This window comes from Triticum urartu, chromosome 7 (genome assembly GCF_003073215.2).
Source record: "Triticum urartu cultivar G1812 chromosome 7, Tu2.1, whole genome shotgun sequence".
Lineage (NCBI taxonomy): Eukaryota > Viridiplantae > Streptophyta > Magnoliopsida > Poales > Poaceae > Triticum > Triticum urartu.
The window spans coordinates 395,117,835-395,189,923 of record NC_053028.1 but is presented as its reverse complement, the minus strand read 5'-3'; positions in this window follow the sequence as shown (position 1 = coordinate 395,189,923).

The window sequence follows — 72,089 nt, the reverse complement described above, 5'->3', positions numbered from 1 at the left end:
GATTGAAGCCAAGCATATCAAGAAGTTAGATTCAAAGACAGCCATCAAGTTCCTAAAAGAGTTGGTATTCAGATACGGCGTTCCACAATGTATTATCATAGATAATGGCTCAAACTTTGATTCAGAAGAGTTCAGAAACTTATGCGCCACCTAAGGCACTCAGGTAGATTACGCACCCGTTGCGCTCCCGCAGTCGAATGGTCAAGCTGAGAGGGCAAACGGCCTTATCCTTCAAGGATTGAAACCTTGACTCTTGTGCGACCTTGAACATGTAGTTGGAGCATGGGTGACTGAACTGCCATCTGTCCTATGGGGTTTAAGGATGACTCCAAATCTGTCCACTAACCGCACTCCTTTCTTCATGGTGTATGGAGCTGAAGCCGTGCTGCCTAGTGATCTCTTCCACAACGCACATCGAGTGGAACTCTACTCGGAAGCTGAGGCATAGCAAGCATGGAAGGACACCGTTGATCTTTTGGAAGAGGAGGTGAGATGGCCCTGATTGGTCGACTGTTTATCAGCAAGATCTTCGTCGATTCCACGCCAGGAATGTCAGAAGTCGAGCATTCCAAGAAGGAGACCTCATGCTCCGAGTGGACCAGCAGCGGCCACACAAACTTTCCCCTGCATGGGAAGGCCCCTTCATCGTCACCAAGGTGTTACACAATGGGGCCTGCCACCTCTACAACCTCGCGAAGAAGGTCGACAAGCCACACGCCTGGAATGCAGATCTTCTTCGCCGATTTTAAACCTAACACTCAGATTGTCGAGATGTAATAAGAGTACTTTTAGATTGTTTATCAAGACATGACTCCCGTAGTCCCATGATGATTTCTCTCGCATAAGCGTGTGTTCAAAACCCCCAGTGGGTGACTCAGCTGTGAAACATGTTTTCACTGCTTGAGTTAAAATACTACTCCGAGTGGGAGCATCCCTCCCACTCGGGGGCTTAGCCGCGAGCCCGTCCTCACCTAAGTTAAAAAAACTACTCTGAGTGAGAGCATCCCTCCCACTCGGGGGCTTAGTCGCGAGCCCGTCCTCACCTAAGTTAAAAAAACTTCTCCAAGTGAGAGCATCCCTCTCACTCGGGGACTTAGCCGCGAGCCTGCCCTCGCCTAAGTTAAAAAAAACTACTCCGAGTGGGAGTATCCCTCCCACTCAAGGGCTTACCAGGACCCTGTCCTCGCCTAAGTTAAAAAAAACTACCCCGAGTGAGAGCATCCCTCCCACTCAGGGGCTTAGCCACAAGCTTGTGCTTGCCTAAGTTAAAAAACTACTTCGAGTGAGAGCATTCCTCCCACTCAGGAGCTTAGTCACGATCCCGTTCTCGTCTAAGTTAAAAAACTTCTCCAAGTGAGAGCATCCCTCCCACTCAGGGACTTAGCCGCGAGACCATCCTTGCCTAAGTTAAAAAACTACTTGGAGTGAGAGCATCCCTCCCACTCGAGGGTTTAGCCGCAAGCCCATCCTCGCCAAAGTTAAAAAACTTCTCCGAGTGAGAGCATCCCTCTCACTCCAGGACTTAGCCGCGAGCCCGTCCTTGCATAAGTTAAAAAACTACTCCGAGTGAGAGCATCACTCCCACTCGGGGGCCTACCCGCAAGGCCGTCCTTGTCTAAGTTAAAAAACTTCTCCGAGTGAGAGCATCCCTATCACTCGGGGACTTAGCCGCGAGCCCGTCCTTGCCTAACTTAGAAAACTTCTTCGAGTGGGAGCATCCCTCTCACTCGGAGACTTTGCCGCGATCCCATCCTCGCCTAAGTTAAAAAACTTCTCCGAGTGAGAGCATCCCTCCCACTCGGTGACTTAGCCGTGAGCCCGTCCTCGCCTAAGTTAAAAACCTACTCTGAGTGAGAGCATCCCTCCCACTCAGGGGCTTAGCCTTGAAGCCCGTTCTCGCCTAAGTTAAAAAAACTTCTCCGAGTGAGAGCATCCCTCCCACTGGTGGGGCTTAGCTGCGGGCCCATTCTCACCTAAGTTAAACCAATCCATTCACTCGAAACATGCAGTAAATTGGAAAGCAATTTTCAGATAAATCCATCAAGTTTAGAAACGCAAGCAAAAGTACTCGGGCAGCGAACCCGAAAGAGTTTGACGCTTACAGGATCACTCGGCATTCCGAGGCAAATAAGTTTGGATCTTAAAGTTTTTTCACTCGGGAGGAGGACTCGCGAGCTCAAAAAAGGTGTCCAGATCAATGCCATCTACGATCCGAGTGGATGCATCAATGAAGGTCTCCATGAAACTTTTAAATTGGAGCTTCTTCGTGTTCGCCACTTGAAGAGCCTTCAGCTTGTCTTCCCTAGCTTCTTTGCAGTGGACACGAACAAGTGACAGCGCCACATCGGTTCCGCAGCGGGCGGCTGATTTCTTCCATGCTTAAACTCGACCAGGGATTTCATTGAGCCGAGTCATCAGTGACTCGAGGTCGTTCTGAAGTGTATCCTCTGGCCACGGCTCCTTGTCTATCCTTGTTAGTGCAACCTTCAGTCGAGCGATGTACCCCAAGACATTGTCGAGACGAGCTTCAAGTCGTAGCACATTCATAGAGGCATCATCTTTGACGAGTGACTTGGTGGGGTCCGGACCTGTTTCAATTCATTATGTTTCTTGCTCGAAGTTCTGGCAGGACTCTGCACAAAGGGGAAAATGAGTCAGAAGCGACATGGTTTCCGAAGCTCTTGAGAATTCACTCGGATGAAAAAGGATACCTTCAAGCATGATGTACATCTTCTTTGCAAGCCCCCCCCCCCCCAACTATTCCTCCAGCTCATCCCTCTTTCAAGGGAGCTAGTCCACCTTTTCGGTCAGGATGACTTTCTCCTCCTTAAGTTGAGTAGCTTCCTTCTTCACCTCCTCAACAACAGTCTTCAGGGTTGCATTCTCCTCTTCGAGCTTGCCGACTGAAGCTAGTTTTTCCTCAGCCACTTCAGTCTTCTCTCGAGCCACCTTCTACGCCCCCACGAGTACATTGTCCTTCCTCTCCAATGCCTGCTTCATGCTGTCTAAAGAAATAACATTCTTCAGTCACTCTTGGAGTTAACATTCTTCTGCTCGAGTGGAGTCACTCAGTTCAAAGGACGAAAAGAAAAAAATCATGAAGCACATAGTCAGCGAAGTGTTACCTCCCATGGTCTTCACCTCCTCCCGAGCCTGCTTCAAGTTCTTCTTGGCAAGTTCTAGGTCCAGTTGGAGTTGGATCTTCTCCTTCTCCAGAGCAACATACTAAGTCCGAAGTTCACAAGATTTCTGAGATCAACAAAAAGACAATTCAGTCGACGAAAAAATATTCTCAAAAGTATACCCTCCACTTTTGAGTGGAGAAGAGAAAATCCAGATTGCTACTACCAAAGGTGATCTAAGACCCGTGCCAAATCAAACATCCAATAGCAGTCTCGGGGACTACACCCAGTGGGCGCACTCAGTGTGCCCCCACTGGATCGATTCCCCACTCGGCACGGCCTGACCATTTCGAGTGGATAGAATACAAAAAAAGAGAAAGCAACTTGTTCTCAGACCCCAGTCGAATCAAACATTCGACGGCGGTCTGGGGGACTATAGCTAGTGGGTGCACTCAGCGTGCTCCCACTGGATCAGTTTCCCACTCGGCATGGCCTGAACGGTTCGAGTGGAAGAAATACAGAATAAAAAGGAAACACCCAGTGGGTGTATAAATTCAAGACAGACAAAATCCAATCGGAAATCAACTTACAATTGTACTTACTAACATTGGCTTGAAGGGCTGAACTGGCGTCATAAGCAGACTTGCTGGCTTCACGCACCTCCTTTAGACGTTGCATCATTAGGCCAGCTTGAATCATAGCCTCCTTGCTGGCTCCAGTCTGGTCCTCTAGGACATGTTGCAGAGTGAACGCACTCGACGCAGGAGTCGGGGGTGTAGCTGGAGGGATCAACACTTGTGGTTGTCTAGTTGGACCCGAGGCAGGAGCAGTCGACACCAGAGGCTGAGCAGCCAACGGAGGGGCGGCAAAAGAAACACCAGCTCGAGACAAACCACCTGGCTCTTGAAGAGCAGTTTCCGGCGGTGTATGAGACATCCGGCCTGAAGTCACTCTCTTGGTGAAGCTTCGTGAGGTGGTAGAAGTCCTGCCTCTTCCTCCTGCACTTCTTGGAGGCTCCTCCTCGTCGTCTGGAAGGTGGATGACGTCTATTGGTGTTGCGGTCACTTGACAGAAAGATTTCAGTTGACCATCAGGACAATTAGGAAGACATAGCAGAATGTGTGTTGACCATACCTGCCCGAGAAGTGGTTGCATCCTCAGTGTCCGCATCAGCGTGCTTGATACGTCTCCAACGTATCTATAATTTTTGATTGCTCCATGCTATATTATCTACTGTTTTGGACATTATTGGGCTTTATTATCCACTTTTTTTGGGACTAACCTATTAACCGGAGGCCTAGCCCAAAATTGTTGTTTTTGCCTGTTTTAGGGTTTCGAAGAAATGGAATATCAAACGGAGTCCAAATGTAATGAAACCTTCGGGAACGTGATTTTTAGGAAGATTATGATCCGGGAGACTTGGACCCTACGTCAAGAAAAGAAACAGGAGGCCACGAGGTAGGGGGGCGTGCCTACCCCCACCCCCAGGCGCGCCCTCCACCCTCATGGGCCCCTTGTTGCTCCACCGGCATACTCCGTCCTCCTAGATATTCTCATAATTATGCTCAATTATGTCAATTGCTCAACAGTAATTTGTTCACCCATCGTAGAATACTTATGCTCTCGAGAGAAGCCACTAGTGAAACCTATGGCCCCCGGGTCTATCTTTATCATATTGATCTCCTACTACTTAGTTATTTCCTTTTCTATTTACTTTGCCTTTATTTTGCTTTGCATCTTTATCATAAAAATACCAAAAATATTATCTTATCATATCTATCAGATCTCGCTCTCGTAATTGGCCCTATAGGGATTGACAACCCCTATTTGCGTTGGTTGCAAGGATTTATTTGTTTTGTGCAGGTACGAGGGACTCGCGCGTAGCCTCCTACTGGATTGATACCTTGGTTCTCAAAAACTGAGGGAAATACTTACGCTACTTTGCTGCATCATCCCTTCCTCTTCGGGGAAAACCAACGCAGTGCTCAAGAGGTAGAAAGAAGGATTTCTGGCGCCGTTGCCTGGGAGGTCTACCCAAAAGTCAACATACCAAGTACCTATCACATACCCTTATCTCCCGCATTACATTATTTGCCATTTGCCTCTCGTTTTCCTCTCCCCCACAACACCCTTGCCGTTTTATTCACCCTCTCTCTCTCTATCCTCCCTCTCTATTTCCCTCTTTTTGCCCGCTTGCTTTTTGTTTGCTTGTGTGTTAGTTTGTTGCTTGTCGTTATGGCTAGTCCCTTATCTTCTCCGTTGTCTCCCGAGAATGAAATTCTAAATTTTAAGCAAAGGGAGGGAGAAAATCTAAAAGATGCTTGGTATAGAATTTGCAATGCTCAAAATAGATCCACTAGGAAGCAATCTACTTCTGTTCTTCTTTGCAATTTTTATGTAGGCATTACTCCTTGGCACCATTATGTTCTTGATACTATTACCGGAGGGAACTTTTTCGGTAGCCATACTTTTGATTCTTATAATGCTATGTTAGATTTATTTGGCTCGCCCCCTCTCTTGGTTAATGGAACTATATTAACTTTGGAGCATGTAATGCATGTTGGATAACGTATTAATTTCAAAATTTTCCTACACACACGCAAGATCATGGTGATGCATAGCAACGAGAGGGGAGAGTGTGATCTACGTACCCTTGTAGACCGACAGCGGAAGCGTTAGCACAACGCGTTTGATGTAGTCGTATGTCTTCACGGCCCGACCGATCAAGCACCGAAACTACGACACCTCCAAGTTTTAGCACACGTTCAGCTCGATGACGATCCCCGGACTTTGATCCAGCAAAGTGTTGGGGTAGAGTTCCGTCAGCACGACGGCGTGGTGACAATCTTGATGTACTACCGTCGCAGGGCTTCGCCTAAGCACCGCTACAATATTATCGAGGATTATGGTGGAAGGGGGCACCGTACACGGCTAAGAATATGATCGCGTGGATCAACTTGTGTGTCTAGGGGTGCCCCGTGCCCCCGTATATAAAGGAGCAAGGGGAGGAGGCCGGCCGGCCCCTATTGGCGCGCCAGGAGGAGTCCTCCTCCTAGTAGGAGTAGGACTCCTACTAGGAGGGGGAAGGAAGTGGGGAGGGAGAAGGAAAGGGGGGCGCCGCCCCCCCCCTCTCCTAGTCCAATTCGGACCAGGGGGGAGGAGGCGTGCGGCCCACCATGGCTGCCCCTCTCTCTCTCTCCACTAAGGCCCATATGGCCCATTACTTCTCCCGGTAGGGTTCCGGTAACCCTCCGGCTCTCCGGTTTTCTTCGAAATCACCCGGAACACTTCTGGTGTCCGAATATAGCCGTCTAATATATCAATCTTTATGTCTCGACCATTTCGAGACTCCTCGTTATGTCCGTGATCACATCCGGGACTCCAAACTAACTTTGGTACATCAAAACTCATAAACTCATAATATAATTGTCATCGGAACCTTAAGCGTGCGGACCCTACGGGTTCGAGAACAATGTAGACATGACCGAGACACGTCTCCGGTCAATAACCAATAGCAGAACCTGGATGCTCATATTGGCTCCTACATATTCTACGAAGATCTTTATCGGTCAGACCGCATAACAACATACGTTGTTCCCTTTGTCATCGGTATTTTTACTTGCCCGAGATTCGATCATCGGTATCTCAATACCTAGTTCAATCTCATTACCGGCAAGTCTCTTTACTCGTTTTGTAATACATCATCTCGCAACTAACTCATTAGTTGAAATGCTTGCAAGGCTTATGTGATGTGCATTACCGAGAGGGCCCAGAGATACCTCTCCGACAATCGGAGTGACAAATCCTAATCTCAAAATACGCCAACCCAACATGTACCTTTGGAGACACCTGTAGAGCTCCTTTATAATCACCCAGTTACATTGTGACGTTTGGTAGCACACAAAGTGTTCCTTCGGCAAACGGGAGTTTCATAATCTCATAGTCATAGGAACATGTATAAGTTATGAAGAAAGCAATAGCAACATACTAAATGATCGGGTGCTAAGCTAATGGAATGGGTCATGTCAATCAGATCATTCAACTAATGATGTGACCTCGCTAATAAAATAACAACTCTTTGTTCATGGTTAGGAAACATAACCATCTTTGATTAACGAGCTAGTCAAGTAGAGGCACACTAGTGACACTAAGTTTGTCTATGTATTCACACATGTATAAGTCATGAAGAAAGCAATAGAAACATGCTAAACGATCGGGTGCTAAGCTAATGGAATGGGTCATGTCAATCACATCATTCTCCTAATAATGTGATCCCGTTAATCAAATGACAACACATGTCTATGGTTAGGAAACATAACCATCTTTGATTAATGAGCTAGTCAAGTAGAGGCATACTAGTGACGTTTGGTTTGTCTATGTATTCACACAAGTATTATGTTTCTGGATAATACAATTCTAGCATGAATAATAAACATTTATCATGATATAAGGAAATAAAATAATAACATTATTATTGCCTCTAGGGCATATTTCCTTCAGTCTCCCACTTGCACTAGAGTCAATAATCTAGATTACACAGTAATGATTCTAACACCCATGGAGCTTTGGTGTTGATCATGTTTTGCTCTTGGAAGAGGCTTAGTCAACGGTTCTGCTACACTCAGATCCGTATATATCTTGCAAATCTCTATGTCTCCCACCTGGACTAGATCCCGGATGGAATTGAAGCGTCTCTTGATGTGCTTGGTTCTCTTGTGAAATCTGGATTCCTTTGCCAAGGCAATTGCACCAGTATTGTCACAAAAGATTTTCATTGGTCCCGATGCACTAGGTATGACTCCTAGATCGGATATGAACTCCTTCATCCAGACTCCTTCGTTTGCTGCTTCCGAAGCAGCTATGTACTCCGCTTCACATGTAGATCCCGCCACAACGCTTTGTTTAGAACTGCACCAACTGACAGCTCCACCATTTAATGGAAACATGTATCTGGTTTGCGATTTAGAATCGTCCGGATCAGTGTCAAAGCTTGCATAAACGTAACCATTTACGATGAGCTCTTTGTCACCTCCATATATGAGAAACATATCCTTAGTACTTTTCAGGTATTTCAGGATGTTCTTGACCGCTGTCCAGTGATCCACTCCTGGATTACTTTGGTACCTGCCTGCTAGACTTACAGCAAGACACACATCAGGTCTGGTACACATCATTGCATACATGATAGAGCCTATGGTTGAAGCATAGGGAACATCTTTCATTTTCTCTCTATCTTCTGCATTGGTCGGGCATTGAGTCTTACTCAATTTCACACCTTGTAACACAGGCAAGAATCCTTTCTTTGCTTGATCCATTTTGAACTTTTTCAAAACTTTGTCAAGGTATGTGCTTTGTGAAAGTCCAATTAAGCGTCTTGATCTGTCTCTATAGATCTTAATGCCCAATATGTAAGTAGCTTCACCGAGGTCTTTCATAGAAAAACTCTTATTCAAGTATCCCTTTATGCTATCTAGAAATTCTATATCATTTCCGATTAGTAATATGTCATCTACATATAATATCAGAAATGCTACAGAGCTCCCACTCACTTTCTTGTAAATACAGGCTTCTCCAAAAGTCTGTACAAAACCAAATGCTTTGATCACACTATCAAAGCGTTTATTCCAACTCTGAGAGGCTTGCACCAGTCCATAAATGGATCGCTGGAGCTTGCATACTTTGTTAGCTCCATTTTGGATCGACAAAACCTTCCGGTTGCATCATATACAACTCTTCTTGCAGAAATCCATTCAGGAATGCATTTTTGACATCCATCTGCCAAATTTCATAATCATAAAATGCGGCAATTGCTAACATGATTCGGACAGACTTAAGCATCGCCACGGGTGAGAAGGTCTCATCATAGTCAATCCCTTGAACTTGTCGAAAACCTTTTGTGACAAGTCAAGCTTTGTAGACAGTAACATTACCGTCAGCGTCAGTCTTCTTCTTAAAGATCCATTTATTCTCAATTGCTTGCCGATCATTGGGCAAGTCAACCAAAGTCCATACTTTGTTCTCATACATGGATCCCATCTCAGATTTCATGGCTTCAAGCCATTTTGCGGAATCTGGGCTCACCATCGCTTCTCCATAGTTCGTAGGTTCATCATGATCTAGTAGCATGACTTCCAGAACAGGATTACCGTACCACTCTGGTGCGGATCTTACTCTGGTTGATCTACGAGGTTCAGTAGTATCTTGTTCTGAAGCTTCATGATCATCGTCATTAGCTTCCTCACTAATTGGTGTAGGTGTCACAGAAACTGGTTTCTGTGATGTACTACTTTCCAATAATGGAGCAGATACAGTTACCTCATCAAGTTCTACTTTCCTCCCACTCACTTCTTTCGAGAGAAACTCCTTCTCTAGAAAGTTTCCGAATTTAGCAACAAAAGTTTTGCCTTCGAATCTGGGATAGAAGGTGTATCCAATAGTTTCCTTTGGATATCCTATGAAGACACATTTCTCCGATTTAGGTTCGAGCTTATCAGGTTGAAGCTTTTTCACATAAGCATCGCAACCCCAAACTTTCAGAAATGACAACTTCGGTTTCTTGCCAAACCATAGTTCATAAAGCGTCGTCTCAACGGATTTTGATGGTGCCCTATTTAACGTGAATGCGGCCGTCTCTAGAGCATAACCCCAAAACGATAGCGGTAAATCAGTAAGAGACATCATAGATCGCACCATATCTAGTAAAGTACGATTACGACGTTCGGACACACCATTACACTGTGGTGTTCCGGGTGGCGTAAGTTGCGAAACTATTCCGCATTGTTTCAAATGTACACCAAACTCGTAACTCAAATATTCTCCTCCACGATCAGATCGCAGGAATTTTATTTTCTTGTTACGATGATTTTCAACTTCACTCTGAAATTCTTTGAACTTTTCAAATGTTTCAGACTTATGTTTCATTAAGTAGATATACCCATATCTGCTTAAGTCATATGTGAAGGTGAGAAAATAACGATATCCGCCACGAGCCTCAACATTCATCGGACCACATATATCTGTATGTATGATTTCCAACAAATCTGTTGCTCTCTCCATAGTACCGGAGAACGGTGTTTTTGTCATCTTACCCATAAGGCACGGTTTGCAAGTACCAAGTGATTCATAATCAAGTGGTTCCAAAAGCCCATCAGTATGGAGTTTCTTCATGCGCTTTACACCGATATGACCCAAACGGCAGTGCCACAAATAAGTTGCACTATCATTATCAACCCTGCATCTTTTGGTTTCAACATTATGAATATGTGTGTCACTACTGTCGAGATTTAATAAGAATAGACCACTCTTTAAGGGTGCATGACCATAAAAGATATTACTCATATAAATAGAACAACCATTATTCTCTGATTTAAATGAATAACCGTCTCGCATCAAACAAGATCCAGATATAATGTTCATGCTTAACGCTGCCACCAAATAACAATTATTTAGGTCTAATACTAATCGCGAAGGTAGATGTAGAGGTAGCGTGCCGACTGCGATCACATCGACTTTGGAACCATTTCCCACGCGCATCGTCACCTCGTCCTTCGCCAATCTTCGCTTAATCTGTAGTCCCTGTTTCGAGTTGAAAATGTTAGCAACAGAACCAGTATCAAATACCCAGGTGCTACTGTGAGCATTAGTAAGGTACACATCAATAACATGTATATCACATATACCTTTGTTCACCTTGCCATCCTTCTTATCCGCCAAATACTTGGGGCAGTTCCGCTTCCAGTGACCAGTATGCTTGCAGTAGAAGCACTCAGTTTCAGGCTTAGGTCCAGGTTTGGGTTTCTTTTCTTGAGTAGCAACTTGCTTGCTGTTCTTTTTGAAGTTCCCCTTCTTCTTCCCTTCGCCCTTTTTCTTGAAACTAGTGGTCTTATTGACCATCAACACTTGATGCTCCTTCTTGATTTCTACCTCCGCAGCTTTCAGCATTGCGAAGAGCTCGGGAATAGTCTTATTCATCCCTTGCATATTATAGTTCATCACGAAGCTCTTGTAGCTTGGTGGCAGTGATTGGAGAATTCTGTCAATGACGCAATCATCTGGAAGATTAACTCCCAATTGAATCAAGTGATTATTATACCCAGACATTTTGAGTATATGCTCACTGACAGAACTGTTCTCCTCCATCTTGCAGCTATAGAACTTATTGGAGACTTCATATCTCTCAATTCGGGCATTTGCTTGAAATATTAACTTCAACTCCTGGAACATCTCATATGCTCCATGACGTTCAAAACATCGTTGAAGTCCTGATTCTAAGCCGTAAAGCATGGCACACTGAACTATCGAGTAGTCATCAGCTTTGCTCTGCCAGATGTTCATAACATCTGGTGTTGCCACAACAGCAGGCCTGGCACCCAACGGTGCTTCCAGGACGTAATTCTTCTGTGCAGCAATGAGGATAATCCTCAAGTTACGAACCCAGTCCGTGTAATTGCTACCATCATCTTTCAACTTTGCTTTCTCAAGGAACGCATTAAAATTCAACGGAACAACAACACGGGCCATCTATCTACAATCAAACATAAACAAGCAAGATACTATCAGGTACTAAGTTCATGATAAATTTAGGTTCTATTAATCATATTACTAAAGAACTCCCACTTAGATAGACATCCCTCTAATCCTCTAAGTGATCATGTGATCCAAATCAACTAAACCATGTCCGATCATCACGTGAGATGGAGTAGTTTCATTGGTGAACATCGCTATGTTGATCATATCTACTATATGCTTCACGCTCGACCTTTCGGTCTCCGTGTTCCGAGGCCATATCTGTATATGCTTGGCTCGTCAAGTATAACCTGAGTATTCTGCGTGTGCAACTGTTTTGCACCCATTGTATTTGAACATAGAGCCTATCACACCCGATCATCACGTGGTGTCTCAGCACGAAGAATTTTCGCAACGGTGCATACTCAGGGAGAACACTTCTTGATAATTAGTGAGAGATCATCTTAAAATGCTACCGTCAATCAAAGCAAGATAAGATGCATAAAAGATAAACGTCACATGCAATCAATATAAGTGATATGATATGGCCATCATCATCTTGTGCTTGTGATCTCCATCTTCGAAGCACCGTCGTGATCACCATCGTCACCGGCGCGACACCTTGATCACCATCGTAGCTTCGTTGTCGTCTCACCAATCTTATGCTTCCATGACTATTGCTACCGCTTAGTGATAAAGTAAAGCATTACAGCGCAATTGCATTGCATACAATAAAGCGACAACCATATGGCTCCTACCAGTTGACGATAACTTGGTTACAAAACATGATCATCTCATACAATAAAATTTAGCATCATGTCTTGACCATATCACATCACAACATGCCCTGCAAAAAGAAGTTAGACGTCCTCTACTTTGTTGTTGCAAGTTTTACGTGGCTGCTACGGGCATAAGCAAGAACCAATCTTACCTACGCATCAAAACCACAACGATAGTTTGTCAAGTTGGTGCTGTTTTAACCTTCGCAAGGACCGGGCGTAGCCACACTCGGTTCAACTAAAGTTGGAGAAACTGTCACCCGCTAGCCACCTTTGTGCAAAGCACGTCAGGAGAACCGGTCTCGCGTAAGCGTATGCGTAATGTCAGTCCGGGCAGCTTCGTCCAACAATACCGCTGAACCAAAGTATGACATGCTGGTAAGCAGTATGACTTATATCGCCCACAACTCACTTGTACTCTACTCGTGCATATAACATCAACACATAAAACCTGGCTCGGATGCCACTGTTGGATAACGTAGTAATTTCAAAATAATCCTACGCACACGCAAGATCATGGTGATGCATAGCAACGACAGGGGAGAGTGTGATCTACGTACCCTTGTAGACCAACAGCGGAAGCGTTATCACAACGCGGTTGATGTAGTCGTACGTCTTCACGGCCTGACCGATCAAGCACCGAAACTACGGCACCTCTGAGTTTTAGCACACATTCAGCTCGATGATGATCCCTGGACTCCGGTCCAGCAAAGTGTCGGGGTATAGTTCCGTCAGCACGACGATGTGGTGACGATCTTGATGTACTACCATCGCAGGGCTTCGCCTAAGCACCGCTACAATATTATCGAGGATTATGGTGGAAGGGGGCACCGCACACGGCTAAGAATATGATCACGTGGATCAACTTGTGTGTCTAGGGGTGCCCCCTTCCCCCGTATATAAAGGAGCAAGGGGAGGAGGCCGGCCGGCCCCTATTGGCGCGCCACGAGGAGTCCTCCTCCTAGTAGGAGTAGGACTCCTACTAGGAGGGGAAAGAAGTGGGGAGGGAGAAGGAAAGGGGGGCGCCGCCCCCCCCCCTCTCCTAGTCCAATTCAGACCAGGGGGAGGAGGCGCACGGCCCACCCTGGCTGCCCCTCTCTCTCTCCACTAAGGCCCATATGGCCCATTACTTCTCCCGGTAGGGTTCTGGTAACCCTTCGGCTCTCCGGTTTTCTCTGAAATCACCCGGAACACTTCCGGTATCCGAATATAGCCGTCTAATATATCAATCTTTATGTCTCGGCCATTTCGAGACTCCTCGTTATGTCCGTGATCACATCCGGGACTCCGAACTAACTTCGGTACATCAAAACTCGTAAACTCATAATATAACTGTCATTGAAACCTTAAGCGTGTGGACCCTATGGGTTCGAGAACAATGTAGACATGACCGAGACACGTCTCCGGTCAATAACCAATAGCGGAACCTGGATGCTCATATTGGCTCCTACATATTCTACGAAGATCTTTATCGGTCAGACCGCATAACAACATACGTTGTTCCCTTTGTCATCGGTATTTTTACTTGCCCGAGATTCGATCGTCGGTATCTCAATACCTAGTTCAATCTCGTTACCGGCAAGTCACTTTACTCGTTTCGTAATACATCATCTCGCAACTAACTCATTAGTTGAAATGCTTGCAAGGATTATGTGATGTGGATTACCAAAAGGGCCCAGAGATACCTCTCTGACAATCGGAGTGACAAATCCTAATCTCAAAATACGCCAACCCAACATGTACCTTTGGAGACACCTGTAGAGCTCCTTTATAATCACCCAGTTACGTTGTAACGTTTGGTAGCACACAAAGTGTTCCTCCGGCACACGGGAGTTGCATAATCTCATAGTCATAGGAACATGTATAAGTCATGAAGAAAGCAATGGCAACATACTAAACGATCGGGTGCTAAGCTAATGGAATGGGTCATGTCAATCACATCATTCTCCTAATAATGTGATCCCGTTAATCAAATAACAACTCTTTGTTCATGGTTAGGAAACATAACCATCTTTGATTAACGAGCTAGTCAAGTAGAGGCATACTAGTGACGTTTGGTTTGTCTATGTATTCACACAAGTATTATGTTTCCGGATAATACAATTCTAGCAAGAATAATAAACATTTATCATGATATAAGGAAATAAAATAATAACATTATTATTGCCTCTAGGGCATATTTCCTTCAATGCAAAGGCTTGAGATTATTGAAAATAAGGTTGCTACTATAGAGTTAATTGAAAATTTGGATAAAAAGATCCACAACTGAATCTCTCAATATGGATCTAAAGTAGGAGTTACTTTGAAAAATATTAAAGAAAAGGAACCCACAGTTAATGAGAAAATAAATCACGATTCCACTAGGATCGGTAAACTTGAGGATATTATTACCAACATGGGAACCGATTTTTCTTCCGTAAAGAATACTCCAAGTCCTCCCACTAAAATTGCCAAGCTTATGTATGTTCCTAAAAATAAGGGTGAATCCTCCAGTAAGGAAACTGCGGATCTCAAATCTATAAGCATTCATCCCAATCGCTTTGCTATCATTAAGGAACCATTTGTTACAAATAAATTTCTCGATCTTGTGCCTAAAAGTTTGATAATAAATAAAAAGAAAGAAATTCCTAAAGATGGTAGATGCCTCATTGAATAATTGCCTACCAAAGATGGCAATAACTAGATCTATTCTTGCTTGTTATGCCTAGCTAGGGGCGTTAAACGATAGCGCTTGTTGGAAGGCAACCCAATTTTATTTTTATTACTTGCTTTTTGATCCTGTTTATTAATAAATAATTTTTCTAGACTCTGTTTTGGTTGTGTTTTTTTGTGTTTAATTAGTGTTTGTGCCAAGTAGAACCGTTGGGAAGACTTGGGGAAAGTCTTGTTGAACTTGCTGTAAAAAACAGAAACTTTAGCACTCATGAGAACTACTGCCATTTTTATTTGGAGAGTGCTATTTAGTTAATTATTTTTGCAGATGATTAATAGACAAATTCCTAACGTCCAGAATTTTATTTTAGAATTTTTGGGGTTCCAGATCTTGCGCTAGCTACAGATTACTACAGACTATTTTGTTTTTGACAGATTCTGTTTTTCGTGTGTTGTTTGCTTATTTTGATGAATCTATGGCTAGTAAAATAGTTTATAAACCATAGAGAAGTTGGAATACAGTAGGTATAACACCAATATAAATAAATAATGAGTTAATTAGAGTACCTTGAAGTGGTCTTTTGTTTTCTTTCGCTAACGGAGCTCACAAGATTTTCTACTTTAAGTTTTGTGTTGTGAAGTTTTCAAGTTTTGGGTAAAGATTTGATGGATTATGGAACAAGGAGTGGCAAGAGCCTAAGCTTGGGGATGCCCATGGTACCCCCAAGATAATCTAAGGACACCTAAAATCCAAAGCTTGGGGATGCCCCGGAAGGCATCCCCTCTTTCGTCTACTTCTATCGGTAACTTCACTTGGAGCTATATTTTTATTCGCCACATGATATGTGTTTTGCTTGGAGCGTCTTGTATTATTTGAGTCTTTGCTTGTTAGTTTACCACAATCATCCTTTCTGTACACACCTTTTGAGAGAGCCATACATGATTTGGAATTTGTTAGAATACTCTATGTGCTTCGCTTATATCTTTTGAGTTATATAATTTTGCTCTAGTGCTTCACTTATATCTTTTAGAGCATAGTGGTGGATTTGTTTTATAGAAACTATTGATCTCTCATGCTTCACTTAGATTATTTTGAGAGTCTTAAATAGCATGGTAATTTTCTTAAAATCCTAATATGCTTGGTACACAAGATTAATAATAAAAATTCTCTTATGAGTGTGTTGAATACTATGATAAGTTTGATACTTGATAATTGTTTTGAGATATGGAGATGGTGATATTAAAGTCATGCTAGTTGAGTAGTTGTGAATTTGAGAAATACTTGTGTTGAAGCTTGTGATTCCCGTAGCATGCACATATGGTGAACCGTTATGTGATGAAGTCGGAGCATGATTTATTTTTTGATTGCCTTCCTTATGAGTAGTGGTCGGGGACGAGCGATGGTCTTTTCCTACCAATCTATCCCCCTAGGAGCATGCGCGTAATACTTTGCTTTGATAACTTATAGATTTTTGCAATAAGTATCTGAGTTCTTTATGACTAATGTTGAGTCCATGGATTATACGCACTCTCACCCTTCCACCTTTGCTAGCCTCTATAATACCGCGCATCTTTCGCCGGTATCATACACCCCCTGTTCAAGAATTCATCCGATTAACCAGTTAACTTGCCGATTAATCCCTACTCATAGGGTCCCCGAGTAGCCGATTACCCGATAAATCGTCCGATTAATTGATTAAATGGCTGATTAACTTGCCGATTAGCCTATTAATCCCCTACTCACCAGCCGATCGAGCAGCTACCAGTTAACGATTTCCTCAACAATGCATACACCCACCATATACCTTCCTCAAAACAGCCACCATACCTACCTATTATGGCATTTCCATAGCCATTCCAAGATATATTGCCATGCAACTTTCCATCATGACACATTCATCATTGTCATATTGCTTAGCATGATCATGTAGTCGACATCGTATTTGTGGCAAAGCCACCGTTCATAATTCTTTCATACATGTCACTCATGAGTCATTGCACATCCCGGTACACCGCCGGAGGCATTCATATAGAGTCATATTTTGTTCTAAGTATCGAGTTGTAATTGTTGAGTTGTAAGAAAAATAAGAGTGTGATGATCATCATTAGAGCATTGTCCCAGTGAGGAAAGGATGACGGAGACTATGATTCCCCCACAAGTCAGGATGACACTCCGGACGAAAAAAAGAGAAATAAAAGAGGCCATAAAAAAGAGAAAGGCCCAAATAAAAGAAAAAAATATATAATGAGATAAAAATAGAGAAGGGACAATGTTACTATCCTTTTACCACACTTGTGCTTCAAAGTAGCACCATGATCTTCATAGTAGAGAGTCTCTCATGTTATCACTTTCATATACTAGTGGGAATCTTTCATTATAGAACTTGGCTTGTACATTCCAATGATGGGATTCCTCAAAATGCCCTGGGTCTTCATGAGCAAGCAAGTGGGATGCACACCCACTTAGTTTCTTTTTGAGCTTTCATATACTTATAGCTCTAGTGCATCCGTTGCATGGCAATCCCTAATCACTCACATTGATACTATTGATGGGCATCTCCATAGCCTATTGATAGGCCTAGTTGATGTGAGGCTATCTTCTCCCTTTTTTGTTCTCTACAACCACCACTCTATTCCACCTATAGTGCTATGTCCATGGCTCACGCTCATGTATTGCGTGAAGATTGAAAAGGTTTTGAGAATGTCAAAAGTATGAAACAATTGCTTGGCTTGTCATCGGGGTTGTGCATGATTTAAATATTTTGTGTGGTGAAGATAGAGCATAGCCAGACTATATGATTTTGTAGGGATAAATTTCTTTAGCCATGTTATTTTGAGGAGACATAATTGCTTTGTTAGTATGTTTGAAGCATTATTATTTTTATGTCAATATGAACTTTTGTATTGAATCTTTCGGACTTGAATATTCATACCACAATTAAGAAGAATTACATTAAAATTATGCCAAGTAGCACTCCGCATCAAAAATTCTATTTTTATCATTTACCTACTCGAGGACGAGCAGGAATTAAGCTTGGGGATGCTTGATATGTCTCCAACGTATCTATAATTTTTGATTGCTCCATGCTATATTATCTACTGTTTTGTACATTATTGGTCTTTATTATCCACTTTTTTTGGACTAACCTATTAACCGGAGGCCCAGCCCAGAGTTGTTGTTTTTTGCCTATTTTAGGGTTTCAAAGAAATGGAATATCAAACGGAGTCCAAACATAATGAAACCTACGGGAACGTGATTTTTAGGAAGATTATGATCCGGGAGACTTGGACACTACGTCAAGAAAAGAAACATGAGGCCACGAGGTAGGGGGCCGTGCCTACCCCCCCCCCCCCCAGGCGCGCCCTCCACCCTTATGGGCCCCCTGTTGCTCCACCGGCGTACTCCTTCCTCCTATATATATCCACGTACCCCCAAACGATCAGATACGGAGCCAAAACCCTAATTCCATCGCCGTAACTTTATGTATCCACGAGATCTCGTCTTGGGGCCTGTTCCGGAGCTCCGCCGGAGGGGGCATCGATCACGGAGGGCTTCTACATCAACACCATAGCCTCTCCGATGAAGTGTGAGTAGTTTACCTCAGACCTACGGGTCCATAGTTAGTAGCTAGATGGCTTATTTTCTCTTTTTGGATCTCAATACAATGTTCTCCCCCTCTCTTGTGGAGATCTATTCGATGTAATCTTATGTTTGCGGTGTGTTTGTTGAGACCGATGAATTGTGGGTTTATGATCAAGTCTATCTATGAATAATATTTGAATCTTCTCTGAATTCTTTTATGTATGATTGGTTATCTTTGCAAGTCTCTTCGAATTATGAGTTTGGTTTGGCCTACTAGATTGATCTTTCATGCAATGGGAGAAGTGCTTAGCTTTGGGTTCAATCCTGCGGTGTCCTTTCCTGGTGACAGTAAGGGCAGCAAGGCACGTATTGTATTTGAAAGAACATGCGGTGCCCCCATGTTTGGTTTTGGTAATTGATGACAATATCTATGGAATAATGGTTTCCTTGAGTTATATTTGAAGGTTTTGTCCATAGGCTTTTCTTGGAGTGCATGTGTTGATTTCAAGGAGAGTTTGTGTCGACCAAGGTGTTATTCAAGGAATTATCCAAAGATTGGTCATGTGAGAGTTGAGCTTATTGCAAGCATGTCTTGAAGAAGAAGATTGTGTGATCATTCATGTCTACCTTCAAGACATCATTCAAATGAAGAGAATTGGAAAGGTTCAAGGATGATCAAGACTAAGTCAAGAGTGAATCAAGTTGATCAACTCACAAAGTGCAGAAGATGTACCGAGAGGGATCAAGTGATCCCATGGTATGGTAAGAATTGTCAATTACGCTTTGTGTACTAACCCATGGTCTTCGTGAGAGTTCTTTGTGGGGTTAGGTTGCGGTGTGCAAGTTCAAGTGGAGCATCACGAAGAGATCAAATGCTTGAAGCTTGCCGTCCTTTGTGGTGATAATGGACTTGTGAAGATGTGCGGAAGAGTGGCTCACCCATAGTGGAGTATGGGGGAGCAATCAACTAGTCTTCATCGAGTCAACACAATCAAGAAAGGTGGTCCAACTTGAGGGAGTCAAGATTGTCATCATCTAGCTCAAGTGGACCATGTGCAAGGCAAAGGTTTGCCCTTGATAGGTTTTCTATTTTACCGGTCTCATGATGGTAGTTGGGAGACCGGGTTATAGGATCGATTACTGTACTATCAAGGGGGGCTCTCGATGAGTAGCTTGATCGTATCGTTCGTAGAGAGCTCAAACCATTGCATCCTTGCATCATCTTTCTTGGTTCTTGTTTGGTTCTCTTTGTGAGTCTTAGAGCTTATGGTCATCTTGATGACAAGCTTGAGTTCATCGAAAACAGAGTTTGCATGCATCTTCTATGATGTTTTTGATGTTGGAGGTTTTGCCGATTCTTCTCGGTTGTAGGTTTCACTCCTCTTTTTGTTAGGCATACCTCCCCTGCCTCTTCTTACTATTACCAGTCGCTGTTTTGATGCTACTCGTTGTCTTGTTTCCAACAAGCTTGAGTTTGCTCAATTCGGAGCTCATATGCAGAAGTTATGGCAGTTCTTGTTTTCTTGGAAGTGGTTTTTGTCTGGTCCCAGCGGTAGTACCACGAGCCCCAGCGGTAGTACCGTTTGGAGCTCTCAGCCGTTGTATCGCTGCTTCCGGGCGGTGGTACCACCATCTTGCTTAGCAAAGACTTGGGCGGTTGTTCCGGCCAGGCACCGCCCAAGTACCGGTCAGGCCTCTATTTTGATGCGGTACTCGGGCGGTGGTGGCCCGGTTGGTCCGGTCGTACCGGTACCACCGGTGTCCGGAGCGGTTCTACCGCTCCGGACTTAGCCGCCCGAGCGCTCAAGGCCATGCGGTTGCACCGGCCCGGTACCGCTCGACTACCGCACTCAGGGGTGACTCCCTTCTGTTCCTATGCGGTGGTTGAGCGGTGGCTGGGCGGTTACTCCGGTTGTTCTTCTCAACCGGTGCTACCGCCTGGTCGCCCAGTTGTACCGTCTGGTAGGGTTCTGCACGTATACTGTGAGTCCCGGTTGTACCGGGACCAGGAGCGGTAGTACCGCTCGTGTGCGGGCTGAGCACATAACGGTTGGATTTCCCCCCTCCTATAAAAGAGGGTCTTCTTCCCCAATGAACCCTACCTCTTGAGCTTGTTTTTGCCCCCATTGTTGCCCTTCTTTGAGCTTGCTAACTCTCACTCCCTCCATGGATTCTTTCTAGTTTTTGAGGGAAAAGAGAGAGGAGATCTAGATCCACATTTCCACCAATCACTTTCTCCTCTATGTGAGGGGAACCCCTTGGATCTAGATCTTGGAGTTCTTGGTGTTCTCTTGCTTGTTCTTCCTCTCATTTTCCTCCCTAGCATTAGTTGCTTCAGTGGGATTTGAGAGAGAAGGACTTGGGCACTCCGTGTGCCCTTGCCATTGCATTTGGTGCATCGGTTTGAGTTCTCCATGTGATACGTGGAAGTTACAAGTTGAGAAGCTTATTACTCTTGGGTGCTTGGTACCCTTGAGCTTGTTCCTCTTGGGTGCTTGGGCGCCCTAGACGGTTGTTGGTGTTCGAAGCTCAATCATTGTGGTGCAAAGCTCCGAGCAAGCGTCGAGGTCTCCAATTAGGTTGTGGAGATCGCCCCGAGCAATTTGACGGGTACCGGTGACCGCCCCCAAGGGTTGCCAAAGTGTACGGGTTCGGTGACCGCCCCCAAGGGTTGCCATTTGTATGGGTTCGGTGACCGCCCTCAAGGGTCCCTTAGTGGAATCACGGCATCTTGCATTGTGCGAGAGCGTGAGGAGATTACGGTGGCCCTAGTGGCTTCTTGGGGAGCATTGTGCCTCCACACTGCTCCAAACGGAGATTAGCATCTGCAAGGGTGTGAACTTCGGGATACATCATCGTCTCCTCGTGCCTCGGTTATCTCTTACCCGAGCCCTTTACTTATGCACTTTACTTTGTGATAGCCTTATTGTTTCTTGTCATATATCTTGCTATCACATAGTTGCTTATCTTTCTTAGCATAAGTTGTTGGTGCACATAGGTGAGCCTAGTTGTTTTAGGTTTTGTGCTTGGAAAATTAACCGCTAGGTTTATTCCGCATTTGTTCAATCCTAAACCGTAATTATTTTAAAATGCCTATTCACCCCCCCCTCTAGGCGACATCCACGATCTTTCAGTATTGTTGCCATCGAGGATAACAAGATGGGGTTTTCTTCATATTGCATGAGTCTATCCCTCTACATCATGTCATCTTGCTTAAGGTGTTACTCTGCTTTTAACTTAATACTCTAGATGCATGCTGGATAGCGGTCGATGAGTGGAGTAATAGTAGTAGATGAAGGCAGGAGTCGGTCTACTTGTCTCGGACGTGATGCCTATATACATGATCATACCTAGATATTCTCATAACTATGCTCAATTCTATCAATTGCTCAATAGTAATTTGTTCACCCACCATAGAATACTTATGCTCTCGAGAGAAGCCACTAGTGAAACCTATGGCCCCCGGGTCTATCTTTATCATATTGATCTCCTACTACTTAGTTATTTCCTTTGCTATTTACTTTGCCTTTATTTTATTTTGCATCTTTATCATAAAAATACCAAAAATATTATCTTATCATATCTATCAGATCTCACTCTCGTATGTGGCCCTATAGGGATTGACAACCCCTATTTGCGTTGGTTGCGAGGATTTATTTGTTTTGTGCAGGTACGAGGGACTCGCGCGTAGCCTCCTACTGGATTGATACCTTGGTTCTCAAAAACTGAGGGAAATACTTACGCTACTTTGCTGCATCATCCCTTCCTCTTCGGGGAAAACCAACGCAGTGCTCAAGAGGTAGCAGTGCTCGTCATCAATATCCATTTGGGACGTTGCAGAGGTAGCAGCCCTAGAGTTCAGAATTCCACTCCGTTAGCAGAAACATGAAGGGTCGCGGCAGCAAGATAGAAAGTGAAGAAAAGAAAGATACAAATGATACTCACGTTGAAGCAATGGGAACGCCAACCTTGATCCTAGGTAAATCCTTCCGAGGTTTCGGCGGGGCGGTCTTGAGCTGCTTTGCGGTCTTCTCAAGCGGGTCAGGAGTGGTCGTCTGAGTGCGTTTGGGGTTCCTGACACTCAACGTAGGGGCCTTGCTCTAACCAATGCTACAGTCTTCGTTCGCCTCGGAACGATGTTCAGTGCGAGGGGGTGACTCGACCTCCTCGCTGTCGTCCGAGTCTTCACTGTCATCGGCGTAGTCCATGTCAGCACTACCGTCGTCGCTCTCCATTCCTTCAACGGGTTGCTCACCATTCGATACAGGCGAATACATCTTTGTGAGCACCTGCAAAATACGGATGTCAAAGTCAGTCAGTCCTCAATTCGGTTGCATATCAAAAACAAAGATAAAACACTCGGCAAGTCATGTCTCACCTCTCCTGGAGGATGCTCGGCGTCGAATGGCAAGATATGTTTCGCTCAACGCGGATTGTCTTTGTTTCCAGTAATGCTCCAGAGCCACTGTGCCATTATCTCCTCTTTGACGTCCTCCGGGTGGGTTCTAGCAGTGTCGTCTGCACCTGAATATAGCCATATGGGGTGGTCGCGAGCTTGCAAGGGCTGGATGTGTCGACTGAGAAACACTTCTGCTACCCCTTGATCTTGTGTTGGTTTTTTCCTTGAAGAAGAAAGGGTGATGCAGCAAAGTAGAGTAAGTATTTCCCTCAGCTTTTGAGAACCAAGGTATCAATCTAGTAGGAGACAACGCAACAAGCCATCGAATACCGGCACAAACAAACACCAACTTGCACAATCCCTTCACGGTTATTTGCAAAGTGAGATCTAACATAGATGGATAAACGGTAAAATAATATTTTTAGTTTATGGAACGGAAAGTAAAAGATTGCAGAGAAAGTAAATAAGAAACTGGAATTGTAGATCAGAAACTTATATGATGGAAAATAGACCCGGGGGCATAGGTTTCACTAAAGGCATCTCTCGAGATAGAAAATATTACGGTGAGTGAACAGATTACTGCTGAGCAATTGTTAGAAAAGCACAAAGTTATGACGATATCTAAGGCAATGATCATGAATATAGTCATCACGTCTGTATCAAGTAGACCGAAATGATTCTGCATCTACTACTATTACTGTTGGGAAACACGGTAATTTCAAAAAAAATCCTACGCACACGCAAGATCATGGTGATGCATAGCAACGAGAGGGGAGAGTGTTGTCTACGTACCCACGCAGACCGACTGCGGAAGCGTTGACGCAACATAGAGGAAGTAGTCGTACGTCTTCCCGATCCGACCGATCCAAGCACCGTTACTCCGGCACCTCCGAGTTCTTAGCACACATACAGCTCGATGACGATCCCCGGGCTCCGATCCAGCAAAGCGTCGGGGCTTCGCCTAAGCACCGCTACAATATGATCGAGGTGGAATATGGTGGCAGGGGGCACCGCACACGGCTAATGAACGATCTCAAGGATCAACTTGTGTGTCTAGAGGTGCCCCCCTGCCCCCGTATATAAAGGATCCAAGGGGGAGGGGGCGGCCAGCCAGGAGGAGGGCGCAGGAGGAGTCCTACTCCTACCGGGAGTAGGACTCCCCCCCCAATCCTAGTTGGAATAGGATTCCCCGTGGGGGAAAGAGAGAGAGGGGGGCCGGCCACCTCTCCTTGTCCTAATAGGACTAGGGGAGGGGGGAGGCGCGCGGCCCACCTTGGGCTGCCCCTTTTCTCCTTTCCACTAAAGCCCACTAAGGCCCATATAGCTCCCGGGGGGTTCCGGTAACCTCCCGGTACTCCGGTAAAATCTCGAGTTCACCCGGAACACTTCCGACATCCAAACATAGGCTTCCAATATATCAATCTTTATGTCTCAACCATTTCGAGACTCCTCGTCATGTCCGTGATCACATCCGGGACTCCGAACTAACTTCGGTACATCAAAATGCATAAACTCATAATAACTGTCATCGTAACGTTAAGCGTGCGGACCCTACGGTTCGAGAACAATGCAGACATGACTGAGACACATCTCCGGTCAATAACCAATAGCGGGACCTGGATGCCCATATTGGCTCCTACATATTCTACGAAGATCTTTATCGGTCAGACCGCATAAAAACATACGTTGTTCCCTTTGTCATCGGTATGTTACTTGCCCGAGATTCGATCGTCGGTATCCAATACCTAGTTTAATCTCGTTACCGGCAAGTCTCTTTACTCGTTCCGTAATACATCATCTCACAACTAACATTTTAGTTGTAATGCTTGCAAGGCTTATGTGATGTGCACTACCGAGAGGGCCCAGAGATACCTCTCCGACAATCGGAGTGACAAATCCTAATCTCGAAATACGCCAACCCAATATGTACCTTTGGAGACACCTGTAATGCTCCTTTATAATCACCCAGTTACGTTGTGACGTTTGGTAGCACCCAAAGTGTTCCTCCGGTAAACGGGAGTTGCATAATCTCATAGTCATAGGAACATGTATAAGTTATGAAGAAAGCAATAGCAACATACTAAATGATCGGGTGCTAAGCTAATGGAATGGGTCATGTCAATCAGATCATTCAACTAATGATGTGACCTCGCTAATAAAATAACAACTCTTTGTTCATGGTTAGGAAACATAACCATCTTTGATTAACGAGCTAGTCAAGTAGAGGCACACTAGTGACACTAAGTTTGTCTATGTATTCACACATGTATTATGTTTCCGGTTAATACAATTCTAGCATGAATAATAAACATTTATCATGATATAAGGAAATAAATAATAACTTTATTATTGCCTCTAGGGCATATTTCCTTCAGTCTCCCACTTGCACTAGAGTCAATAATCTAGATTACACAGTAATGATTCTAACACCCATGGAGCCTTGGTGCTGATCATGTTTTGCACGTGGAAGAGGCTTAGTCAACGGGTCTGCAACATTCAGATCCGTATGTATCTTGCAAATCTCTATGTCTCCCACCTGGACTAGATCCCAGATGGAATTGAAGCGTCTCTTGATGTGCTTGGTCCTCTTGTGAAATCTGGATTCCTTTGCCAATGCAATTGCACCAGTATTGTCACAAAAGATTTTCATTGGACCTGATGCACTAGGTATGACACCTAGATCGGATATGAACTCCTTTATCCAGACTCCTTCGTTCGCTGCTTCTGAAGCAGCTATGTACTCCGCTTCACATGTAGATCCCGCTACGACGCTTTGTTTAGAACTGCACCAACTGACAGCTCCACCGTTTAATGTAAACACGTATCCGGTTTGCGATTTAGAATCGTCCGGATCAGTGTCAAAGCTTGCATCAACATAACCTTTTACGATGAGCTCTTTGTCACCTCCATATACGAGAAACATATCCTTAGTCCTTTTCAGGTATTTCAGGATGTTCTTGACCGCTGTCCAGTGATCCACTCCTGGATTACTTTGGTACCTCCCTGCTAAACTTATAGCAAAGCACACATCAGGTCTGGTACACAGCATTGCATACATGATAGAGCCTATGGCTGAAGCATAGGGAACATCTTTCATTTTCTCTCTATCTTCTGCAGTGGTCGGGCATTGAGTCTTACTCAACTTCACACCTTGTAACACAGACAAGAACCCTTTCTTTTCTTACTCCATTTTGAACTTCTTCAAAACTTTGTCAAGGTATGTGCTTTGTGAAAGTCCAATTAAGCGTCTTGATCTATCTCTATAGATCTTAATGCCTAATATGTAAGCAGCTTCACCGAGGTCTTTCATTGAAAAACTTTTATTCAAGTATCCCTTTATGCTATCCAGAAATTCTATGTCATTTCCAATTAGTAATATGTCATCCACATATAATATCAGAAATGCTACAGAGCTCCCACTCACTTTCTTGTAAATACAGGCTTCTCCAAAAGTCTGTATAAAACCAAATGCTTTGATCACACTATCAAAGCGTTTATTCCAACTCCGAGAGGCTTGCACCAGTCCATAAATGGATCGCTGGAGCTTGCACACTTTGTTAGCTCCCTTTGGATCGACAAAACCTTCTTGTTGCATCATATACAACTCTTCTTCCAGAAATCCATTCAGGAATGCAGTTTTGACATCCATCTGCCAAATTTCATAATCATAAAATGTGGAAATTGCTAACATGATTCGGACAGACTTAAGCATCGCTACGGGTGAGAAGGTCTCATCGTAGTCAATCCCTTGAACTTGCCGAAAACCTTTTGCGACAAGTCGAGCTTTGTAGACAGTAATATTACCGTCAGCGTCAGTCTTCTTCTTGAAGATCCATTTATTCTCAATTGCTTGCCGATCAGCGGGCAAGTCAACCAAAGTCCATACTTTGTTCTCATACATGGATCCCATCTCAGATTTCATGGCTTCAAGCCACTTTGCGGAATCTGGGCTCACCATCGCTTCTTCATAGTTCGTAGGTTCATCATGATCTAGTAGCATGACTTCCAAAACTGGATTACCGTACCACTCTGGCATGGATCTCACTCTGGTTGATCTACGAGGTTCGGTAGTATCTTGTTCTGAAGTTTCATGATCATTATCATTAACTTCCTCACTTATTGGAGTAGGTGTCGCAGAAACAGTTTTCTGTGATGTACAACTTTCCAACAAGGGAACAGGTACAGTTACCTCGTCAAGTTCTACTTTCCTCCCACTCACTTCTTTCGAGAGAAACTCCTTCTCCAGAAAGTTTCTGAATTTAGCAACAAAAGTCTTGCCTTCGGATTTTTGATAGAAGGTGTATCCGATAGTTTCCTTTGGATATCCTATGAAGACACATTTCTCCGATTTGGGTTCGAGCTTATCAGGTTGAAGCTTTTTCACATAAGCATCGCAGCCCCAAACTTTTAGAAACGACAACTTTGGTTTCTTGCCAAACCACAGTTCATAAGGCGTCGTCTTAACGGATTTTGATGGTGCCCTATTTAACGTGAATGCGGCCGTCTCTAGAGCGTATCCCCAAAACGATAGCGGTAAATTAGTAAGAGACATCATAGATCGCACCATATCTAGTAAAGTATGATTACGACATTCGGACACACCATTATGCTGTGGTGTTCCGGGTGGCGTGAGTTGCGAAACTATTCCACAATTTTTCAAATGTACACCAAACTCGTAACTCAAATATTCTCCTCCACGATCAGATCATAGAAACTTTATTTTCTTGTTACGATGATTTTCAACTTCACTCTGAAATTCTTTGAACTTTTCAAATGTTTCAGACTTATGTTTCATTAAGTTGATATACCCGTATCTGCTTAAATCATCTGTGAAGGTGAGAAAATAACGATATCCGCCACGAGCTTCAATATTCATCGGACCACATACATCTGTATGTATGATTTCCAACAAATCTGTTGCTCTCTCCATAGTACCGGAGAACGGTGTTTTAGTCATCTTGCCCATGAGGCACGGTTCACAAGTACCAAGCGATTCATAATCAAGTGGTTCCAAAAGCCCATCAGTATGGAGTTTCTTCATGCGCTTTACACCGATGTGACCTAAATGGCAGTGCCACAAATAAGTTGCACTATCATTATCAACTCTGCATCTTTTGGCTTCAACATTATGAATATGTGTATTACTACTATCGAGATTCAGTAAGAATAGACCACTCTTCAAGGGTGCATGACCATAAAAGATATTACTCATATAAATAGAACAACCATTATTCTCTGATTTAAATGAATAACCGTCTCGCATTAAACAAGATCCAGATATAATATTCATGCTCACCACTAGCACCAAATAACAATTATTTAGGTCTAATATTAATCCCGAAGGTAGATGAGGTAGATGTAGAGGTAGCGTGCCGACCGCGATCACATCGACTTTGGAACCGTTTCCCACGCGCATCGTCACCTCATCCTTAGCCAATCTTCGCTTAATCCGTAGTCCCTGTTTCGAGTTGCAAATATTAGCAACAGAACCAGTATCAAATACCCAGGTGCTACTGCGAGCATTAGTAAGGTACACATCAATGACATGTATATCACATATACCTTTGTTCACCTTGCCATCCTTCTTATCCGCCAAATACTTGGGGCAGTTCCGCTTCCAGTGACCAGTCTGCTTGCAGTAGAAGCACTCAGTTTCAGACTTAGGTCCAGACTTGGGTTTCTTCTCTTGAGCAGCAACTTGCTTGCTGTTCCATTTGAAGTTCCCCTTCTTCTTCCCTTGCCCTTTTTCTTGAAACTAGTGGTCTTGTTGACCATCAACACTTGATGCTCCTTTTTGATTTCTACCTCCGCAGCTTTCAGCATTGCGAAGAGCTCGGGAATAGTCTTGTTCATCCCTTGCATATTATAGTTCATCATGAAGCTCTTGTAGCTTGGTGGCAGTGATTGGAGAATTATGTCAATGACGCAATCATCTGGAAGATTAACTCCCATCTGAATCAAGTGATTATTATACCTAGACATTTTGAGTATATGCTCACTAACAAAAATGTTCTCCTCCATCTTGCAGCTATAGAACTTATTGGAGACTTCATATCTCTCAATTCGGGCATTTGCTTGAAATATTAACTTCAACTCCTGAAACATCTCATATGCTCCATGACATTCAAAACATCGTTGAAGTCCCGATTCTAAGCCGTAAAGCATGGCACACTGAACTATCGAGTAGTCATCAGCTTTGCTCTGCCAGACGTTCATAACATCTGGTGTTGCTCCAGCAGCAGGCCTGGCACCCAGCGGTGCTTCCAGGATGTAATTCTTTTATGCAGCAATGAGGATAATCCTCAAGTTACGGACCCAGTCCGTGTAATTGCTACCATCATCTTTCAACTTTGCTTTCTCAAGGAATGCATTAAAATTCAACGGAACAACAACACGAGCCATCTATCTAAAATCAACATAAACAAGCAAGATACTATCAGGGACTAAGTTCATGATAAATTTAAGTTAAATTAATCATATTACTTAAGAACTCCCACTTAGATAGACATCCCTCTAATCCTCTAAGTGATCACGTGATCCAAATCAACTAAACCATGTCCGATCATCACGTGAGATGGAGTAGTTTCATTGGTGAACATCACTATGTTGATCATATCTACTATATGATTCACGCTCGACCTTTCAGTCTCCGTGTTCCGAGGCCATATCTGTATATGCCTGGCTCGTCAAGTATAACCTGAGTATTCCGCGTGTGCACTTGTTTTGCACCCGTTGTATTTGAACGTAGAGCCTATCACACCCGATCATCACGTGGTGTCTCAGCACGAAGAACTTTGGCAACGGTGCATACTCAGGGAGAACACTTCTTGATAATTTAGTGAGAGATCATCTTATAATGCTACCGTCAATCAAAGCAAGATAAGATGCATAAAAGATAAACATCACATGCAATCAATATAAGTGATATGATATGGCCATCATCATCTTGTGCCTGTGATCTCCATCTCCGAAGCACCGTCATGATCACCATCGTCACCGGCGCGACACCTTGATCTCCATCGTAGCATCGTTGTCGTCTCGCCAATCTTATGCTTCCACGACTATCGCTACCGCTTAGTGATAAAGTAAACCATTACATCGCGATTGCATTGCATACAATAAAGCGACAACCATATGGCTCCTGCCAGTTGACGATAACTCGGTTACAAAACATGATCATCTCATACAATAAAATTCAGCATCATGCCTTGACCATATCACATCACAACATGCCCTGCAAAAACAAGTTAGACGTCCTCTACTTCGTTGTTGCAAGTTTTACGTGGCTGCTACGGGCTTAAGCAAGAACCAATCTCACCTACGCATCAAAACCACAACGATAGTTTGTCAAATAGACTCCGTTTTAACCATCGCAAGGACCGGGCGTAGCCACACTTGGTTCAACTAAAGTTGGAGAGACTGTCGCCCGCAAGCCACCTATGTGCAAAGCACGTCGGGAGAACCGGTCTCGCGTAAGCGTACGCGTAATGTCGGTCCGGGTCGTCTCGTCCAACAATACCGCCGAACCAAAGTATGACATGCTGGTAGGCAGTATGACTTATATCGCCCACAACTCACTTGTGTTCTACTCGTGCAAATAACATCAAACCATAAAACCTAGGCTCGGATGCCACTGTTCGGGAACGCAGTAATTTCAAAAAAATTCCTACGCACACGCAAGATCATGGTGATGCATAGCAACGAGAGGGGAGAGTGTTGTCTACGTACCCACTCAGACCGACTGTGGAAGCGTTGACGCAACGTAGAGGAAGTAGTCGTACTTCTTCCCGATCCGACCGATCCAATCACCGTTACTCCGGCACCTCCGAGTTCTTAGCACACGTACAGCTCGATGACGATCCCCGGGCTCCGATCCAGCAAAGCGTCGGGGAGGAGTTCCGTCAGCACGACGGCGTGGTGACGATCTTGATGTTCTACTGTCGCAGGGCTTCGCCTAAGCACCGCTACAATATGATCGTGGTGGAATATGGTGGCAGGGGGCACCGCACACGGCTAAGGAACGATCTCAAGGATCAACTTGTGTGTCTAGAGGTGCCCCCCTGCCCCCGTATATAAAGGATCCAAGGGGGAGGGGGCGGCTAGGATCACTTCTTGATCATACTTTTATCGACCGTGCTTTGCCTTCTCTTCTCGCTCTCATTTGCGTATGTTAGCCACCATGTATGCTAGTCGCTTGCTGCAGCTCCACCTCATACCTTGACCTTACCCATAAGCTTAAATAGTCTTGATCGCGAGGGTGCGAGATTGCTGAGTCCCTGTGGCTCACAGATACTTCCAAAACCAGCTTGCAGGTGCCGATGAGTCCGTACAGATGATGCAACCAAGCTCAGGAGGAGCTCGATGAAGATCTTGTCCTTTGTGTGGTTTCGTTCTAGTTGATCAGTAGTGGAGCCCAGTTGGGGTCGATCGGGGACCTTTGTCGCATTTGGGGTTGTTCTTTTAGTTTGGTTCCGTAGTCGGACCATGAGTGTATTTGATTGATGTAATGTTTAATCATGTAATTGTGTGAAGTGGCGATTGTAAGCCAACTATGTACCTCTTTCCCTTATGTATTACATGGGTTGTGTGAAGATTACCTCACTTGCGACATATGCCTTCAATGCGATTATGTCTCTAAGTCGTGCCTCGACACGTGGGAGCTATAATCGCATCGAGGGTGTTACATGCTTCTCACAAAAGCACAACAGTGCCTCTCATGGAAGGAAAACGTGCCTCTCGAGGGAGGAAAAAACAACAGAAAACATGTTTTTTGTTTCCGAGAGGCATGGCGCGAAAGCACAACCGTGGTTCTCGCGGAAGCAAAAAACGTGCCTCTGACGGAAGGGGAAAACATGTTTTTTCATTTTTGATAGGCATGGCCATGCCTCTTGTGAAAGCACAACCGTGCCTCTCGCGGAAGGAAAAAAATAGAAAACATGTTTTTTTTCGTTTACGAGAGGCACATCTCTACCTCTCGCGAAAGCAAAACCGTACCTCTAGCGGAAGGGAAAAAGCAAAAAATGTGTATTTTTCCGTTTTCGAGGCGCATGACCATGCCTCTAGCGAAAGCAAAGCCGCGCCTCTCGCGGAAGAAAAAAATGTGTTTTTCGCGAAAAAAGAGATTCTTTTTTGTCCAAAAGCTAAGGATGACCGGTGAAAAACCAAAGGATTGAAAAAACCCGGGAAAACAACCATTTAAAAAGCCAAAAACACGTGTGAAAAATAAAAATAAAAATAAAATCTGGAGGGAGCGCCCACAGCCCACCTCAACTGATTGTTGGGAGGCTCCCAAAGAAGCGCTCGCCAACTAGTTTCTCTCGTAAAGCATGGACAAAATTTGGAGCCCTGTTTAGCCAGAAGGATGAGGACAAGTGGCCCATATGTGTGCCATGGCTTTCTTTCGTCCCATGCTTGGCTGATGCGTCCATGTTCTTTTTAGGAATCCCAGTCCGTATGTTTCTTAACTAGAGGCGCTGTAGGCGGGAGCTCCTAACCGGCGCCTTCAGCGCCAGTTGGACTTTCTGGGACCCACGCGACTCCTGTTATGGACCCGGCTCACGAACACGCAGAAGTGCAATGTAATAGCGTGAAAAATATATGGCATTGTTGTGGAATCAAACACGCATCCCTTACCTCCAATAAGTGGTTGGATAAACACTCAGGCTACAATGCACCGGTGAAACATTGCAGCGCGACAAAGCATAAGAACAAAACACTGTAGCCGCGTAGATTTTTGAATTATTTGAAAAAACGTGATTTCTTTTAAAAACAATGTGAAAAGTTTTTGAAAGTTCACGGATTTTAGAAAGAACCATGAATTAAAAAATTCATGGATTCAAAACAAGTTTAGTGAAATTAGAAAGTGTTCACCGATTTTGAAAAAAAAGTTCACAAACTTAAAAAAAGTTGATTGCATTTGAAAAAAAAGTTCACCGACTTCCAAAAAAGTTTATCAAATTTGAAAAAAGTTCATTGCATTGGAAAAAAAGTTCTTTGATTTAAGTAAATGTTCATACAATTACAAAAAAGTTCATCAAATTTGGAAAAAGTTCATCAATTTTGAGAAAAAGTTCACTGATTTTGGAAAGTGTTCATCCAATTAGAAAAAAGTTCATGGAAACTGAAAAAAATCATAATATTCGATGAACTTTTTGCATCAAATTATAAAAAGTAAAAACAATAAAAATAAATATAAGAAAGAAAACAAAAAAAGAAAATAAGAAAATAAAAAATAAAATGAAAGGGAAAAGGAAAGAATAACAGAGGGAAGAAGCTGTGTGTTATCACAGCAGGTGGAGTGTCTGGGGTGGTTAGCGTGTTTTGCACTGAACCCACGAAGGCACGGATTCAAATCCCACACAGCACCCTTTTTCCAGACTTTTATAAAAGAAAAAAGAATAAAAAATTGGCTGGCCCATCGTGGAGCGGGGGGTGTGCGCCCTTTAGTGTTAAACCTATAGGGGGCACATAGAGCACCCTTTTTTGTAGACTTTTACAAAAGGAAAAGGATAAAAAATGGGTTGGCCCATCGCGAGGCGTGGGGTGTGTGCCCTTCACTGTTAAACCTATAGCGGGCGCTTAGAGCATGGTTTAGGATTTGCGACTCAGCTGCATACGTGTGCAGGCTGTAGGCAAGGGTGAGAGTTACGCTACGGGCTGTGGCAATGCCTTTTACTAGGCTTACTTTATACGATTTAGGCTTAGTGAGGGCACCTCATTAGCCTTTGTGGGGGCTCACATGGTATTATGATGAGATAATTACACCTGCAGTCTTTGTACTCTTGGACGTGTAACACCATGGTCCTCGAACTTATGGAGTTCTTCACTATGGTCTTTGAGGGAGTCCTGGATTAGGGGGTGTCCGGATAGCCGGACTATAGCTTCGGCCGGACTCCTGGACTATGAAGATACAAGATTGAAGACTTCGTCCCGTGTCCGGAAGGGACTTTCCTTGGTGTGGAAGGCAAGCTTGGCGATACGGGTATGTAGATCTCCTACCATTGTAACCGACTCTGTGTAACCCTAACCCTCTCCGGTGTCTATATAAACCGGAGGGTTTTAGTCCGTAGGACGAACAACAATCATACCATAGGCTAGCTTCTAGGGTTTAGCCTCCTTGATCTCGTGGTAGATCTACTCTTGTACTACCCATATCATCAATATTAATCAAGCAGGAGTAGGGTTTTACCTCGATCGAGAGGGCCCGAACCTGGGTAAAAACATCGTGTCCCTTGTCTCCTGTGACCATCCGCCTAGAAGCATAGTTCGGGACCCCCTACCCGAGATCCGCCGGTTTTGACACCGACATTGGTGCTTTCATTGAGAGCTCCTCTGTGTCGTCACTTTTAGGCCCGATGGCTTCTCCGATCATCAACAGCGATGCGATCCAGGGTGAGACCTTTCTACCCGGACAGATCTTCGTATTCAGCGGCTTTGCACTGCGGGCCAATTCGCTCGGTCATCTGGAGCAGATCAAAAGCTACGTCCCTGGCCATCGGGTCAGATTTGGAAGTTTGAGCTACACGGCCGACCTCCGCAGAGACTTGATCTTCGACGGATTCGAGCCGCAGCCGAGCGCGCCGCACTATCACGATGGGCATGATCTAGCTCTACCGCCGAACAGTGCCCTGGAGGCCGCACCCGCATCAGCTCCGACCCTTAATTCGGAGCCAACTGCGCCAATCGAGGATGGGTGGTTGGACACCGCCTCGGGGGCTGCAATCTCTACATCGATCAAGCCAAACACCAGCCCCATTCTCTGCGAAGCCCGTGACTCCAAGGAGCCGGACTCCTCTCCAGACTCCGAGCCCTCCGCGCCACTACCGATCGAACCCGATTGGGCGCCGATCATGGAGTTCACCGCCACGGACATCTTTCAGCACTCGCCCTTCGGAGATATTCTGAATTCACTAAAGTCTCTCTCTTTATCAGGAGAGCCCTAGCCGGACTATGGTCAGCAAGGTTGGGATGCGGATGATGAAGAAATTCAAAGCCCACCCACCACCCACTTCGTAGCCACTGTTGATGATTTAACCGAATGCTCGACTTCGACTCCGAAGACATCGACGGTATGGACGCCGATGCAGGAGACGATCAAGAACCAGCGCCTATAGGGCACTGGAAAGCCACCTCGTCGTATAATATATACATGGTGGACACCCCAAAAGAAGGCAATGGCGATGGAACAGCGGAGGATGACCCCTCCAAGAAGCTGCCTAAGCGCCGGCGTCAGCGGCGCCGCTCTAAATCCCGCCAAAGCAAAAACGGTGATTCCGGCATGGGAGATAATGACACCCCGGACAGTGCCGAAGACAACCACCACAACCACCTCCAGCAAGATTCAGCACAGGAGGATCGAGAAGCCAGCCCTCATGAGAGAAAGGCAGACAGAGAGGTCGAGGACGATAATTATATGCCTCCCTCCAAAGACGCGGCAAGCCTCGACGATGACGAATTTGTCGTGCCGGAGGATCCCATCGAACAAGAGCGTTTCAAACGCAGGCTTATGGCCATGGCGAGCAGCCTCAAGAGAAAACAGCAACAGCTTAGAGCTGATCAAGATTTGCTAGCCGACAGATGGACTGAAGTCCTTGCGGCTGAAGAGTATGAACTCGAATGCCCCTCCAAGAGCTACCCAAAGCGCAGGTTGCTACCCCGATTAGAGGAGCAAGCACCTAAACCTACATCACCAGCGCATGATGCGGCCGACCGGCCACCCCATGGCTGCGACAAAGAGGCCTCTTGGCTCTCCACTCAAGCCGCACCCCGACGCCGCTCAAAAAATACCAAGGCACGAGAAAATGCGCCAGACCTGCGAGATATATTGGAGGACAAGGCAAGGCAAACAAGATCGATCTACAGATCGCGTGGGCGCCCCACGGCACGAGACGGTAATCTTCACTCCGGATATAGTAAATCTGGCCGGGCCGAAGACAGTAGACAAAGCTCGTTTGAGCTGCGTCGTGATATAGCCCAATACAGAGGTGCCGTACACCCACTATGCTTCATAGATGAAGTAATGGATCATCAAATCCCCGAGGGTTTCAAACCCGTGAACATCGAATCATATGATGGCACAACAGATCCTGCGGTATGGATCGAGGACTATCTCCTTCATATCCACATGGCCCGCGATGATGACCTACACGCCATCAAATACCTCCCACTCAAGCTTAAAGGACCAGCTCGGCATTGGCTTAACAGCTTGCCAGCAGAATCAATTGGTTGTTGGGAGGACATGGAGGCCGCATTCCTCGACAATTTCCAGGGCACTTATGTGCGACCACCAAACGCCGATGACCTAAGCCACATAATTCAGCAGCCAGAGGAATCGTCCAGACTATTCTGGACACGGTTCCTAACCAAGAAAAATCAAACCGTCGACTGTCCGGACGCAGAGGCCCTAGCAGCCTTCAAGCATAACATCCGCGACGAGTGGCTTGCATGGCACCTAGGACAGGAAAAGCCGAAATCTATGGCAGCCCTCACGACACTTATGACCCGCTTTTGCGCAGGAGAAGACAGCTGGCTAGCTCGCAGCAATAACATGACCAAGAGCCCTGGTAATTCGGATACCAAGGACAGCAGTGGCAGGTCACGTCGCAACAAGCAAAAGCGCCGCATTAATGGCCACAATAGTGAGGATACGACAGTTAATGCCGGATTCAGAGGCTCTAAACCCGGTCAGCGCAAAAAGCCATTCAAAAGAAATACTCCGGGCCCGTCCAGTATGGACCGAATACTCGACCACTCATGCCAGATACATGGAACCCCCGAAAAACCAGCCAATCACACCAACAGGGATTGTTGGGTGTTCAAGCAGGCAGGCAAGTTAAATGCCAAAAGCAGAGACAAGGGGCTGCATAACGATGACGAGGAGGAGCCCCGGCCGCCGAACAACAGTGGACAGAAAGGTTTTCCCCCACAAGTGCGGACGGTGAACATGATATACGCAACCCACGTCCCCAAGAGGGAACGGAAGCGTGCGCTAAGGGACATATATGCGATGGAGCCAGTCGCCCCAAAGTTCAACCCATGGTCTTCCTGCTCGATCACTTTTGATCGAAGGGACCACCCCACTAGCATCCATCATGGCAGATTCGCCGCATTGGTTCTAGACCCAATTATTGACGGATTTCACCTCACTAGAGTCCTTATGGACGGCGGCAGCAGCCTGAACCTGCTTTACCAGGATACAGTGCGGAAAATGGGCATTGATCCCTCGAGGATTAAACCCACTAAAATGACCTTTAAAGGCGTCATACCAGGTGTAGAGGCCAACTGCACAGGCTCAGTTACACTTAAAGTGGTCTTCGGATCTCTGGATAATTTCCGAAGCGAGGACTTAATCTTCGACATAGTCCCATTCCGCAGTGGCTATTACGCACTGCTCGGGCGAACCGCATTTGCCAAGTTCAATGCGGTACCGCACTACGCATACCTCAAGCTCAAGATGCCAGGCCCTCGAGGAGTCATCACGGTCAATGGAAACACCGAACACTCTCTCCGAACGGAGGAGCATACGGCGGCTACCGCAGCGGAAGTACAAAACAGCCTCTCAAGGCAATTCTCTAGTCCGGCCATTAAACGTCTGAACACCGTCAAGCGCGCCCGGAGTAACCTACAACAAGACTGCCTGGCACGTTCCGAGCAAGCGTAGCAATGCGGCCCCAACCCCAGCCCTCGCAAACTTGCGAAACCAGTGTTGCACGTACATAACTACGCTCTGAAAATACCATGGGCAAAGGGGGAGGGGCACCATCACGGCACGCCCGAAACACGGCTTAAACCGCACTAGGGCTGCCGACTTCTTAATTTTCTCTTATTTTCAGGACTCCATTCTTCGGAAGGCTTGTCCGGCAGTACAATTGCCGCACAAACGATACAACCAAGGAAGCAGAAAGCTACGCCGCACTATGGAACTCTAAGGTGGTCTCTATAACGAGCAGTATACCTGTTTCACATAACATTCCGCAGCTCGCCCCTGGAAAGGACATGTTAAATAGTCCCATCTTTTGCACTATTTGTATCGTTCTGCTTTGATCGCAGCTTTTTAAAATAAACAATGCATAGCTTCCATTTATTATTGCATTACTCTTTTTTACGAATATATGTTCATTAATGACATGTTGCACACGTACACTTTGGTACGGCCAATACGCCAGAGGCTTAAGTACCCCACAATACAGTGTGAGAAGTCCGAACACTTTCACAAGTGCGGCACCCCCAACTTATAGCATTATATGCATCGGCTCTGAATCATGTCTTGGGTCAATAGTTGGGTTTGCCCGGCTCCTATGTTTTGGTACCTTACGTTCCGTTATATCGGCTAAGGTAGCACTAGGAGAACTACTGCGATTGTGCCCCAGTTGAGATGGGCTAAGCACCTCAGTAGAGAAAGCTAAAACTGACCGTCATGATGAGGCGAGAGCTGGTCGCTGTTCGAGAGGTTCTCGAGTCCCTAAAGACTTATGCCGCTTAGAGCGAGGAGTCGGCTTTATCCGGCCTAGGCGTGGATAGCGCCCCGAACTCGGTCTTCCGAACACTAGGGGCTTTGCGGAAATTTAAAATTATAGAATTCTACGGCTAAGTGAGAGTGTTCAAGCATTATAGTCCGATTGCCTTGTTCGTTGTGTTGAGCGCCTCCCTCGAAGGACCCAAGAATGGGAAAAGGAGCGCTCATGTTTATCCCGAACACCCCAGCACTCGTGGCATGGGGGCAGAAGCCGACGACTCGCCATCTCTCAAATTTGATAAACAACCGCACAGAAGGTAATATTTCAAATTCAAAAGCGTTGCTTAGCGCATATGAACAAGTTTTCAGCGTACAGGATCACAAATGCGAGTTTACTCAAAAATTACATCTTTGGAGCATTCATCCGCTATAAGGCGGGCACCCTTCAGGACGCCCTCATAATACGCTTCCGGGACGCGATGCTCCTTGCCCGGCGGCGGCCCGTCCTTCACCAGCTTCTCCGCATCCATCTTGCCCCAGTGCACTTTAGCACGGGCAAGCGCCCTACGGGCACCTTCGATGCAGACGGAGCGCTTGATTACTTCAAGCCGTGGACAGGCATCCACTAGCCGCCTCACCAGCCCGAAGTAGCTCCCAGGCAGAGCCTCTCCAGGCCAAAGCCGAACTATGAGGCCCTTTATGGCCTGTTCGGCCACCTTGTGGGGCTCGACCATTTGCTTCAGCTGGTCGCTCAAAGGCACCAGGTGTCCGGCCTCAGCATACTGAGACCAGAACACCTTCTCCGTCGAGCTCCCCTCCTTGGATTGGTAGTAGGCGGCGGCATCAGACGCACTGCGGGGCAAATCTGCGAATGCTCCTGGAGAGCTCCGGACTCGTGTAAGTAACAAGTAATTCACTTTTACATGCTTGCTTTGCATAATGAATGCCTTACCCGCCGCTATCTTCTTCATCACTTCAATTTCTTGGAGGGCTTTCTGGGCTTCGGCCATGGCAGACTTCGCGCTTTCGAGGGCTGCCGCAAGCTCGGACGCTTGCATCTTTGAGTCAAGCTCCAAACTCTAGTGTTTTTTCACGAGAGCCTGGAGCTCTTTCTGCACCTCCTCCACCCGCGCCTCCTGCTTCCCTCTCTCTGTGCGCTCTGCGGCCGCTCTGTTTTTGGCCTCGGACAGCGCTTTCTTAAGGGTTTCCACCTCGGTCGTGGCCCCTATAATAGCACGTTGATCCTGTCATTTTTTGCAACCACATCTTCTCTATATACTTGCGCAAGGTATTACTTACCTTCCTTCTCCTCGATTTGCCTCTTGGCATGGCCGAGCTCGTTCTCGGACCACGTGAGGTTTTGCTTCAGCGTATCCACCTCCGCAGTCAGTGCGGCGGAGGCCAGCACCGAAGGCTGCATACGCATATTGACTTGATTATGTTAGACTCCTGCGAATGTTACTAGATCCTCTATTCGGCTTTTCTTTCCGAACACCGAATAGAGCGTCAGGGGCTACTGTCTATGCGGTAATATTTTTACATATTCTTTACCTACCTCGAAGCCTGTTAGAAGGCTGGCACAGGCTTCAGTCAGTCCGCTCTTGGTGGACTGAACCTTCTGGATCACCGCACTCATACTAGTGCGGTGCTCCTCGTCGATGGAGGCGCCATTAAGCACCTCCAGCAAATTGTCCGGTGCCTCCGGTTGGACGGAGGTCACCGGCTCGGTAGGCTTGCTCCTCTTGGAAGGAGGCTGCCTACCGGAGTCCGGAACTGTTGAAGGTTCCGGCGCGGTGTCCGGCTCAAGGCTGGACTCGGAGCCCTTGAGGGTTCTATCCCCTTTGCGCCTGGAGTCCGGGAGGTCGCCTTGCGGCGCCTCCGGGACCACCTCCTCCTGGCTTGGAACCTGTTGGGACGCCACCTCAGCGTCGTCCGTAGGGTGGGGGGAGGTAGCCATCGGAAGCGAATTCACATCCGACGAATCCAGGGAACCACTCGACGACACGTCGAGCTGGTCTTGGGGTAGACTGCATAAACATGTTCGACGTAAGGAGAAGCTGTGCAATGGAGGAATACTATGAATCACTCTGGTATCCGGATACTTACGATTTCGCCAGGGGCTTGGCCGTGAGCGGCCACTCCTCTTCGCCGTTGTCGGCGTTGGTGGAGCAGTTCGGAGGAAAGGTCTTCCCCTTCTTGGACCCTTCGGCCTCCCCAGTTGGGGAGGCCTTCCTTTTCTTCCCTGCCCCCGCTGGAGGGGGAGAGGTCTCTTCTTCCTCCTCCTCGTCTTCACGGGAGGAGTGCATCTTGGAGTCGTCGGATGATAAATCCGACACCTCCAGGCGCCGGGCACTCTTTCGAGTCCCCGCGGCCGTCTTCTTGGCCTTCTTCTCCGGCACCACATAGGGTGCCAGAACCAGCAGCTTCGCCAAGTGAGCGTCCGCTGGGCCTTCGGGCAAAGGAGCCGGACAGTTGATCTGTCCGTACGTCTCCTGCCAATCTTGTCAAAGGTAAGGGAGCTTAGATCCCGCATGGAGTCAAACTATGAAAAACTAATACCCTGTAAAAGGTAAAAACAGCTTACCGCATTAGTGTGACGCTACATGCTGAATCCGCGATCCTCGGTAGCGGATGCGGGGGCCTCGGCGCCCTTGAAAAGCACCTTCCAGGCATCTTCGTACGTCGTGTCGAAGAGCCTACTTAGAGTCCGGTGCTGTGCTGGGTCGAACTCCCACAGGTTGAAAAGCCCGTTGTTGACACGGGAGGATCCGGTGGATGAGCATAACCTGGACTACGTTGACAAGTTTGAGCTTCTTGTCCACCAGGGTTTGGACGCATGTTTGGAGTCCGGTCAGCTCTCCTTTTTTACCCCATGATAGGCCCGTCTCTTTCCAGGAGGTGAGCCGCGTAGGGGGTCTGGATTGGAACTCGGGGGCTGCGACCCATTCAGGGTCGCGCGGCTCGGTGATGTAAAACCACCCCGATTGCCACCCCTTTAGGGTCTCCACGAAGGAGCCCTCGAGCCATAGGACGTTGGGCATCTTGCCCACCATGGCGCCTCCACACTCCGCCTGGGTGCCGCGCACCACCTTCGACTTGACATTGAATGTCTTGAGCCATTGGCCGAAATGGGGGCGGATGCAGAGGAAAGCCTCGCACACAACGATAAACGCCGAGATGTTGAGGACAAAGATCGGGTCCAGATCATGGAAATCCATGCCATAGTAGAACATGAGCCCCCGGACAAACGGGTGGAGAGGGAAGCCCAGTCCGCGGAGGAAATGGGGAGGAACACCACCCTCTCATGGGGCCTAGGGGTGGGGATGAGCTGCCCCTCTTCGGGAAGACGGTGCGCAATGTCGTTAGACAAGTATCCGGCCTTCCTCAGTTTTTTGATGTGTCCCTCCGTGATGGAGGAGACCATCCACTTACCTCCCGCTCCGGACATGGCTGGAGAAGGTTGAGGTGGGGTGTGCGGACTTGGGCGCTGGAGCTCGAGTGCGCGGAAATGGATAGGCAAAGGAGGAAGAAGGCGTGGATGAAAAGGTGGATCCTTATCCCCTTATATGGGCAGATGCGACTATGCGTCCCCACCAGCCTGGTAAAACTCGCTTATCTCCCAAGCGCCGTAATCAATGGCGCGGTTGGGTTACCCACGCCCGTATTGATGAGAATCCCGGAATAAGGGGACACGATCTCTACTTTGACAAGACATGCCAAGGAAACCGCCTCGCTAAACGCGCTGAGGTGGGACAGTAAAACGATTCGAATAAAGACTTGGCCATGGTGTGATGTCACGCTACGGAATACGTCACCAGATTAGATTTGTGTAAATATTATTCTCTCTATGGCAATATGTGGAAACTTATTTTGCAGAGCCGGACACTACCTTTGTGTTCAAAATCTTCTATGAAGTACTTGGAGGAGGAACCCGCCTTGCAATGCCGAAGACAATCTACGCGCCGGACTCGTCGTCATTGAAGCCTGGTTCAGGGGCTACTGAGGGAGCCTTGGATTAGGGGGTGTCCGGATAGCCGGACTATACCTTCGGTCGGACTCCTGGACTATGAAGATACAAGATTGAAGACTTTGTCCCGTGTCCGGAAGGGACTTTCCTTGGCGTGGAAGGCAAGCTTGGCGATACTGATATGTAGATCTCCTACCATTGTAACCGACTCTGTGTAACCCTAGTCCTCTCCGGTGTCTATATAAATCGGAGGGTTTTAGTCCGTAGGACGAACAACAATCATACCATAGGCTAGCTTCTAGGGTTTAGCCTCCTTGATCTCGTGGTAGATCTACTCTTGTACTACCATATCATCAATATTAATCAAGCAGGAGTAGGGTTTTACCTCCATCGAGAGGGCCCGAACCTGGGTAAAAACATCGTGTCCCTTGTCTCCTGTTACCATCCGCCTAGACACAAAGTTCGGGACCTCCTACCCGAGATCCGCCGGTTTTGACACCGACAGTCTTCAAATATGAGAATACGCTTCAATACAGTCCTGACTATGCCACATCAGCATACTATGCATGTGTGGGTTCGGCATGTCAACACATCATCAAAGAGAAATGTAGAAAAAAAAGTTTGTGCAAGGCGGGATTCGAACATAAGACCAACACTTACAGGACAAGAAAGCTAACCAAGAAAACCGAGAGTGTTTTCTATTTTTACAATGATCTAAAACATATGGCCAGTGCTAGGCATAAGCCGGCTGATCCCTGCGTGGGATCAGCCACCTCGCTAGCCGCCCGATTAGCCCGCGCTACACCGTTGGCTGGAAATTTTGGGTTGCCTAACTTTAACGCACTGCTCCATTGTTCCCACGTGCACCCAACCATCCCACTGGCTCATAAAAAATAGATGTCATCGGCTCATCGTCATCGCAGCAGCGTTGTCGTTGCAAAATCATCGTCGTCATGGCAACCGCAACAGGAGCCGTCTTGCCCAAGCAACATGGCCGTCCAAAGCCATCGTTGTCGCAGCAGCGCTGCCATTGTAGAAGTGACGTCCTAATGGCAGCAATAGCTGCCGTCTCCAAGCAACATTGCCATCCGCTGCCATCGTCGTCGCAGCAGCCCGTTGCAGAAGCGTCGTTGTCACGGCAGCAGCAGTAACAGCCCCCGTCCCCAAACAGCATCGCCATCCACCGATGTCGTCGTGGCAACAACGCAGCCATTGCAGAAGCGACATCGTCATGGCAACAGCAGCAGCTACCGTCTCCAAGCAGCATCGACGTCCGTCGCCGCCATCATGGCAATAGCGTTGATGTTGCAGAAGAGACATCGTCATGGCAGCAGCCACAACTGTCCTAACCAAGCAACATCGCCATCTGCCACCGTCGTCATGGCGGCAGCAGAAACCACTGACATCCCCAACCGCATGGCGACAATGGCGGAAGCTGCTACGCAGCGCGGGGGGTGTTGCGATGCAGCGCCGGCGGCCACGACAGATGTTGTGGTCTAGCGCCAGCGGTGAAGAATGCTGCGATGCAGCGCCGGCAAGAACCATAGTGAGGGCACATCATTAGCCATTGTGGGGGCTCACATGGTAGTACGATGAGATAATTACACCTACAGTACTTGTACTCTTGGACGTGTAACACCATGGTCCTTGAACTTACGGAGTGCTTCACTACGGTCTTCAAATACGAGAATACGCTTCAATACAGTCCTGACTATGCCACATCAGCATACTATGCATGTTTGGGTCCGGCATGTCAGCACATCATCAAAGAGAAACGCGAACAAAAAAGTTTGCGCAAGGTGGGATTCGAACATGAGACCACACACCTACAGGACAACAGAGCTAACCAACCAAACCAAGAGTGCTTTCTATTTTCACAATGATCTAAAACATATGGCCAGTGCTAGGCATAATCCGCCTGATCCCCGCGTGGGATCAGCCGCCTCGCTAGCCGCCCGATTAGCCCGCGCTGCACCGTTGGATGGAACTTTTCGATTGCCTAACTTTCACGCACTGCTCCATCGATCACACGCGCACCCAACCATCCCACTGGCTTATAAAAAATTGACGTCATTGACTCATCATCATCGCAGTAGCACTGCCGTTGCAAAAGCATCGTTGTCATGGCAACCACAGCCGGAGCCATCTTCCCCAAGCAACATGGTCGTCCAACGTCGTCGCCGTCACAGCAGCGCTGCCGTTGCAGAAGCGAGTGATACATCTCCAACGTATCTATAATTTATGAAGTATTCATGTCATGTTTACAACAATTTTATATGGTTTTGGTATGATTTGGATGGAACTAACCTAGACTGACGTTGTTTTCAGCAGAACTACCGTGGTGTGTCTTTTGTGCAGAAACAAAAGTTCTCCAAATGCAACAAAACTTTTTGACGAATTTTTTGGAACAAAAGAGGCACTAGAAGCTTCGTGCAATGGCCAGAAGAGCCACGAGGTGGACACAACGCACCAGGGCGCGCCAGCCCCCTCAGGCACGCCCTAGTGTCTTATGGGCCCCTCGTTGCCCATCTTTGCATGATTCTAGCGCTGAAACATCCTATATATACAGAAACCTCCAGAAATAACCCTAGATCAGAGGTTCCGCCGCTGCAAGTCCCTGTGGCCACAAAAAACCAATCTAGACCCTATTTCGGCACCCTGCTAGAGGGGGAAATCATCACCAGTGGCCATCTTCATCATCCCAGCGGCCACCATGATGAGGACGGAGTAGTCCACCCTCAGGGCTGAGGGTTTGTACCAGTAGCTATGTGTTCAATCTCTCTCTCTCTCTCTCGTGTTATTGATTTGGCACGATCTTGATGTATCGCGAGCTTTGTTAATATAGTTTGATCATATGGTGTTTCCCCATATCTATCTTATTGTGATGAATTGAGTTTTCCCTTTGAGGTTTCGTTGTTATCGGATTGTATACTTTTATGGACCTGAGAGCACTTGATGTATGCTATAAATACCCGTGGTGACAATGGGGTATCATATTGATTCACTTGGTATATGTTTTGGCACTCAACTCACGGATTCCCGAGTTGACACTGGGGTAATCTATGCATAGTGGTTGATGCATGTTTTCATTCTTGTTTCTCCGGTAGAAATCTTGGGGCACTCCTTGTGGTTCTTTGTGTTGGATTGAATATTATGAATCTGAAATTGTTTGATAAATATCGTATAATCAACTCACGGATACTCGTGGTGACATTGGAGTATGTAGGTGACATTAGAGTTGGTTGATGTGTATCATATGGTGTTATTTTAGTACAAACTCTTGTATAGATCAATCGGAAAGGGTAACTTGGTGTTATTTTAGTACAAACTCTAGGATAGATTGATCAGAAAGAATAGCTTTGAGGTGGTTTCCTACCCTACAAACAATTTCTTCTTATGTTCTCCGCTAGATAGGAACTTTGGAGTGATTCTTCATTGCACATTGAGGGGTGGTTATATGATCCAATTATATTAGCATTGTTATGAGATGAAAGTACGGACCCTAGACCTTGTTTTCAAGCATTGTAATACCGTTTGTGCTCACTTTTGTTACTTGCTACCTTGCTGTTTTTTATTGTTACTATTACAAAAAAATTAATATCTACTATCCATATTGCACTTGTATGACCATCTCTTCGTCGAACTAGTGCACCTATAGAATTTACCACTGTATTTGATGTGTTGGGGACACAAGAGACTTTTTATTATTTGGTTGCAGGGTTGTTCGAGAGAGACCATCTTCATCCTATGCCTCCCACGGATTGATAAACCTTAGGTCATCCACTTGAAGGAAAATTGCTTCTGTCCTACAAAACTCTACGCTTGGAGGCCTAACACAAGTTTACAAGAATAAAGTTATGTAGTAGACATCAAGTGCTTTTTTGGCGCCGTTGCCAGTGAGGTGAGTGCTTGAAGGTATATATTTAGATTTGCAATTGAATCTTTTAGTTTCTTGTTTTATCACTAGTTTGGTTTAATGTTAGAAAAGTCAAAAAATGGAATTGAGGTTGCATCATATTATTCATCTTTATAATGCCTTTTGTGAGAATGATAGAAAGAAAAATTGTGCACGATTGATAGAAGAAGAATTCTATAAAATGTTTGACAAAATATCTTTGAATGGTGAGCATGATTGCAATGTTGTTAGTATGAATTCTTTGAATATCCATGATGCTAATGAGATGCAAAGCCATAAGCTTAGGGATGCTATGTTTGATGAAGATGATATTTTTAGTCCCCCGAGATTTGATATGCAAATTTGTTATAATGATTGCATGACTTTATTTAATGATGATTCCACTACCTTGGAAGGGGTTTCAATTGATTATGACAATAAAGTTGCTATCTATGATGACTATGGTAATGACATATATGTTATAGCGAACAATGATATCCATGAAAATTGTCATCATGATTTTAATGCTCCATTTGATTATTTGAATGAGGCATCTCATGATAGTTATTTTGTTGAAATTTATCCCACCAATAATGATGAGAATAAATTTGCTTATGTGGAGAGTAATAAAATTTCTATGCTTGTCGATCATGAAAAGAATGCTTTATGCGATAGCTATATTGTTGAATTCATTCATGATGCTACTGAAAATTATTATGGAAGATTGCTATATAATTTCCCACATTTTCCTAATTTTCAGAATTTTTGGAGTAGTAGAAGTATGGTAGCTATCCAGATCATTACAGTCTGTTCTGTTTTTGACAGATTCTGTTTTCGATGCATAGTTTGCTTGTTTTCTAGTTTCTATGGCTTATATTGCTCAATATAAATTTTGGAAATGAAATGGTACAGTAGGCATTTTGTGAGAACAATTATTAATCTTGTCTTTTGACAGTACCAAAAGTGAATGGTTTGCTCTTTATCATACTAACCCATCTCACGAAGTTCCATTAAGTTTTGTGTGATTGAAGTTTTCAAGTTTTGGGTGAGATATCGATATGAGGAGAATAAGGAGTGGAAAGACCCTAAGATTGGGGATTCCCAAGGCACCCCCAAGGTAATATTCAAGTAATACCCAAGCAACTAAGCTTGGGGATGCCTCGGAAGGCATCCCCTCTTTCGTCTTCAACATTATCGGTAACCTCACTTGGAGCTATATTTTTATTCATCACATGACATGTGTTTTGCTTGGAGTGTGATACGTCTCCAACGTATCTACATTTTTTGATTGTTCCATGCTATTATATTATCTATTTTGGATGTTTTATATGCATTAATATGCTATTTTATATTATTTTTGGGAGTAACCTATTAAGCTAGAGCCTAGTGCCAGTTTTTGTTTTTTCCTTGTTTTTTAGCTTTGCAAAAAGCAAATAGTAAATGGAGTCCAAATGGAATAAAACTTTCACGATGGTTTTTCTTGGACCAGAAGACACCCAGGGGACTTGGATTCCAAGTTAGAAGACCCACGAAGCAGCGGCAAGCCGCAGGGGCACGCACTAGGGGGAGCACCCCTGGCTTGTGGCCCCCTCGGTTGTCCACCGACCTACTTCTTCCTCCTATATATTCACATATATTCCAGAACCACCAGAAAGAGCCACGAAAATACTTTTCCGCCGCCGCAACCTTCTGTTCCTGTGAGATCCCATCTTGGGGCCTTTTCCAGCATCCTGCCGGAGGGGGATTCGATCACGGAGGGCATCTACATCAACTCTATTGCCCTTCCGACGAAGCGTGAGTAGTTTACCACAGACCTACGGGTCCATAGTTAGTAGCTAGATGGCTTCTTCTCTCTCTTTGATTCTCAATACCATGTTCTCCTTTATGTTCTTGGAGATCTATCTGATATAATCTTCTTTTGCGGTGTGTTTGCCGAGATCTGATGAATTGTGAATTTATGATCAGGTTATCTATGAATATTATTTGAATCTTCTCAAAATTCTTATATGCATGATTTGATATCTTTCTATTTCTCTTTGAATTATTGATTTGGTTTGGCCAACTAGATTGGTTTTTCTTGCAATGGGAGAGGTGCTTAGCTTTGTGTTCAATCTTGCATGATTTCACCCAGTGACAAAGTAGGGGTAGCGAGGCACATATTTAATTGTTGACATCGAGGATAAAAATATGGGGTTTTCATCATATTGCTTGAGTTTATTCCTCTACATCATGTCATCTTACTTAGGGCGTTACTCTGTTCTCTTGAACTTAATATTCTAGATGTAGGCAGGAGTCGGTCGATGTGTAGAGTAATAGTACTATATGCAGGCAGGAGTCGGTCTACTCGAAATGGACGTGATGCCTATATTGCATAATCATTGCCTTGGATATCATCATAACTTTGCACTTTTCTATCAATTGATCGATAGTAATTTGTTCACCCACCATATTATTTGCCTTCATGAGAGGAGCCTTTAGTGAAACCTATGGCCCCCGGGTCAATTTTCCATCATATTAGTTTCCGATTTACTATTCTCGCAATCTTTTATTTTCAGATCTATAAACCAAAAAATCCAAAAATATTTTATCTTTTGTTTAGTTCTATTTATCTCTATCAGATCTCACCTTTGCAAGTGACCCCTTTATCGCGTTGGGTGCGAGTGTTTAATTGTTTGTGTAGGTGCATCTATTGGGGACTTGCGCGTTTCTCCTACTGGATTGATACCTTGGTTCTTAACTGAGGGAAATACTTATCTCTAATGTGTTGCATCATCCTTTCCTCTTCAAAGGAAAAACCAACGCAAGCTCAAGAAGTATCAGGAAGAATTTCTGGCACCGTTGCTAGGGAGATCTACGTCAAGCCTACCATGTACCCATCATAAACTCTCTTCTCTTGCATTACATTATTTTCCATTCGCCTCTCGTTTTCCGCTCCCTCACTTCTAAAACGATTTTTGAAAAGATTTGCCTTTTTATTCGCCTTCTTTCGTTCGTCTTTTCGTTTTCCCTAATGTCTTACTTTGTTTGTTTGCTCCTTTGCTTGGTATAATTGTGTGTTTATTGAAAATCAGAAGCAAAGAGTTTATGGATCCTCATCCACTTGATAATCTTTTTAAGAGATCCAATTATGATGAACCAATTGCTAGTGAGTTGCGTGCACTAGATTATCTTTATGAACTTTTGCTTGAAATTCATGAATCTGAAAATTGTGATGAAATTTATGAAGTGATTCACGATAGTTCCTTCAATGAAAAGCATGATCGCAATGATGTTATTATAAATTATCTTAATGTCAGTTGTGCTAATTATATGCAAAACCCCAAGCTCGGGGATGCTAGTTTTGCTATGTCCACTCCTTGTTGTAATGATCATGATTGGGGTGATTCTTCTTACAATCTTGAAAATTTATTTAAGCCCCATGACGAATATGAGATTGATAATAATGTTTGCAATAATACTGAAAGTGGGTTTGGAAGAGTGTCAACTTTAGATCACACATATTTGGATAATGTTCAATCTTATGAAGTTTTTGCTAAAAATGGGTTCGAAGAGGTCATAATCCCACTAGTTCGGAAGAGTGTCAACTTTGCATGCATGTGGATCATGAAGAGAATATTTTATGTGATAGATATATTGTTGAGTTTGATTATGATCCTACATGTAATTATTATGAGAGAGGAAAATATGGTTGTAGAAATTTTCATGTCAGTAAATTACCTCTCGTTACGTTGAGATTGCTATTATTTCTTTCTTCTTCCTTGCACAAGCTAGTTTTTGCTTGTCTTGATAATTTGTTTGCTTATTAAATTCCTATGCATAGGAAGTATGTTAGACTTAAACTTATTTTTCACATGCTACATGATGCTCTCTTCATGTTTCAATTGCTATCTTTCATGTGAGTATCATCAAAATTATCAATGCCTAGCTAAAAGGCTTTAAAGGAAAGCACTCGTTGGGAGACAACCCAATATTTTTATTTTCTGTTAAATAATTCATATAGATTCTATTTAGATGTGTTTTTGTGTTATAATTAGTGTTTGTGCCAAGTAAGACCTTTGGGATGGCTTACGGTGATAGTTGATTTGATCTTGCTGAAAAACAGAAACTTTTGCGACCTGAAAAACTATTCTCATTTTTAACATAAGCACGATAAAATAGTGAATCTTTTTTAGGGAGATTTATATACAAATTTCCCAGGATTTTCTAATTTTCAGAATTTTTGGAGTTACACGAGTATTCGAGAGTTACAGATCGCTATAGACTGTTCTGTTTTTGACAGATTCTGTTTTCTATATGTTGTTTGCTTATTTTGATGAATCTATGGGTAGTATCGGGGGGTATGAACCATGGAGAAGTTGGAATACAGTATATATTACACCAATATAAATAAATAATGAGTTCACAATAGTACCAAAACTAGTGATTTATTTTCTTATACTAACGGATCTCATGAGATTTTCTGTTGAGTTTTGTGTTGTGAAGTTTTCAAGTTTTGGGTAAAGATTTGATGGACTATGGAATAAGAGTGGCAAGAGGCTAAGCTCGGGGATGCCCAAGGTACCTGAAGGTAATATTCAAAGACAACCAAGATCCTAAGCTTGGGGATGCCCCGAAATGCATCCCATCTTTCGTCTTCGTCTATCGGTAATTTACTTGAGGCTATATTTTTATTCACCACATGACATGTGTTTTGCTTGGAGTGTCTTGTATGATATGAGTCTCTGCTTTTTAGTTTGCTATAATCATGCTTGCTGTATACACCATTTGAGAGGGACACGCGTGAATCGGGATTTATTAGAATACTCTATGTGCTTCACTTATATCTTTTGAGCTAGGCAATTTTGCTCTAGTGCTTCACTTATATCTTTTTAGAGAACGGCGGTGGATTTATTTTGTAGAAATTATTGAACTCTCATGCTTCACTTGTATTATTTTGAGAGTCTCTTTAAATAGCATGGTAATTTGCTTGGGTTATGAATTTAGTCCTAATATGATAGGCATCCAAGAGGGATATAATAAAAACTTTAATATAAAGTGCATTGAATACTATGAGAAGTTGATTCCTTATGATTGTTTCGAGATATGAAGATGGTGATATCAAAGTCATGCTAGTAAGTAGTTGTGAATTTGAGAAATACTTGTGTTAAAGTTTGTGAGTCCCGTAGCATGCACATATGGTGAACCTTATGTGATGAAGTCGGAGCATGATTTATTTATTGATTGTCTTCCTTATGAGTGGTGGTCGGGGATGAGCGATGGTCTTTTCCTACCAATCTATCCCCCTAGGAGCATGCGAGTAGTACTTTGTTTCAATGACAAATAGATTTTTCTAATAAGCATGTGAGTTCTTTATGACTAATGTTGAGTCCATGGATTTTACGCACTCTCACCCTTCCACCATTGCTAGCCTCTCTAGTACCGCGCAACTTTCGGCGGCACCATACACCCACCATTTACCTTCCTCAAAACAACCACCATACCTACCTATTATGGCATTTCCATAGCCATTCCGAGATATATTGACATGCAACTTCCACCGTTCTGTTTTATTATGACACATTCCATCATTCTCATTTTGCTTTGCATGATCATGTAGTTGACATCGTATTTGTGGCAAAGCCACCATTCATACTTTTTTATACATGTCGCTCTTGAGTCATTGCACTTCCCGGTACACCGCCGGAGGCATTCATATAGAGTCATATTTTGTTCTAAGTATCGAGTTGTAATTCTTGAGTTGTAAGTAAATAAAAGTGTGATGATCTTCATTATTAGAGCACTGCCCCATGTGAGCAAAAAATAAAAGAGGCCAAAGAAGACAACAACAAAATAAGAGAAAAGAGAGAAGGGGCAATGTTACTATCCTTTTTCCAAACTTGTGCTTCAAAGGAGCACCATGATCTTCATGATAGAGAGTCCCCTATGTTGTCACTTTCATATACTAGTGGGAAATTTTCATCACAAAACTTGGCTTGTATATTCCCACTAGTAGAAAAAGGGTCAAACGTGAAGCACATTAATGTCAGTTTGAATTTGAGCCGGCACTAATGGTACCATTAGTGCCGGTTCAAACGACTATGCATTAATGCCGGTTCGTGTTGAACCTTTAGTACCGGTTCGTGCCATGAACCGGTACTAAAGGGGTGATGGCAGGCTGGCATCAGGCTGGGGCCCCACGATCACCTTTAGTACCGGTTCATGGCACAAACTGGTACTAAAGGGCTAACCTTTAGTACCGGTTTGTGCCACGAACCGGTACTAAAGGGGTGATGGCAGGCTGGCATCAGGCTGGGGCCCCACGATCACCTTTAGTACCGGTTCGTGGCACAAACCGGTACTAAAGGGCTAACCTTTAGTACCGGTTTGTGCCATGAACCGGTACTAAAGGGGTCTGACCTATAGTACCGGTTTGTGACACAAGCCGGCACTATAGGGCAATTTTCAAACTTCTACCCCCCCCCCCGATTGTCGCCATTTCAGTTTTGAAAAAATCAAAATAAAATGATAAAAACTTCAAAAAATAAAATCCTTCGAGAGGTAGTTATATTACTACATCTACTAGTTAGGAAAATTTGAAAACTTAAATTTGGACATGTTTTGCAAAAAGTGTAGGGAAAATGTAAAATGGCTATAACTTTTGCATACGATGTCGGAAAAAAACGTATAATATATCAAAAAATTCAGCATGAAAATCCGCATCCGATGGAGACCGCCTACGGCCTGTTTGGAATTTTTTAGAATCCTCAAATTCCAAAAGGAAAAAAGATATGGTCAAATTTCAGTTTTTTTAAACAAGTTTGGTTAAATTTGGTCAAACTACTTATTCAAGAAGTATTAATGTTACTACATAATTATTCAAGAATATTAGTGTTACTAAATAATTATTTCAATTTTTTGAATTTTGGTCAAACCTGGTCAAACTATGGTCAAACTATGGTCAAACTTATTCAAGAAATATTAGCGTTACTAAATAATTACTGTTTTTTTAGAATAATAGTTTCAAACTCAAACGGTGAAATGCGTGACTTCATGCTCAAGCTAGATTCCTGAGGGTTAATAGGATTAACATCTTACTATTATCAGGAAAACAACAAGTGTAGACTTGGAAACGAAGGAGAATAGAACCTGAAAGTTAAGCGTGCTCGGGCTGGAGTAGTGAGAGGGATGGGTGACTGGTCGGGAAGTTAGATGATTTGGAATGAGTGATCCACACTTGAGCAGTTAAGAGAGGTAATTAGAGACTAAATCATCAAATAATTTAGAAAAATTAAAAATCGAAAAAAATCAAATTTTTTTCCAAAATTTTCAAAAAAAAATTCAAAAAAACCTTTAGTACCGTCCCCCATACCAGGGCGTGAGCTCACGCCACATGGTGGCACTTTAGCGCCGGTTCATGCCGAACCGGTACTAAAGGGGGGGGGCTTTAGTGCCCACACTTCAGTGCCAGTTCCATAACCGGCACTAAAGGCCCTTACAAACCGGTTTTAAAGCTCCGTTTTCTACTAGTGTCCAGTAATGGGCTTCCTCAAATTGCCCTAGGTCTTCGTGAGCAAGCAAGTTCGATGCACACCCACTTAGTTTCTTTTTGAGCTTTCATAAACTTATAGCTCAAGTGCATCCGTTGCGTGGCATTCCCTAATCGCCCACATTGATATCTATTGATGGGCATCTCCATAGCCCATTGATACGCCTAGTTGATGTGATACTATCTCCTTCTTTTTGTCTTCTCCACAACCACCATATTCTACCACCTATAGTGCTATATCCATGGCTCACGCTCATGTATTGCGTGAAAGTTGAAAAGGTTTGAGAACGTCAAAGGTATGAAAGAATTGCTTGGCTTGTCATCGGGGTTGTGCATGATTTGAAATACTATATGATTTTGTAGGGATACCTTTCTTTGGCCATGTTATTTTGAGAAGACATGATTGCTTTATTAGTATGCCTGAAGTATTATCGTTTTCATGTCAATATTAAACTTTTGTTTTGAATCTTATGGATCTAAACATTCATGCCACAATAAAGAAAACTACATGGATAAATATGTTACGTAGCATTCCAGACCAAAATTTCTGTTTTTATCATTTACCTGCTCGAGGACGAGCAGGAATTAAGCTTGGGGATGCTTGATACGTCTCCAACATATCTATAATTTTTGCATGTTCTATGCTATTATATTATCTGTTTTGGATGTTTTAGATGCATTAATATGCTATTTTATATTGTTTTTGGGACTAACCTATTAACCTAGAGCCTAGTGCCAGTTTCTGGCTTTTCCTTGGTTTTTAACTTTGCAGAAAAGGAATTCTAAACGGAGTCCAAACAGAATAAAACTTTCGCAATGATTTTTCTTGGACCGGAAGACACCCAGGGGACTTGGAGTCCAAGTTAGAAGACCCACGAGGTGGCGGCCCCCTCTGGAGTCCACCGACCTACTTCTTCCTCCTATATATTCACATATATACCAGAACCACCAGAAAGAGCCACGAAAATACTTTTCCGCCGCTGCAACCTTCTGTTCCCGTGAGATCCCATCTTGGGTCCTTTTTCGGCATCTCATCGAAGGGCATCTTGGGTCCTCTATTTCCCTTCTGATGAAGCATGAGTAGTTTACCACAGACCTACGAGTCCAGAGCTAGTAGCTAGATGGCTTCTTATCTCTCTTTGATTCTCAATACCATGTTCTCCTCGATGTTCTTGGAGATCTATCCGATGTAATCTTCTTTTGCGGTGTGTTTGTCGAGATCCGATGAATTGTGGATATATGATCAGCTTATCTATGAACATTATTTGAATCTTCTCTGGATTCTTATATGCATGATTTGATATCTTTGCAAGTCTCTTCAAACTATCGATTTGGTTTCGCCAACTAGATTGGTTTTTCTTGCAATGGGAGAAGTGCTTAGCTTTGGGTTCAATCTTGTGGTGTCCTTTCCCAGTGATAGTAGGGGTAGCAAGGCACGTATTGTATTGTTGCCATCGAGGATAAAAAGATGGGGTTTTCATCATATTGCTTGATTTTATTTCTCTACATCATGTCATCTTACTTAAGGCGTACTCTATTCTCTTGAACATAATACTCTAGATGCGGGCAAGAGTCAGTTGATGTGTAGAGTAATAGTACTATATGCAGGCAGGAGTCGGTCTACTTGACATGAATGTGATGCCTATATTGCATAATCATTGCCTTGGATATCATCATAACTTTGGGCTTTTCTATCAATTGCTCGACAGTAATTTTTTCACCCACCATAATATTTGCCTTCATGAGAGAAGCCTCTAGTGAAACCTATGGCCCCCTGGTCTATTTTCCATGATATTAGTTTCTGATTTACTATTCTCGCAATCTTTTATTTTCAGATCTATAAACGAAAAACCCAAAAATGTTTTACCTTTTGTTTAGTTCTATTTATCTCTATCAGATCTCACCTTTGCAAGTGACGTGAAGGGGTTAACAACCCCTTTATCGCGTTGGGTGCAAGTGTTTGATTGTTTGTGTAGGTGCATCTATTGGGGACTTGTGCGTTTCTCCTACTGGATTGACACCTTGGTTATTAACTGAGGGAAATACTTATCTCTACTGTGTTGCATCACCCTTTCCTCTTCAAGGGAAAAAACAACGCAAGCTCAAGAAGTAGCAGAGCGTCATTTTCTTTTGTTTGTATTTTCTTGATGTTACTTAGAATAATGTTTTGCGTCTTTCATTTCAATAAAAATGTCAAGTATAGCCTTTGCCATGCTTATTTTGAAATTCTTATGGAAATTCAGAATGTGACAAAATCTTGAATTTTTTACACAATAAGATAAAACAAATTTTATACAGTGTGGTAATTTTTCAGAACTTTTGGAGTTAGCGAAGTATGAATCTTCTTGCATTCTTTACAGACTGTCTTGTTTAGACAGATTGCTGCTGTGTCTGCATATGTTTGCTTGTTTAATGATTCTCTTTGAGGATAGGAGTATTAAATGTGCAGAGGCATTTAGTATGAAATGTTAAATAATAATTTTGGTGATTTGATACAGTAGAGAATGATAAGATTATTGCATTGATTTATACTAACTCATCTCACGAGTTCTTGTTGAGTTTTATGTGGATGAAGTTTTTGAGATTTAGGAAAACCATGATATGAGAGAAATGAATAAGACACAAGAGCTCAAGATTGGGGATGCCCAAGTCATCCCAAATTAATATTTCAAGAAGTCTCAAGCATCTAAGCTTGGGGATGCCCCGGTAGGCATCCCACCTTTCTTCGTCAATAATTATCGGTTAGCCTCGGTTGAGCCTAAGTTTTTGCTTCTTCACATGATGAGTTCTATTCTTGGAATGTCGTTTTGTTCTGTTTACCTTGATGTTTTAATAAAATACTTATATCTAAAAAAATTAAATGGGAGAGAGACCTCAAATAGCTAACCATTTACTTAACTACTCACTTGATCTTCACTTATATCTTTTTGGAGTAGCTTGTCGTTTACTCTCATGCTTCACCTATATTATTTTGGGAGTTTATACTAGTGATGAAAATTTTCACAAGCTATTAAATTGGTCCTAATGTGATGAATATCCAAGAAGAATATAATAAAAAGTTTCATATAGATCATTGGATATCATAAGTTTGATTCCTTGCAATAGTTTTGCGATATGGAGATAATAATATGTGAGTCATGTTGGTGAGTAATTATGCTTTAGTAAGAATATTGGTGTTAAGGTTTGTAATTCCCTATGCAAGCACGAAAGCCAATAGCTATGCAATGAAGTTACATCCTACTTGTGGTGCATTATTTGGTGTTAGTTATGCTTAATGCTTGTTTATGATCGTTTTTGTTTCTTGGTTGGCTGCTTCTCAATCTATTTGCTAGCCCCCATTTGTACTAAGTAGAAATACTACTTGTGCATCCAAAATCCTTAAGCCCAGTTTTGCCATATGAGTCCACCATACCTACCTATATGCGGTATTTCTGTGCTGTTCTAAGTAAATTTGTATGTGCCATCTCGAATTTTCAAAATGAATTTCCTTTTTGTGTGTTTGTACCGCTCATGAAGCGGCAGGGGATGGCCAATATTTTCCATGCTAGATGTGTTATTCTAAAGATGAGTGTTTATTCACTTGTTATTGCACGAGAGTACGGTGGTAATAGGGATGCCCAGTCCCGAAATGAAAAATAAATTTACTTTATGTTGTCAAATAATAAATTCCTTGGAAAATGTTGGTATGGACGGCACCCGTGGATGTGGCTAGTCGTGGAGTGTGAAAGTATGGTGGAAAAAAGGAATAAACTTTATTTTATGTTTGGGAACCATCTATGATATATCTAGCATGGAAAGTGTTGGGGATTACTCAGTCGTTTTCATTGACGGGAAACGTATGCCTCCCAAAATATTTTTGTTTTCTCTCAATTTAAGCTTTGAGCTCTGGCACCTCTAGAAATCTCCGCTTCCCTCTGTGAAGGGCCTATCTATTTACTTTTATGCAAATTTTTATTTTTATTTAGTCTCCATCTTCTATTATAAAGCACCCAGTAGGGAGCACTATGATCATACTTGAGCATTAGATGTAGCTAATATTCGAGTGTGTTTCGTGAATAGATCAATGATTGAGCATAATGGACTAGGGATAGCTTTCTTTAGCATTGATATTTTGAAGCACATGGTTTCTTGTTAGTATCGTTGAGTATTGATGTCTTCATGTCAAATTATACAATATTGCTTTGAATCACTCAAGTCCGAATGTCCATGCTACAAAAGAAAGAGTATATGATGAATATGATAGGTAGCCTTCCACAACAAAAATTCCGCTTTCAATTACTACTTTATCATGATGAGTTTTATGAGAAAGAGTTGTCGTTATGATGCTAGGAAAAGTGACTGAAATTATCATTGATCAGACTTATGCACTTTGCTAGCATTCACACTTCATAAATTATTTCTTTTATCATTTACCTACTCGAGGACGAGTAGGAATTAAACTTGGGGATGCTGATACGTCTCCAACGTATCTATAATATATGAAGTATTCATGCCATGTTTACAACAATTTTATATGGTTTTGGTATGATTTGGATGGAACTACCCCATACTGACGTTGTTTTCAGCAAAACTACCGTGGTGGTGTTTTTTGTGCAGAAATAAAAGTTCTCCAAATGCAGCAAAACTTTTTGATGATTTTTTTGGAACAAAAGAGGCACTAGAAGCTTCATGGGAGGGCCAGAAGAGCCACGAGGTGGGCACAACCCACTAGGTTGCGCCAGCCCCCTCAGGCACGCCCTGGTGTCTTGTGGGCCCCTCGTGGCCCATCTTCGCGTGATTCCAACGCTGAAAAATCCTATATATACAGAAACCTCCAGAAATAACCCTAGATCAGAAGTTCCGCCGCTGGAAGCCTCTGTAGCCACGAAAAACCAATCTAGACTTCTTTAAAACATATGAAATATGAGTTGGGAGTTTCAAAGAATCCAATTTAAAAGTCCCTATGGAATTATTTGGGTTTTATTCAAACTATTTTTCTCCAAAAATAAAATATATGGAAATTAGGGTAAAATGATTCCCTACATTAGAAAATTGGAGAAAAATGGGTTTGAAATTATTTTGGTATTTTTAAAATGATTTTATTGGATTTTATTAGAGCAGTAGCATTGTTTGATTCATTTGAATTTTTGTAGATTTTATTTGGCATTGGAAAAATGTTCATTTTGTAGAAAATATTTTTCTGAAAATTTTGATATATTATATGCCTATATAATATTTTTTATTTCTTTTGTTTTATTATTTTTTGTCTCTGTTAAAAAGCAAATGTTTATTAAAAAAACTTCCTGGGCCGCCGAACTGGGCGAGGCCCAGCCCAGCGACCGTGCACGCCCCCGGCCGGGCGTCGGCCTCCTCCCGCCGTACGCCACCGCGCCGCCATGGGAGCCGTCCCCAATCCGGACTCCCCTCGCCGTCGTGCCCCCTTGTCGGTGTCAAAACCGGCGGATCTCGGGTAGGGGTCCCGAACTGTGCGTCTAAGGAGGATGGTAACAGGAGGCAGGGGACACAATGTTTACCCAGGTTCGGGCCCTCTCGATGGAGGTAATACCCTACTTCCTTCTTGATTGATCTTGATGGTATGAGTATTACAAGAGTTGATCTACCACGAGATCGTAGAGGCTAAACCCTAGAAGCTAGCCTATGATTATGATTGTTGTTGTCCTACGGACTAAAACCTCCTGTTTATATAGACAGCGGAGGGGGATAAGGTTACACAGAGTCGGTTACAAGGGAGGAGATCTACATATTCGAATTGCCAACCTTGCCTTCCACGCAAAGGAGAGTCCCACCCGGACACGGGACGAAGTCTTCAATCTTGTATCTTCATAGTCCAACAGTCCGGCCAAAGTATATAGTCCGGCTGTCCGAGGACCCCCTAATCTAGGACTCCCTCGGTAGCCCCTAAACCAGGCTTCAATGACGATGAGTCCGGCGCGCAGATTGTCTTCGGCATTGCAAGGCGGGTTCCTTCTCCGAATACTCCATAGAAGATTTTGAACACAAGGATTGTGTCCGGCTCTGCAAAACAAATTCCACATACCACCGTAGAGAGTATATTATTCCACAGATCTAACCTGCTGACAACTTTTTATAACATGACATCACGCTATGGCCCGGTCATTATTCGAACCGTTTTTCTCAACCAGCTACTGCACATATTGCGAGGCGGTTTTCTTGGCACGTCTTGTTAAAGCAGAGATCGTGTCTCCTTATCATGGGATTCTCATCAATACGGCTGTGGGTAACCCAACCGCGCCATCAATCACGGCGCTTGGGGAATAAGCGAGTTTACCAGGAAAGTGTGGAGGAGCAGAATCCCTGCTGCCTTTATAAGGGGATAAGGACTCCCTTTCGCACCCATGCTTTCTTCCTCCCGATCCATTCCCCTTCGCCCGAGCTCCAGCGCCCGAGCGTTCGTCTTCTCCGCCCACAAAGGCCTTCTGAAAATGTCCTGATCCGGAGCAGGAGGCAAGTGGATGGCCTCTACCGTCCAGGAGAAGCATATCAAAAAGCTTCGGGAGGCCGGGTATCTGGCCAAAAAACATCGGCCATCATCTCCTGACGGCGGGACAGATCGTTCCTACTCCGGAACCCCAAGAGAGGGTTGTATTCCTCCCTCATTTTGTCCGCGGGCTAGGATTTCGCCTCCACCCGTTCGTTCGCGGCATCATGTATTATTGCCGGATCGATTTTCATGATCTATCCCCCAATTCCTTTCTCAACATCTCGACATTCATCATCGTGTGCGAGGCTTTTCTCCGCATCTCGCCACTCTTCGGCTTATGGTTGAAGATCTTTAATGTGAAGCCCAAGGTGGTGAGCGGCAAGCACGCCAAGTGCGGGGGCGCCATGGTGAGCAAGATGGCCAACATCACATGGCCAACAGGTACTTTTAATGATTCCATCAAAGAGTGGCAACAGTAGTGGTTTTACATTACTGAGCCACGCGGCACAGAATGAGCCGCTGCTCCAGAGTTCCTGTCCGGAGCCCCTCTGCGGCTTACGTCCTGGCCCAAGAAGGGCCTGAACTAGTCTTCGTCTGATGAACTGTCTATGCTCCAGACGCACGTTAAAGATATGGAAGACAAGAACATCGAACTTGTTAATGTAGTCCAGGTGATGTTAGTTCGCCGGATCCTGCCTTGTCAGTACCGGACTTGCAATCTATGGGAATTCGATCCGGCCAAGCACCAGACCTTGTGAAAGCTCTTTGGCTCCTTGCACGAAGACATCTGGAAGGTGCTTTTCATGTCCGGAAAATCATGGCCGGACTCGGCCGAGGACCGCGGGTATCAATTGTCCCCCCTGCAAGCTCGGTAAGTTTTTATGCGTTTTACCCACATAACCCAAGGGAAATGCTTAATGTGTTTTCCTCAACTCCCCTAAGGTTGGACGAAGAAGGCGGGGCGGGTCCACTATCCGGCCCCGTTGCCCGAAGAACCGGCCGGCCCACTTCTAACGAAGATGCTGGCCCCGGCGCCATACAAGGCGCCGAAGAAGAAGACCGAGAAGGAGGCTAAAAAGACCCGGGGCGGCCTTCGTCGCTGCGGCACTTCGGGCACAATATCCGAAGGCTCCAACGTCCCTTCTGCCTCTTAAGAGGACGATGAGGAGGAGGAAGATCAATCCCCAGCAGGGGGGGGAGAAAGAAGAGGGTGGCCTCCATACACTTGGAGGCCGATTCACCTAAAAGGGGAAAGGCTCCTCTTCCGGAAAAGTCCACTGCCACCGCCGACAGCATCCCGATGTGGGATCCCAGGGCCCAGCCCCTGGTGAACTCGTGAGTATAAAATCCAAACACGTTTATGCGTCCAGACTCATCATGGCATAATATTTTAACCTGAGCTATATTTTTTGTAGTCCGGCAAGGTCCCGCACCAAACGATCCTCATCAGAGGATTCGCTGAGCTCGGATGCTATAGAGAGCGGGATGCCCCCGAAGGCCCCTTCCCCCAAATATGTGCATAACACCGAGGCTTCGTCCCAGAAGGACCCCGGCCAAGGAGGGGTGGAAGAGATCGTGAAAGCGGTGCCTGGAGGTCAAACTTTGCGGGCCGAAGACATGGGGGAGAAGATTCCCATGGGAGTCGATGGCGGGAGCCATCTTGAATTTGGCTCCCAGCCGGACGCAATTCTGGGGACCAATGCGGCTCCAGAATCAAGCAGGCGGCCTCCCTCAACTGGAGGGGGCGTGCCTATTGCACCGGCAATCTCTGTTCAGCCAGAGGTGCCGGATGTTTTGTTGGCGGCGCTGAAGAGCGCTTCCATCATCGATGAACACCGTGCCCTGATGGGTGCGGTGATTAAGGAGATTCAGTCTGCTGAGAGTGGACTAGATGAAGCCTGTATCATCCTTATAAGAGGCTTTGAGGTATGTTTTATGAGGTTTCGAAGAGTGTCATAGTATGGATAGTAGCCCCTGATACACTATTCGGTGCAAGAAAGGACCGGACAGAGGATCAATTTTATGTTCGCAGGAAGACTCACTTGATGACATCTATCTCTCTTCTTTTATAAGCAGGCGTCTGCAGTGGCTGTTGCCTCTCATGCGGCAGAGGTCTCCGGACTGAATCAAAGTCTGGAGCGGGCCGAAGAAGAATTTGGCCAGTTGAAAAGGCAGTTGGAAGATAAACAAGGTATGCGCAAGCCTTGTTCGCGTTTAGTGCGAACAAATTCTCAGTATGATAAAATATGTTTCATTATTTGTGCCAGGGGCGATGACCGAAGTCGAGGCTCTGAGGAAGGCTGTTGTCGAGGCCGAGGAAAAGGAAGCCGCAGAGCAGGCTCTTCGTGAGAAGCACGAGGCCAGGGTTATTGAAGCTGAGCAGGAGCTTCAAGAGTCCATGAAGAAATGTGAGACCTTGGAGCAGAGTTTAACGGAGAAAGAATCCGAACTCGCTAGGGCTCATTAGGCCGCGCGCGATGCCCAGGGAGAAACCCAAGGCGCCCTGCAGGAGATCCAAGAGGCGAGGATGATCGCGGTGGGTAAGGATTTTTTCCATGTAAAGCAAGTATTTGAGAAAATCATGTTTCTAATTTTGAGTTTGGATTTCTCCAAGGGTATTTGCAGAGCTGCCCCGCAGCATATCGGATGCCGCCCAATTCTACCGAGCCGAAGAAGGGAACACTGCGGATAAGCTCTTCTGGTCAGAGTATCTGGCACCGAATTATCCGGTGCCTTTTGCCGACCAACTGAAACAGCTGATCGAATTGCATAGGGCGGACGAACTAGCCATGAAGGATTTGATTATCTGGTTGTGGCCTGCCGAGCCGATTCTAGGCAGCTACTTCGGGCTCGTGAAGCGGCTTGTGAGTGTCTGCCCTTGACTTGACGTCATCAAGCGGTTGGTCTGTATAGAGGGTGCGCGAATGGCCTTCGCCCGCACAAAGGTGCACTGGGGGAAGATGGATGCTGAAAAGCTGATGACCGAGGGACCGCCAGAGGGGAAGGAGGACCGCAAGCCCGAATTATATTATGAAAGTGTCCTGAAAGGATCCTGCCTAGCGGCGGAGCAATGCACCAAGGACATTATATTTCCATGAATACAATCATGTTGTCCTTTGTAATGTTGAACAAGGTCATTTCTATTATTTGTTGCATGTTATATAAAATTTTATCCTCCTGCGTGGTCGTTTTATATAGTAATCCTGAGAGTTGGCCAGTCGTCAGCTTCTGCCCCCATGTAGGAAGTACGGGGGTGTTCGGGATAAACCTGATCACTCTTTATCCCAGTTTTGGGTCCTTCGAAGGAGGTGTTCAGCACAACGAACCACGCAATCAGACTATAGGGCTTTATCACTCTCACTTAGCCGTAGGAGCTTTATAAAAGGAAGGTAGGCGCAGCCCCTGGTGTTCGGAAGACCGCACGAGGGGCTATATAAGCACCTGATCGGAAGAAAAGCCGATCCATTGCACGCTGCATTGGTTATGGCATTATGCGGGAGAAATCCTTAAAGATTTTACAACCTCTCGGACAGCTGACCAGCTCTCGCCGTATCATGACAGTCAGTTTTCGGCTTTCTCTACTAAGGTGCTCGTCCGAAAGAACCGGGAGACAATCGCAGTAGTTCTCCCTGTGCCGCCTTAGCCGATATAGCGGAATGTAAGGCATCAAAACATGGGAGCCGGGCAAACCCAACATTTAACCCAAGACATGATTCGGAGCTGATGCATATAATGCTATAAGTTCGGGGTGCCGAACTTCCATGAAGGTGTTCGGACTTTATTGCCGTATTATGGGTAAAACGAAGCCCTTGGCATATTTAAAGCATATCGCTGTGTACGGATGCCACTTGACAAAAGAATTTCAATAAGAAATAACAGCAAATAAGCGTTATATAAATCCACATGTTGTATTTGAATAGAACGTCGATGCGTGTGAGTTCAGGTAATGTGATAAAAAGAAATATGACTGTGGAACCTGCTTAGACCAGGGGGAAGAAGCTGTGTGCGGATCCGGAGTATAGTCGGATGGTCATCGCGGGGAATATCTAAGGATTCCCTTGCGCGTTCGAGCTGCTTCCATATCGCCAGTCCTGGTCTGCGCAAAGTTGAACCTGCAAACAAAATGTAATAAATGCTTGTGTGCGGCAGAGCGGTTGAGCCGTGGTATGTGGCCTGTCCTGGATTTCGCCGGAGTGTTTAATTGAGCTCTGGACAAGCCGGGCTATCTTGCCGCGAAGTAGTTCGAAGTCCTTTGGCGGTGTCTGGGGATCGGGACGTCGAGTCCAGGTTCGGTTGGAAGGTGCCACTTGTAGCTTCTGTTGTCAAAGCAGTGGTATACTCCTTGGTGCCGAGGGGAAGTTCGGCCATGCCATTAACCGTGATGACGCCGTGCGGATCGGGCATCTTGAGCTTACGGTAGGCATAATGTGGTACCGCGTTGAATCAAGCGGACGCGGTTCGTCCGAGCAGTGCCTGATAATCACTGCGAAAGTGGACGATGTCGAAGATTAACTCTTCGGCACGGTAATTGTCTGGTGATCTAAATATTACTTCAAGGGCGATGGAGCCTGTACAGCTGGCCTCCATACCTGGTATAATACCTCTGAAGGTGGTTTTAGTGGGCTTGATCACCGAATGATCGATGCCCATCTTGCACACTGTGTCCTGGTAAAGCAGGTTTAGACTGCTCCCTCCATCCATAAGGACTCGCGTGAGGTGGAACCCGTCAATTATTGGGTCGAGGACTAGTGCGGCTGGATTGCCCTGATTAGTGTTAACCGAACGATCCGTGCAGTTGAAGGTGATCGGACCTAGTTTATATTGTGGGATGACTAGTTCCGTTAAGTCGACATCCCTAAGGGTGTGCGTCCAGTCTGGGTTGGGAGTGTAGGTGCCATTTACCACGTTCACCGTTTGGATTTGCGGGGGATATTTCTTTTGCCCTCCTGTACTCGGTGATTCGGGCTCCTCGTCGCCATCGTCGCTTTGAGACCCCTTATCTTTGTTTTTGGCACCTGACCTGCCAGCTTGTTTGAAGACCTAGCATTCTCTGTTGGTATGATTGGATGGTATTCCTGGGGTGCCATGAATTTGGCATGGGCAGTCGAGTATGTGGTCTAGACTGGATGGACCCGAATTGTCATTTGTGAGTGGCCCATTCCACTGACAGAACTTAGAGCCCCTAAATCCGGCATTGACTGCCATATCTTCGGCGTTTCCACCATTTTTGCGGTGCTTGTGTTTGTTGTGTCGGGGTTTGCCGTTGCTATCTCTGGCTTCTGATGTGCCAGGGTTGCTTGATGTGTTGTTACTACGGGCTAACCAGTTGTCTTCGCCCGCGCAAAAGCGGGTCATGAGTGTCATGAGGGCTGCCATGGATTTTGTCTTCTCTTGGCCGAGATGTCGGGCGAGCCACTCGTCACGGATGTTATGTTTAAAGGCCGCTAGGGCTTCGGCATCTGGATAGTCGACAATTTGGTTCTTTTTAATTAGGAACCGAGTCCAGAATTTCCTGGCTGACTCTCCGGGCTGCTGTGTTATGTGACTTAAATCGTCAGCATCCGGTGGCCGCACATAAGTGCCCTGGAAATTGTCCAGGAATGCGTCTGCCAGTTCTCCCAGCTTCCGATGGAGTTTGCCGGCAAGCTATTCATCCAATGCCGAGCCGGCCCCTTGAGTTTTAGTGGGAGATACTTGATGGCGTGTAGATCATCCCCGCGGGCCATGTGAATGTGGAGGAAGAAATCCTCGATCCATACCGCGGTGTCTGTAGTGCCGTCATATGATTCAATGTTCACGGGTTTAAACCCTTCTCGGAATTCATGATCCATTACTTCATCAGTGAAGCATAGGGGGTGTGCGGTGCCTCTGTGTCGGGCTATATCACGACGCAGTTCATACGAGTCTTGTCTGCTGTGTTCGGCCCGGCCGGATTTGCTTTTAGTATATCCGGTGTGACGGTCATCGTCACGCCTTGGGGTGCGCCCCCATGATCCGTAGATCAATCTTGTATGTCCTGCTTTATTTTCCAATGCGTCTCGTAGGTCCTGCGTGTTGCCCCAGGCCTTTGTGTCTTTGTTTGACTAACGACGGGGTGCGGGCTGGACTTCGGGCTGATACGCCGCTTTGTCTCGGCCACGAGGTGGCCGGTGAGCCGCATCAGACGCTGGAAGTGTAGGCTTTAATGCTTCCTCCTCGAGTTGGGGTAGCAACCTGCGCTTTGGGTAACTTTTGGTTGGGCGCTCGAGTTCGTATTTCTTGGCTGCCAGCACCACGTTCCATCTATCCGCTAGCAGATCTTGATCATCTTGAAGCTGCTGTTGCTTTTTCTTCAGGCTTTTTGCTGCGGCTATAAGCCGGCGCTTGAAGCGCTCCTGCTCGACAGGATCCTCAGGCACGATAAATTCTTCGTCGCCGAGGCTCACCTCGTCATCGGAGAGGGGCATGTAATTGTCATCCTCTGATTCTCCATCTGCTGCCTGTTCCTTAGGGCTAGCTTGCCCATCCTCCCGCTCGAAGCCTGGCTGGAGGGGATTGTCTTCGTCTTCGGCACTGTCCGCAGCGTTATTGTCTCTTGTGTCGGTATCGCTGATTTTGCTATGGCGGGGCTTAGAGCGGTGCCAATGACGCCAGTGCTTACATTGCTTCTCGAGGGTATTATCCTCCGTTGCCTTATTGCCATCGCTTTCTTTTGGGGTGTCCACCATCTATATATCATATGATGAGGTGGCTATCCAGTGCCTTGTGGGCGGTGGTTCCTGTTCTTCTCTTGCATCGTCGTCCATACCGTCGATGTCTTCGGAGCCGAAATCAAGCATGTTGGTTAAGTCATCGACAGTGTCTATTAAGTGGGTGGTGGGTGGGGAATGAATTTCTTCGTCGTCCGCTTCCCACTCAAGCCGGACATAGTTCGGCCAATGGTCTCCTGACAAGGAGAGAGACCTCAATAAATTTAGCACGTCGCTCAAGGGCAAGTGCTGAAAGATATCCGCAGAGGTAAACTCCATGATCGGTGCCCAATCAGATTCGATAGGCACGGACGCAGGCGGTTCGGAGCCTGTGGCCAGGGACGAATCCAAAGGTCCGGCAACACATGTCTCATAGGAAGTGAAGTCAGTATTCGGCTCTATCGCCGCTGGGTGTGCGGCCTCCGTGGCGGGGTCCATCCACCCGTCCTTGGACGGCACGATCTGCTCCGGATTGAGGGCCGGAGTTGCCACAGGTGTGATCTCCCGAACACCGTCCGGCGGCAGAGCTAAGTCATGCTCGTCGTGACTGTGCGGCGCACCTGACATGGGCTCGAATCCGTCGAAGATCAAGTCTCCGTGGATGTCGGTAGTATAGTTCAAGCTTCCAAACCTGACCTGATGGCCAGGGGCGTAGCTCTCGATCTGCTCCATATGGCCAAGCGGTTTGGCCCGCAGTACGAAGCCGCCGAATACGAAGATCTGTCCGGGGAGAAAAACCTCACCATGGATCGCATCGTTGCCGATGATCGAAGGAGCCATCAAACTTTATGGTGACGACACAGTGGAACTCTCAATGAAAGCACCAATGTTAGTGTCAAAACCGGCGGATCTCGGGTAGGGGGTCCCGAACTGTGCGTCTAAGGCAGATGGTAACAGGAGGCAGGGGACACAATGTTTACCCAGGTTCGGGCCCTCTCGATGGAGGTAATACCCTACTTCCTGCTTGATTGATCTTGATGATATGAGTATTACAAGAGTTGATCTACCACGAGATCATAGAGGCTAAACCCTAGAAGCTAGCCCATGATTATGATTCTTGTTGTCCTACGGACTAAACCCTCCTGTTTATATAGACACCGGAGGGGGCTAGGGTTACACAGAGTCGGTTACAAGGGAGGAGATCTACATATCTGAATTGCCAAGCTTGCCTTCCACGCAAAGGAGAGTCCCACCCGGACACGGGACGAAGTCTTCAATCTTGTATCTTCATAGTCCAACAGTCCGGCTAAAGTATATAGTCCGGCTGTCCGAGGACCCCCTAATCCAGGACTCCCTCACCCCTCCTCCACGCCATCTCGCCCCCTCACCTCCTTAAAAGCTGCGCCTAGCATCGCCGCCTCTCCTTTCCTCCCGAGCCGCGTCGCCGCCCTCGCGTCACGCCGCCGCCGCTGACTCCTCCATCCTGCGGCTCTTCGTGCCGCCGCCGCACTTCCCGCCGTCGCCGCCTAGCCCCGCTGCCTAGCATCACCGCCGCCCGTTCGCCGCTCGCCACCACTGCGCCCCGCAACCCCGCCAGAGCCGCTGTCGCCGCCTAACCCCGCTGTCGCCGGGAAGCCGCCGGAACCGCTGACCCGAGCCGCTGCCGAACCGGTAATAAAACCGTCCCCGGTTTCTACGGTTTTTTTTGTTTTAGATTAGACCGGTTTAGTTTTTTTAGTTTAGTTATTTAACAATCGTTCTTTGTTTAGGTACATTTAGCGAACGTTCATTAGTTAGGGTTCTGTAGCGAATGGTTTTCGTTAGTTAGCGTTCGGGAGCGAACGCCTGTCCGATAAGATTTTTCTTTTTCTTTTTAATTTCGGCCAGGGACCCATCGGTGAATATTTTATTTACAGATTAGCCCCTGGTTTTCAAACTAGCGCAACTTTTCACTCGTTTGTCCAAATCCAACAAAACCAATGCCCACTTCTTCGTTACGATCCCCTCTATCCAGTTAATCAACTTGAACATGTATTTCAAAGTTTAAAATTTGATTTCAAACAGATTTGTATTTGAACTTCGTTTGATCGTAACTTGAGTTTGTTAATTGATTCTTTTTGCAAATCGAAGCTCTTGACCTAAACTTTCTGATAAGGCCAAATTCACTTAATTTTGGTATTGTTAGAAATTGTTTTCTATTGCAAGAGTTATTTGCTTGGTTTTGAAGTTTTCCGAATTGTTTTCTTCGTTATTTCCGATATTTGGAGTGATTGCTTATGTGTGATTGCTATTGCTTGCTCATGATAGATTGACCGGAGTGCGACGAGTAGAACTATCAGGAATTATGAGTGCGAATCATCTTCATCAACTGTACAAGGCAAGTTCACACTTTGATCATATCCCTTTCATACCCAGTTTTTATGCATTAGTTTCACCCTCAAACATTGCATGAGTATGATTGATAACATGTGGGTATTGGGAAGTAGTTGATGAGGTAGAACCTATTGCCCTTTATATCAAACCTTGGGAGTTACTTCTACGTTATTCTTATACTGTTATGCTATGCTCGTAGACGTGGATTGGTTTGAGTGAATTCACGAAAGATGTGAGAGATTTTTGTTAACTAAGGTTTAACTTTAGCTGGCTAATTTAATACACATCTGGGTGGATTGGTAGGGGCACCCTGGGGATATACTAGTCGACTTGCCCGGACACCTGGGGATATACCAGTGTTGTCCTAGGAGATCTCGGGGTACCCGTCTGATCATCCTATGGTCCGCCACCCTGGCTCATAGGGATCATAAGATTATTCATGCTAGAAACTTCCGTGTGCAGCCACAAGCTATTATGGGCTCTAGCATAGTGGAGTAAGTTGCATGACCTCTTCCAGTTGTAGGATAGCAGATGTAGGGGATGTAGGTTGGTACTGTCTACCTGGGGTTAGAGTTAATGCTTCTGAAAAACTGTGTCTCGGTCATCCATTTCTCAAACACCATGTAGTGCGAGAAATCCAACGGAGGAGATCGAGTCTTGTGGGGAAAAGTGCGCAAACCTCTGCAGAGTGTACAAACTAATCATGATTAGCTGTGTCCCGAGTTATGGACATCTTGAGTATCTGGTTCTTGAATTATCATGTTGATCTCATCACAATATATAATTAATTTGTTGGGTTGTTAACTACTGTTTAATTGGGATTGAGATGGGGTTACCATTCTCAAGATTTTCTACAAACTTTGTAGTTAAATAAAATATATTCCTTTGTGCTAGGGAAAAATTGGCTTTATGCAAAAATAAACTTAGAGTTTTCCACCAGCCAAATATGTATGTAGTGATAGCCACTATTTAGCATTGCTCCATAGTATAAAATTGCCAGTACATTCAATGTACGGACCTACATGGCTGCAACGACTTATGTTGCAGGATTCTTACGACAAGTAAGTGATACGTTAGGGCTACGATTTCTACACTCAACTTTGTCGTTGGTGTTGATGGGAATCCACAATCTTGTTGTTACTTCCGCTATTTGAATTGAGGTAATAATATTTATGTTATTTTATACATGTGATTTACCTCTGTTATAAATCCACGAGTACTGTGCGTGTTAGCATACCGATCCAGGGATGACACTTAAGCACAGAGACTTGACCGTCTGAGGTCTGGTCGCTACAAGATGATATCAGAGCACTTGTTGACTGTAGGGCGTGACCCTAGAAACTGGCAAGCCCATAGGAAAGATTTTTCTCTAAAACTTTATTTTCAAAAGGATCTTTAACGTCTCTTCTCTTCTAAAGCTTTATCAAATTTCCCTTTTAGTTAGACTATAACCCTTTTCCTTTTTGACCAGACGAGGGTTTGACTATGAGACCACTCCAAGAAGTACAAGATATCTGACAACTAAGACCATTTCAGAATGAAGAGGATTTTACCGTGCATTATAATAATGGAAACTACAACGGTTGGAGACCCCAAAGACTAGGAGAATTTGAAGGCTTTGAAGAATTCCCAGATTTGTATGACCTAGGAAGGCTACCCCTATGGAACTTGACAGACTATTGAACCTGTCAATACCCAAGATCAAGGTGTGCCGGAGAAAGACCAGAACATGGAGCATTAGAACTCGAAGTTTTTGTCAAGAAAACCCTAAGGCAGGAGATATCAACTATGGAAGATAGCTCATGGCAAGGACAAGGGCAGAAACACGGTTATTCGCGATGTTATCGCCACTGATACTATGGCCACCGTGCTGAGTGAAACATACATTTCTTCGGAATGATTGAATGGTAGAAGGCTGATGGAGCATCTATCAGCAAAGGATACAGTTTTAATCTTAGCTGGTGTATCACTAGGATCTGGAGCAAAAGTTAAGATGGACCTGCAGGAAGCCATATTTGACAAGTATTTCATGAAGGATTTAGGACCCAGAAGCTGAAAGTAGCCAAGCTGGACGAGCGAAACCTCGAGATACCGGAGATTCATTAGGAACTGAAGAACAGTAGGACCATGGTTCATGCCAAGGATGTTGAAACCCATAAGTTTGGAATGCAACTCCAAAATATTAAAGGACGTCACGACAGACTTCGCGTCAACAGAAATGATATGGCAAAAGAACTTGAGAAGGACAAGCACGATCTGAAGAAGCCATCAGAGACATGAACAAGATGTGAAGATGTTTGATGACTTTGAGATTTGTTGACCATTAGAAGACCAAACCCCTGTTATATACCTACGTTAGATGCGACGATTGTGAGCTGTCATTTGTTTGTTGTTTTTTCGACAGCCACAATAAAATCTGTCTTTTCAAAACAATTGTTTGCATTGTGTGTATCCATCTCTGTCTATCTTATCTCACCCCAAAACCCATGGACCCAATAGAGGATGAATGGAGAAGAACTCATGTTTCCTAGACCGATAAGTCAATTGGAGACTGACCGATGGATTCAGAGCATGGAGGATGATGTAACACCCCGGATGTAATTTACCTTATATGTATCCCAACTCTTGCCGTTTCCGGCCTAAGTTATTTTATTTTCCTCGGGTTCGGGTTTTTGTCTCCATGTGTTGTTGCCTTGTCATGCATCTCATATCATGTCATCATGTG